General features: G+C 37.8%; 2 protein-coding genes across 6 annotated transcripts; both read left to right on the forward strand.

Annotated features, from left to right (window-relative positions):
* The first annotated feature begins 1,184 nt into the window (after positions 1-1,184).
* suco (SUN domain containing ossification factor) lies at positions 1,185-59,096 on the forward strand. 5 transcript variants are annotated; one of them, XM_056262783.1, is made up of 24 exons: positions 1,185-1,475; positions 32,620-32,728; positions 33,590-33,715; positions 34,632-35,017; positions 35,606-35,716; positions 36,065-36,218; positions 37,951-38,056; positions 39,136-39,263; positions 39,439-39,506; positions 40,930-41,037; positions 41,366-41,471; positions 42,817-42,837; positions 43,108-43,163; positions 44,541-44,632; positions 44,961-45,026; positions 47,166-47,249; positions 48,601-48,691; positions 51,254-52,477; positions 52,554-52,641; positions 53,482-53,586; positions 53,692-53,840; positions 54,678-54,769; positions 56,207-56,262; positions 58,395-59,096. In XM_056262783.1, exons 1-24 carry the CDS (start codon positions 1,423-1,425, stop codon positions 58,860-58,862), a joined length of 4,047 nt encoding a protein of 1,348 aa, XP_056118758.1. In that variant the 5' UTR covers positions 1,185-1,422; the 3' UTR covers positions 58,863-59,096. The 5 variants fall into 5 exon arrangements, with proteins under 5 accessions (XP_056118758.1, XP_056118759.1, XP_056118760.1 ...); XM_056262784.1 differs by having other exon boundaries at positions 56,210-56,262; XM_056262785.1 differs by lacking the exon at positions 42,817-42,837.
* Positions 59,097-62,114: 3,018 nt separating this feature from the next.
* scrn2 (secernin 2) lies at positions 62,115-69,942 on the forward strand. Its single transcript, XM_056262789.1, has 9 exons — positions 62,115-62,187; positions 63,617-63,779; positions 63,954-64,135; positions 64,254-64,453; positions 65,627-65,842; positions 66,998-67,163; positions 67,834-68,002; positions 69,286-69,448; positions 69,527-69,942. Exons 2-8 carry the CDS (start codon positions 63,618-63,620, stop codon positions 69,436-69,438), a joined length of 1,248 nt encoding a protein of 415 aa, XP_056118764.1. The 5' UTR covers positions 62,115-62,187; position 63,617; the 3' UTR covers positions 69,439-69,448; positions 69,527-69,942.
* Positions 69,943-71,208: the final 1,266 nt, after the last annotated feature.

A 71,208-nucleotide genomic window follows, 5' to 3' on the forward strand; every position in this document is an offset into this window, starting at 1 on the left:
AAATCCTTAGTGATTTTGCATGTAACATAACAGTTTTTTTTTTTTACATAATATATGTGTGTATATATGTTATTATATTTATATATAATGTGTATAAACACACACACACACACACACATTGTTTCTTATTAAGTTATATTCAACTTTCTATGGATGGCACACAAGCTATTAAAATGTTTAATAAATGTTATTATAAGTTATTAAAACAAAGTTAATGATTTTATATAAATCACACTTTATATAAAAGTGTTTATAAAGTTGAAGAATTGATCCGCCCACACTCACGAGAGATCATTCTCATAAACCCCAAAAGAATTGAACATTTAAGCAGTTAAATATAACAAAGTAGCTCAATTATTCTCCCACACGAGTAAACTAGCACTGTTTTATTATTATTTTTATTATTATCAACAAAGTTTGTACAAACAAACACTTGTGTATACATCATTGACATACAACATAGATACAACAAAGACTTTCACACTAGGGGGCTATTGCTAATTTATATGAAGATATTAAAGCAATTACAAATTTTCAATGTTTTAATTGCTTTTTGCTTCATTGAAAATTGGAGTGACTCAATATAAAGCAAAATCTCTTTCCTGAATGAAGTAAAATAAAAAAATTTACAGGATAATTTACATTTATGAACAGAAAATGTTGCCATTAAAAGAATAAAATTAATTATATAAATCTGACAATGCTTGATTCTACTGTTCTCGCAAATACCAAATAAAATATGTTTCCAAAACAACATAAATTGGTCATCGATGTTTCTTGTGATAAAATCACAGACATTTTGCCAAAATGGTCTTACAAATGGGCAATGCCAAAATAAATGAACCACAGTTTCAGGGCAACTGTCACAAAAGGTACAATTAACATCAATATCACTTTTAAATGTTTTACAGGGTTGGTATATTCTATGTATCAATTTGAATGATACCTCCTTAACTTTGTTTGTTATTAAATATTAATTAGGTATAATCCAAACCTTTTTCCACACAATATCTTCTGTAAAACGAGTGATCTGGCACTGTTTCACATCTCTTATCATTGAGGTGACGCGTCTGATGACAAAACCTCCAACTCAGCTAGACCTCGAGGAGTGGGCGGGGTCAACGCAATACTCGATGCCTATTGGCTGAGGACGGGGCAGCAGGAACACTGAGCGCTGGGCACCGGAGCAACAGCAGCTTATTACGCACATTACGCAGACGGAGCCAGCCGGGCAGACAGCGCGTCTCAACGGGGGGTTCAACACAGAAACTAACCAAAGTGTTTGTTCTGTTCCGCGAACACCCCCCTTTACCTGTATACAGTTGTAAAAAATTAGCATTATTAGCTACTCTTGGCCCCTGCCGTCAGTATTAGAGGAGAGTAGATGAAAAAAGCGAGGATGTTGGTCCCCGCGGGAAGATAATGAAGAAGCTGCGCGTGTTGTTGCTGTGCGCCGTTTTAGTTCTCCTGTGCTGGTGAGTCAAAATATGATCTTTATTGAAGTAGTATTATAATGTCTCTACCTGTAAAGCTGAGCAATAAGAACACCAATACTTTGACAACGACATAATTTACCACTCTGTCTCTCATGATAGCTTCATGCTAGATGCTAACGTTAGTTGAGTAACGTTAGCTTCAGATGTGGGCTGTATTTATAAGCTTTTTGTCATACAAATTTAAATATTACGAGTCAAATACTGTTTTCTCACTCATATATGTGTATGGAGTTGCTTGCACCTCTTACAGAAATGTGCTGTCAGGCTGTTGAAAGTAGCACTGGACCACCAGCTGTCCAGTATGTATGTAAATTGTGGATGTATGTATGGTACACAGTGTACAGAAAACACTCAACGCCCACCGTGCATTTCTAGGCTTCCCACTTATGTATGTGAGCACTTAATAATTTTTGTTATGTTTTATGTATTTTTTTCTTCGGTTTTAAGGCTTTGTTGAACAGCTTACCGGTGGCTTCAGCTGATATTAAGTGTTGAATTCTGCAGCCAGCACTTTTTTAAATAGCCATTGTCATGAATTTCGGTCAGCTTTTGTATGTCAATCTCAGTATGCAGAAACTCCATAGTAGATGTTTTCCACTTAGATTGCATTTCTTTTAAAGTAACAGGCACTGTCCAATTTGCTGGACTGCTAGAGCCTAAATTTGCTCTGACCACAGAAGCAAACTTTTACCTTAGCTTATGATATTTTGAGAATGTTTAATGCATTCAAATATGTGTATGTCTATGATAAACTTAGCTTTTCCTGCGCCCACTATCTCTGCCAGGCTGATGTGGCATCATCCACGCTGGACAGGTAGTGGATTAGGGTTGGTCATATGTTGACTAAGCACACAGGGTGCTGACGCAGGTCACAGTACATACCTGGTGTGAGACACAAAAAACAATTGCACCCTAGTGCCTGCCAGCCATCCTATCAGATTGATGATTTTAATAACGGGCTGATATGCGAACTCGCTATTTTCATAACAGCCGATTACATAGCTTGTCTTACTCTCCTTATGCACAACAGTTGGTGGTGTCTTAGAATTGTGAGCTGTAAAGATGTTCGCTTTTGTTTCCAACAATGTAACCTTTTAAATAGGTCGATTTTTAAAATTGCGAGGTTGGTTGGATGTTTGCCCGTTTCATACCTAATGCCAGTATGAAAAAAAACACACAGTGAGTTGCATAAGAATTGCACCACATGTGCACAAACTCACAGCTTGAATACCTTGTGTTATTGTTAATTGGCACACTTTGCTAGCTTTGCTTACTTCATTATGGTTTATTGATGTTTGCATGGTTTTGAGAAGCGAGCAACCTGGTCCGAGCGTAAAATCAATGTGAAACAAAACGTACACCCATTTTACTTTTGTAATTTGGCATTTTCCCCAAATAGTATATTCAGCAGGAAAAAAGGTTGGCTGGAGATTTATATAATTGATCTGTTTGGGTTGTGAAAAGTGGCCATTACATACAAGAAACATAAGGGCTTTGCAAGCGTCATCTGAAAAAGCTAGTTGATTCAGATTGTGAATACAAACCGTAGTTTCATTTGGAATAACATGCACCGATGGAGCGTGCACAATAGCGGCATTTGGGAAAGTAAGAGTCTTTGGGAAGTTCAAATAATTGCTTCAAATAAGTAATAGATCTGAAAGGCCATGCATGCACAGAAACATGGAAGGTGAATTCAGGGCAGGAGGACCAAAAAAAATCAACATTCATGATTTGAGAATATTTTATGGGAGAGATTATGTATCTTAGAGCCAGGTAATTTGCATGACCTGTCAAACTATCGTTGCGGCACAACAGACCGGCATTCACACAGAACGTGTTTTATAAAGACGCAGGTCAAAAGTTGAATTTCTTTTATCTTGAACGTTGCATAGAACGCTGTGTCATGCGCAAGATGCTGCAAAAGATGCACACCACGAGTGTAACGGTTAAAGACATCCTCCTGTAGCTCGCAACTTTGGCTGGAATCATAGCTAATGAGTCAATATCCAGATACAGTATTATGGCATGTCTAGAGGGGGCCAAATAGTAGAGAACCCATGTGTTGCACTAATGTTGTCATCTTTCAGCCTTTAGGGCGCAGAATAGACCTCTGTCAGAACATTCTGTTTCTATTTTCTTTAATCAAATAGTCGAATTCATGTAAGAAATGGTTCAGCTCTTTATTGCAAAAACTGCACCACAAAGAAACCTTGCAACTCTTTCCTGCAAGACAGTTGGTTTAAATGAATTTCCAGTTCAATCAGATTTGCTGTATTTAAACTGCATATCAGGAGATCTCTCATTTGAATGATCATATTTGCTGTTGTGGGTGAGCAGCACAAGGGTGTCAGTTTCCCACTTTTTGCTCAGGGAATATCTGATCGCAAATGCCTGGGTTTTCAGTGGTCGATGACTTTCAGTGTTTGAGTTTTGTTTTACAGTGAAAAAGTTCAAATCTTCCTAGTGTATACCGAATATTGAAAGGTTAAAACAATCTTTAATATAATTCAGCAGTAATAATTATTTCATAGCTGTTTGTGTTTTTCCCAGATATATTTTGTAAAATGAATGCTGGGTGAACCCCCATAGTTTAGCCAATTGAGCATTGTATAGAATGGTTTTTACTGTAGATCCACACTTTATAATGGGCATCCACTTTTTGTTTTTTTTTGTTTTCCATGTTTCTACAAAGCTAAAGCTAGGGATGCACGATGATATCGGGACAACATCGGTATCGGCCGATAAAAGCTTAAAATGACCATCATCGGCATCGGCCGATATGAATATTTCTGCCGATGAGCCTTGCCGATAGGGTGGCGTGTTTCCTATGCGCACGTCACCGTGAACGAAGCATGAGCGCCAGCAACTTAAACTTCCAACTAGGGGTGTGCGTCTCACGGTTTTTGATCGTGGACGATTAAAATGTCTCCACGATCTGCTTTTGAAGAAAAATCATATTATCGTGCATTCTATCAGTTCAATTCTGGCGCCTTCATCTCAACATACTGTACAACGCGACGTACATTCACATCACATCACATGTAAACGCAGAGGTAGAGTTACACTCACGGGACACCGCAATTCACTAAAGTTCATTATTTGCATGTGCGTCAAAGTCTTGCTAGGTAAACATGTCATTCACGTGCTGATGCGATGGTCTAACATGCGCTTTTCCGAGCGCGTACACGCGACGCTCACAGGAACTAAAAGCCTGTCACAGCGCCTGCATACTGGACTAATCTTTCGAGTCTTATTGCGCTGATACTGTCAAATACACACAAGGTTTACATAAACAAAGTTGGTTATGTCTAAAGTGAAAGCAAACAGAGAAAATCTGCTTGTCAAATGCGTGTGTATTAGACGCGTCGCGTGCAGCTCTTAAAGAGACAGTAATAATATGCTGCCGCTTGTCCTTAAAGAGATACTGCACCCAGAAATAAAAATTCTGTCATTATTTACTCACTCTAATGTTGTTCCAAACCTGTATTCATTTCTTTCTTGTGCTTAAATATACTATATAAGTCACTGGAGTACAGCAACTGTTTGGTTAGCCACATTCTTCCAAATAACTTTTATTTTTACCAGAAGAAAGAGTAAAAAGAGAGTAAATGATGACAATTTAAATTTTTGGGAGAACTATCCCGTTAATGTTAATAAAACAACAAAACACAGAGGAAATCACTCACTGCTCCTGACTGAAAACTTTAATAGAAGCTTTAATAAGCTTTTTTTGCACTTAAAAAAAATACAAATATATCGGTATCGGCATCGGGCAAAATTAGTTTGAAAATATCGGCATATCGAATATCGGCCAAAATCCTATATCGTGCATCCCTAGCTAAAGCACATACACACAATACTTAATTTTGAAAATGGAAAAAAGTTTGCACAGAACCAACTCTGCTAATAAACACACTGTTTTAATGGTTGATCCTGACCTACAGTTTGACTTCAGAAAGAAGACTAATGAGAGTGCTCATTCCTTACATGCGTGTCTCCTGTCCTGCTCTCTTTAGATGCTGTCATGGCACTAAAATAAAACAATCTGAATCTGCTCTCTTTAGTCTTTATGTTGGGTCATCATCAATAATGGTTTTCAATGTTCACTGGAATGACAGCTGATAAACAGTGAGGGTAAAACAAGTCTGAAAGAGAGGGAATAAAGTTAAAATAGTGTGAGAAGCAAGCCATCAACCTGCAGTTATGGTCAGGAGGACATGGAGCCAGAGGCTCTTCTCCACTGCTTACTTTTTCTCTCTTTCTTTTCCTCCTCCTGCCCATTTCCTTCTTTCGTTCTTATAATAGCTGAGAATGTAGCATACTCTTGTGACGTCTTCCTCCACGCCTCCTGCAACAAAACCAACAGGCTCATATGCAAGCCTTCAATTCTTTGTGAGACATAAACAACTGTCACCTTTCTCCGAAATCTTATACTAATAACTACACAGCATCTTGAAAATTCAATGCTCAAAGCTCTCATAAGTTGCATTGGGAAAAATGAAAGACGTCCATGTTAGCTGCGGTGCTTTAAAGGGGATGAATTGAAATAGTCAACTTCTCAGAGGGTTTTACTGTGTAGAATGATCAGCTGTACTAATTGGCTTGTTCATTACCAGTCGTGACCCATCCCTCGAGATATTTGACCTGCTAAGCATGTCCCACTCTAAACTGCCCATCACCCACCTTGAGTCTCCAGGGTGGGCTCCAGTTGCCTTGGAAACGCCACCCTTTGGTCACTGGGTTCATCTTCTCACTTGGCCTTGAGACCATACAAAGCATACTTGTGCTGTTTGTCATGCTGCAAATGAAAAAAAAAAAAGTTGCATTCATAATATCATTATGTAACTTCCTTTTTGAAGACAACTCGGGTGTGATATGAAGCCCGATTTCTTTAAATCGTGTGGTATCTAGTGTGAACTCCTCCCCCCCCCCCCTCCCATATGATTGAACAACTCATCAACCAAATCAGCCCTGAAGCTGATATGTTAGCCATTTTAAGATGTGTTTTTATTTTTCTGGATGTGAGCACTGCAGCTCTGTCAAGTAATTCGTCTGGATAAAAACAAACCCTTCTTGGCCCCCATTGTGGGCACTGACATAGCATGGCCATAGGGAAAGGGGCCCATGTTCCCTATATGACTGAGTACACAGTGTGCTGTAATGTCAAACCTGCAGAAAAACACAGCCCCTCTATGATGACCTTACACTGGCTTTCTGAGACTGTATTGATTTTTGTCATATATTGATTAATGATCAGTGAATTTACTATTTACTGCTGCTTAAAACATGGCAATGTCGTCAAATGGCATGTCAACCTTTCCTCTATAGGGAACAGTTGTGTTCATTCTTCGCAGCTTGTAAGTGTGGACTGACATTTCATCGAGTGCTGCTGCTGCAGTGATGTCGTATGTTGGTAGGCCAATCCGGAAGTAGCATCACCCTGGTTCAATCGACCAAAGTCTGATAGGTTTTTTTCACTGGCTTTTTGTGCCACTGCTCTTAAATGTTAGTCTGGAGCCCTGGCTTGTCAGTATCAGCCAAAATGTTTATATTAGTGCATCCCATGATGTTCCCATAATATTCTAATAAAAAAAATGATACATCTGCATGAGTACACTAAAGTAAACGTGCATAAGGTGATGTTTATGTTCGACAGCCCTGCTTTGCATGATGGAGGTATGGTAAAGGAAATGCAGTTTTACACTGAGAGATGTGTGTTGGTGTTAATCGTATTCTTCTTATCACAGATGGTGTGATGATGATACCACTCTCAAAGTGGCATGCATGCCTTCCCAAATAATGTTCATTTTGCAGCTTATGTGAGCCATTTGTACCTTCAGACAGTTTCTCATTGTTGCAGCTGGATCTGCACGGCACATATAGCAGCAGGAGGCTGGTAATTATTTAGAGGGATAATACTTTCAGCCTGAGCCCAGAGTAGTAAGCGATGACGTTATATAATAGAGTATTAGATAAGAAGGATTGAATTAGGAAGGCAGCCGGTCTGCCAGCCCCTGTGCTTTGTTTGCTGGTCTGTCATGTTATCGTGTCTGCTAGCAGTAGCTTCATTGATTAATGCTAACATTGTATAATCATAGAGTAGCCTAACTTGGATGTGAACTCACTGATACATGCATATCAAATATTTGCTATATTGTGTATGGATGGATGTTTTTAAAGTAAAATGATTTGTTTCTCATCCAACCGGTTCCTATTATGTACCCTGAAGACATAGTCCGTTCACACAAGAACAACAGCACTGCATGTTGTAACAGTTATGCTAACGTCTCTTAGTAATGGGTTTTCAGTTCATGTAATTCTACTGATTTAATTAAGTGAACACAAAAATCCCTTTTAAAGCTGTGATGAAACGGGAATGGCGATAGATCTTTTCTTCTATATTGACGTCCATCTGAGTGTAATGGATTATCAGAAATGGAAAATATTATAGGCATGGGTTTAACCTTGTTCTAATGTTAATGATTTTGAAGTATTCTGAATGGGCGTCTGCAAAAAACACGCCTAAATCATCTCCATATAAGTGCTTTTTTCCACACAACTTTTCCATTACGGTCTTTCGTCACTCTCAGCAAACGTACATGATGATCTCAGAGCAATGCCAAGTGTGCCATCCCTTAAACCATTGTAAACACTTTATATAGACCGAGATTACTAGGGCTGTCAATGTCAACTTTAGTCGTTTAGTCGACTAATCGGTCGATGCCGTCTTGGTCGACTGACATTCTTATTGGTCGACCAGTTGCATTTTTTTTTTTTTTTTTTTTTTTAACCAATAGAAAGAAATTTTCAATGATTTACTCCTTGATTTTTATTACTTTTATAAGCAGTTATATATTACTGTATTCTAAATATAATTAGCCTATGGTTTATCCCCAACTTTAAATGCTTTAATTTAGGCTATTTTGTAACAGCGCCACAGTTTAGCACACACACATAGCACACTCGGTTCGCACCTGTGGCTGGCTGCGCTGCTGCTTCGAGCTCAGTTCACACCGCCAGCGATTTTGTCGCTACATGTCGCTAGTCTCTGTACTGTGAAATCGCTTGTGGGCGTTTGTAGTGCTGTCGCTCTAATGGTAGACTGCACGTCTGGCCATATATCTATACAAAATACCATCAGAAGTGACATATACAACTATATCATTTTAATTTGACTAGGAAAATTAGGCTCAAAAGAAACCGTATGCTGTTGGGAGAGTGTTTTTATATTAACACAGCAGTGTTCAGTGGATTAAATCATTCACTAGATTAACGATCGATCAATCAACAAATTAAACTCACTCATTCTGTCATAAATTACTAAAACGTCATTTGAATTTGACAAATAATCAATTTTCTTGTCCCTAATAGTCAACATTGCAGGGGTAACTGTAAAATGATCTGCAGCAGTGCAAGTTTAGCAGTGCTAAACTTGCATCATAAAATTACAACACTCGAACTATAAATGTATAGGCTATGAATTAAACTAACTGAGACTGTCGACAGTTTCTTTTCCATTCGTCATTTTATTATATTCATGTATGTGGTTACAGTCAAATCATATAAAACAGTGAAATCTCCCTCGAACTCTTCTGTCTTGCCTGCACTCGAGACGGTGACGCGTGCTCCACTGAAAGTCTTCTTTCCTATTGGTTGTCGCTCGCGAAAATCGCTTCTCATTTGCATAAAGTTGAAAATTCTCAACTTTTGTCGCTTGTCTCTTGTCTCTTGTCGCTTGACACGCCCACATTCTGTCGCCAACGGTCACTGTCGCTCTTGTCGCCGGATGTCGCCAGCGCTCCATTGAAATGAATGGGATCATGTCGCTGCGTGTCGCTGGCGGTGTGAACGGGGCTTCAGGGATATAGGTAGTTTAGCTTTATTCATTCAGTTAGAACGCTTCTTGTTTCGGTTTTTATACACTATATGTTTTTATCTCGATGCGGCGTGGACGCACTTGGAAAAAAAAGAGCGCGTCGCACCGCGACCGCGTTGCTTCCATCATGAGCGCGCACACCGCGCGCCTACATTTGAAATCCAAGGGGGTAATCCATCGACCGGAAGTTGAAGCCGGCCGGGTGCCGCCATGTTGTAGCAGAACTTCACTTGCGTTAGCATTTCCATTGACTCCCATTCATTTTTGCGTCACTTTGACAGCGAATAACTTTACATCTGAGGCGTTTAAAGACTACATTTGTCCATTATTTATTTCTAAAGAAACACGACAATGTATAAAGGGCTCCATTACCTTCTATGTTACACTATGGCCCCGTAGAAACAGATTTAGTAAAAATAGGCTAACGATTGCGTCATAACCACTCGACTCTCTGTCGCGCTGTACAGAAGTTACCGTACAGACAGGAGGAGAAGCTCGCAGGCAATCGGGGGGACGTCCCGTCAAGGGAGAAGCCCATAGATAATGAGTCCATAAAAGCAACGGAATTCTTACTCCTGCTCACTCACGATAAAGGACTCTTTGCTCAAGTTCCCCGTCTCTGCAAGATTAACGTTGGCAGTTTTCACGCACAGCTACTAGAAGAGTAACGTCTGTCAGACAGGTTGCTCACGTCATCAAGCTTAGTTTGAGTCGGTCTGAGTCTGCGCGTCAGGAACGGAAGTTCTCAAAAATCGCTAAAAGTGGGCTTCAACTGTCTCAACTGAGTTCCAATGAGATCGCTCTGTCCATTTCTTTTACTGTCTATGTTTGAAATCGAACTTGAGCGCGCAAAAGACGTGAGCAGTCCCTTCAACGGCTTTATCATGCTGACTCAATAGATTGCGTTTTCTTGATATGTTTTTGTTTTTATTTGTACACTTGACGTATTTGAAAATAGCCTAAATAATGTAACAAAACGAAAATAAACCTATATGCGGTCCTACAATACAGCCTATTATTATTAGGATTGTTTTTTAGGCTCTCTGGGTTTTTTGTGTGTTTGTTTTAAAACGCCTAGATCGGCTGGACAAAAGTTAACCCATAGTTTTGAAAGTAAAGAAAAATATAGCTACAGCCTGTATAAACGAGAGCTTTTGTTAGGATGTTTCATTATGTGGCAGATAGCAGTTAACGTTATATTTTTTGTAGCGTGTGGTGTGGTCATAGACTGTAAAAAAAGTGTGGTCAGGTGCGCGATTGTGACTGTTAGACCTACCTAGGACAGTGCTCCTCACTTTTTGCAGTTAAAAAAAAATCACTTAATTTTCAAAGAATTGTATTATTATAGTTTTATGTATTTTTGATTTTTTTTTCGTTGTTGTATTATAAATGCTCAATGACAATTGTTAAAAAATGTTCAATCAAAACATCGTTTTTTTTTTATTTATTTTTTTTTTAGTCGACTAATCGTTGGGCAGGACAAGACTTTGGTTGACTAAGGATTTGTAAAGCCAGCTTTACAAAAATGTACACCTTTTCTAGTTCGGTTTTGTTATCGAATCTCTAAAGAAGGCATCACAAACATTACACCAGTGTGCATTGGAAACAAAAGATCAGAGCATAAAGATGTCAAGTAATTTTCTTATAAAACAACTTTGCACTATTATTGTTATTGTAAATAAATATGTAATTTATTATTATTCATATATAAAAACAACTTTTTGGTTCCAGTCTAATCATTATTTAGTCGTTGGGCAAAAAGCAGAAATAGGACAACTGAAACAGAAGTAATCTGTATTGGTAGTGACAAAAACAACATCAGTCAATTTCTACTAAACCTATTACCAAAAAGCAATCCTGACAGATGAGATGATGGGTTAGCTATAAATGTTTTCAGTGTATATGTATTACTCTTATACATTTATAATGAAATCTCTGTATACAATTTCATCTTAAGGTGAGACCACCCAGATTTTTTTGTATACAGTTTTTGTTGTTCTCACATTTTTCCGTATTATTTCCAATTTAGTATAATTTTTAGTACGAATGTTGTTTGTGAATGATTATTTATGAAAATGTTAGTATATGCAGACTTCACGCACAAATTTATGAGATTGAAAAACGCTATGCTGTTATGTGATTAGTCAAGTCATTTATATAGAGCTTTATACAGGTTTTCAAAGCAGCTTCACGTTAATAAACAGGAAGATAACAGTATTAATGTTCTTCTATTATAAAACAAATTAAATTTCAGCTGTAAAGCAGCTCTAAAAAGACAATAGTGCTCACTGGTCAAAAGAGTCTGTCAAATTCTGTCTCGAGTCCTTTCTTTAGTGTAAGTCTATACTCTAATACAGTACTGTAAGGTTGTTTGGGAGCTCGCAAGTAGAGCCTCATTTCCTCATGCACAGACAACCGAGCAGTCATGCTTTCAGTAGGGGGTGTGTTTATGTGCAAGTTCCAAAGCCATTAGTGCTGTCTCTTACATAAGTCCATCCCATGAGGACTGTAACTGTGGTCATCTCTTTTGGGCCCTAGTTGTCATACAAGCCTAACTGTTTTTAGCATGTGGATGGGTAAGAAATATCTGTGTTCTGACAGCCTGACTCAGGGGGAGGAAGAATGACTCTGAACATACCTCAGGCTGATATGGTGACTGGGGGTTGGTGGGTTTGGGAGGAATGCAAGGCCAAAGACCTTGTACTGTGTCAGAGGAGGCTATGTTTTTGCAGAAAAAAACTAAGATTGTGTTTTTAGGTTTGGATTTGTTATCTTCAGGCCCGTCGCTAAGGGAGGGCATTAGGGGGCAGTGCCCCCCCTAAGGTCATTCAGCAAACTTACTATTGAGAGCAAAAAAACGCATTCACTTATTCCTTTACGAAATGTCGTCATGCAGCATTTAGCACACAGGCACTAATCTCTGTAATTTTAAATAACACATTGTCTTCAGAAATATGAATTGGAAATTAGTCGGAGCGCGTGTTGTCGAATTTTCATATTCATTTACCTGCTAAAAACAGCCTACTGTTTCCACATATATAAAATAAAGGAAATTTTTCTCAGAATTGCGTGATATAAAATCAAAATGGCAAGTTATAAAGTCAGAGTTGCGTGATATACAGTCGCATTTGCGTGTCATAAAGTCAGAATTGTGAGATAAACTCGGAATTGTGAGAAATCCATGTGAGAATTGTGAGAGAAAAAGTCGCAATTATCTTTAAAAAAAAATATTCCGTGGCGAAAACAAGCTTCCATATACTTGATTGCTTTTAGAGGGAAAAGCTGTCCATAAATGCTGGTGTAGGATCAGTTTTCTCTGTAATAAAAGAATATTGGCGAAACTCCGGTGTTTTGAGCGGTGAGTGGATTATCTATGCGCTCGCAAATCCTCTTGTTATAATAAGCAGTTAGGCTATGTAAATAAGACATTATTGTGTATCAGCTTTACTGATAGCCTAATGGAACATTGTGAGATTGCGATTAAGTTGTATAACCGCTTTTTAATGATAATAAAATGAGCGCTCTTTGCGAGTTTTCTGCCATGCCAAATCCTGCATAGCTTGTTTTTAAAGGGGAAGCGCATATCTTCATGGTGTTGGTTCACCCTGTGTTTTTGGTGTTGTTTAAATATAGAATTTGGTCTATTTCAGTTATATTAGACTAAATAGGGGATGTTATTGTTTTTGTGACTGTCTGTTTTGTAGATCATAAAAAAGTGTCTTCATCCCTTTTTGTCACTTGTGTGGTATTTTCACTGGAAGAACGTTTTCTGATTCTTCAAGAATTTCAAGAGAAAAGTGCCGTGTCACAGCATGTACTGTGAATCCATATATAGCTTGCAGCATTAAGAGGAATCCCCCCTCCACAAACCAGCTTCCTGTTTGAGCCGTGCCATAGCTTGATGAAGGAAACATTCATAATTAATTGTGACAACAACATAAGCTGCATATTGGGGTCTTTTTGGCCTCGTTTACACTGTCAGTGAAATGTGACCCAATTCCGATTTTTTACTCGTATGCGACACAGATCGGATGTGTTCTATGACAGTGTAAACAGGAAAAAAACGCATGCATTCGGATATTTCGAGATCGGTTTCAGGCCTCGTTCATATGTGGAAATAAATCAGATGTAAATCGGATATGTGCCAATGCGGCTGTCATGTAAACAGGCAGATCGGATTTTCCGAGGCATTAGGCTGCGTCTCCACGGTTTAATGATGAGAGAAACCCCGACGCACATCTGCGGATGTACGGATGGCCCGACGAAACATTGTGTTGTCATAGGAGAGGAATGTGGACACACGTTGACACAACATATCAAAGGTTGGCTTGCTCATCCTAAAATTTCGGACCCACTGCTCCTCGTTAAAGCCCGCCACGATCTCTGTCTCAAATCGAGCAGTTCGACCGTGTGACGTCACACGCTCGGAAGCCCCTCCCACGATTGTTGATTGACAGCAGCGTTTCAACACAGACCCGCCCTCGCTCGTGAGAGCTGTCAATCATAGTCTGCGCAGACCGGCGCGGTCATTGTTGATACGCTGGAGCACTGTCTATGAGCAGAATGGCTGCTCATAGCCACAAATTCTCACAAATTCACAAAGCCTCATAGCTCATAGCCACCACAAACACTTGACTAAGGGATTGTGGTGTTCTGTTCTTGGGTGTAATAACGAACACAGCAGTCATTTTAATGTTCCTAAATCTGAACCGCTGAAGTGGCTGAGTTTGTTTTCGAAGGGAATATTCCCCACGAGCAATGTCGATGCTCTCATGTTTGCGCGAATCATTTCTCAGCAGACTGCTTTATAAACGAGGGTCAGTATAAAGCTGGTTTTGCTAAGAAGCTGCTCATGAAAAAAGGATCGGTACCAGCTATTCGTGTTCCTGCTGAACCTCTAGAACAACTGAAGTGAGTGTAATGTTTTATTAAACTTTATATTAATATTTATATTAATCTTTGCAAATCGCTAGCTGCACGCTTCACGATGAATGCGTCTAAGGTTTACACTCAGTCAGGGTACATTACGGCATGTTTTCTATGTATGATGTTCTCAATATAATTCATAATCCCACGTTTATACTGAACAACGCGTTATTGTTATTGTGTTACAAACGGTGTACACACAGAACAGAGAGGCGGGGTGAGCAAAGCTCATTATCATTTAAAGTCATATGCACTGAAACGGCGTGCTGAAAACAGAGCTGTTTTTGACCAGGTAAAATAAGTGTTTTCTTACAATACTAATGAGAATTTTTAATTAAAGTATATTACAAACTTTTAATTTAGACCCTAAAGAATCATACTAGCTTGTACAATAATGGCATGATATGACCCCTTTAAGAAATGACTCATCTCTATTATGCTTGTCTTTCTCCAGAAACAAAATATTAACAAATAAAAAAAAATGAGCTGGGGAAGTTTCTGAAAATTGGTTGATTTGACAAGACCCTGTATCATTTGGACTAGCTTGTTTTAATAATTTTTTAAAAAATATTTTAACAGCTGGCAGAGAAGACCCTTTTCCTTGTGCGAAATGCGTGTAATTGAATACAGATTTTATTTAATGACATATTCATTCACTGATGAAAAATGTCTGGACATTGGACAAACACTCCTAATTGTTGAAGAATCCTATATCGAATGAGGCACTGAATTATTGTGTTTTAAATCTTTGGCTCGAGAGGCTGAGAATGAAAATTGGGTTATGCTTAATTAAACGGTGGGTTTTCACGGACTTGGACAAACACATTTGGCTGGCACTCAGACTGGCTCTCTTTTATCTTGCCTGTACTCATTTGGTTTCTCATTTTGAGAGCCAGACAGGTCCATTATTGTTGCTTCTCTCTCTGTCTTTGTATTTCTCTTTCCTGTCTCTCTGCCTGTGTAAGCAGTTAGATTAGATCCTGTCAAGCGTATGGGAACGTCTGAACTTGTCGCTTTGGAAACAAGCGGATTGAGTGGACCAAGCCAGACAGAGGCTGTCCCCAAAATCATCACTGGAGCCATGCCAACTTATAACACCAATGTTTTCCTTCTCATCTCTGAGTAAAACCCCCACACCTGCTCTGTAATTAAAAGATAGAAAGAGAGAACCGAACAGGGTATTTTTGGTTAGCAGAAGCAATGAAACAAAAGTTTTGGTTTAGTCTTTCAGATTCAATAGAGCTCAACGAGAACCTCTGAGTTTGAATAGTGATATTTTGCAGACTGAAAGTTCTCTGTGTGGAAGACAAAATAAAAATAACTGTATAAAATAAATAACACGTGTGGTGTGAATATACTGTATGTGTAGTACACTTTAGTCTGGGCTGGACAATTAATTTTTTTACTTTTTGCCTAAAATGAAACATGTTGCACATTTTAATACGCATGCAACATAAATTTAGTGTCAAAAGCAAAATACTGTATATTTTAAGCTATAAAGCAGTACAACATTTTAAATGGACTGAGCTTCTGTCTGCCCTAGCCCTTGTTTTTGATCACATCAACTGTAGTTATCTAGTCTGGCAGCTTCTAAGTTTACGGTGGTTGAGGTAGTCTTCCTATAGCCCATCCCCCACTTCTTCAAGCACAGGACACATTGTCTGTTTCTTTCTATCCTACACATACAGACATTCTCCACCCCCTCCTCAGATTGTGTACTAGGACATGTTGTTCTAGCTTATTGTAAAGCAAGCAGAGAAACCACCCCCTGATGTCCAATCTGAGTGTTGAAAGTTTCATAGATTTGCTGGAAGGTCATAAAAAGTCAGTGAGTGGTTAACGTTGTGCTGCTGCATCCATTAAAGAATACATGTTCAGTCTCTAAGTGATCTAAATTTTTAATGACTGTATGTTGGTTTCCTGAGATGTTTGCAGTAGGAACTCACACACTTTTTCTTCCTGCAAATCTACTGCTTTCCCATTCCCAATATTCCTTAAGCCACTGATCCTGCTTTCAACCTTCTGTTTTCTTACCTAATAGTTGTTCCTAAATCCTGGCACTAATACTAATACTAATGCTTTTAGGAGTCCTTCCAAGTAAATTCGGTTGCCTTTAGGGTGTGTACACACTTGCAGGTTCGTTTCGATTAAAACCAACTTTGGTACGATCTGTTAGTGTGGTTCATTTGAATAAGTGTGAACGCTGCCATGAGAACCTTACCTTGGTACCAAACAAACTTCCAAATGAATAATTTTGATGATTATTGCTTACAGCTATGAAAACCTTTTCACAATATTCTAATTTTGAATTTGGGGTTGTCATAAGTTGTAAGCCATAATCATCAAAATTATAACAAATAAAGGCTTGAAATATCTCACTTTGCATGTAATGAGTCTATTTAAAGGTGCTCCAAGCGATGTCGGGCGACGTCACTTCTTGTTAAAGTTTAAGGTATTGTCAAATAAAACGGAGGCTAGCTAGACCCTCCCCCCTCCTCATCTGCGCACTAACCCCCAAACCCCACCCCCAAGTCCTTCTTGTCGGTTATTGGCTGCAACAGTTTGTTATGTTTCGTGGAGCGGGTTGCCGCAGTTTGTTTTTGTTGCCATTTGTGGAGCCTGGGCTGTCTGCAGAGACTGCCTGTCATAATAACAAATTTTGCTGGACGATAAATTGTCCAAGAAATTATTGCGATAAACGATAATATTGTCATTCTGAGACCATTTACATCTAAAATAATGATAATTGCATAATAATGCAGGTACACCTTTTCAAAGATCAATAAACTTTGATCAACAAAAGACTATTTAACACTGAAAATGGAAAACATTTTAAATATCCACAATAAATTAACAAAACAACCAAAAACATTAAAAGCAATGGACTCTGTCTCTGTTAACAAAAAAATAATAAATACCAAAACAATAAATAAAATGGATGTTAACGAAACCCGACCCTACCCTTTGAGACAATATTTCTTATTAAAGCACAAACCACTGTTAATTTAACATAAAAGCAAGCAGCTACTGCGTGCATGGTCTGGCATGACTGAATGCGCACAAAGTGCACTCCCTTAATAATTCCTAAAAAGCTGACAGTTCATCGCGATCTCACACATCCCTGTTATTATCAATGAAGCTGACTGCACAATGAATCTTTCATAATATCCACACTTTGTTTGTTATAATTAGAAGATTTGCATACAGAATTCAGCACTGAACAAAAAGTCAGTTTTGAGCGGTGAGGGGAGTCTATCTTAAATGATTCTGATTGGCCATTGCGTTCAAGAAATCAACACATATGTCTGTGATTGGCTACATCGCTCAATGCTGCAAACATGTTATGAATAGAAACTCTGGCCTGTAATTCGTTTCTATTTTGTTTTAGTTGTTCTTGTTGCTTTTCTGCAACAGATGAATAAAAATCTATTAGTTTTTATGTTTTATTCATAGATATTTCTAGGTTGCGGGAGTCCCGCGAATCATTTTATTCTCCCGCAACCCGCACACACGCTCGCACTCGGCCATCAAATCTAGTGCCGCGCCGCACTCTATTGCGTTGGGAGTGCACGTCTCTAGATCAAGGGCCCGGCCCGGCCCGAGGATAGTGTCAGGTCGGGTCACGTTCAGGCTCGGGCAGAGAATAAGCTCTAATTCACTCCTCTTACGCTAAGGAACCGAGAGTTGTCATCCAGTCTCTTTGGTAGAGAGAGAGAGACGAGGAAAACAAACAAGCATGCAAATGGAAATTATCGAGCTTATTTTTTTTTATCGTGCGATGCAGGCCTAGCAGAGACCACGTTTTTTTACAATGTGTTCAGGGGACAGGCAGCTAGCGGATAGGGAGGAGATGTTTGCTGTATGTGACACAAAATATATGTGACATCGCTTAGAGCACCTTTAATATATTAGTTTCACCTTTTAAGTTGAATTACTGAAATGAACTTTTGCACGATATTCTAATTTTTCAAGTTTCACCTGTATGTGTCTAGCATAATTCTGTATTTTCATCTTTAGAATCCTTAATATTTTTATTCTGGTGTCACCATTGTCCTGTACCAATCGGCAGTTGTCAATCGCCACTCTGTGTAGCCGCTTCTCAGATTGAGTGCAAATACTATTGAGCTCCACTTCATGTCTTCCTGCACTTGAACAGACAAATTTTAAAAAAATCCCTGTCTCGGCGAATATCCTAGTAAACATAGTCGGTTATGTCTTAGTGAGCGTAAACAGTAGGAAACCGCATGTGTATTATTAACTATATTGGATATTTAGGTCTTAAAGTGACAGCAGCCTAAAAATCCTGCTGCTGTCTGTGTTTTTATGAAACAACAAAAAATAAAACATCACTCACTGCTCTTGACTGAGTAACTTTTGTAACTTCAATAAGGATTAATCTGTTTAATTTATACACAGTGAATATTATGGAGTGTTATTTTGATTAAATTTCTGTATGTGAAAACTACAGTTAGATCTACCTGAAAAAACTTTTAAAAGCACTGATTGTTTCTTATCTTTGTTCTGCTGTATTTATTGGTGCTATTGCTTGTAGATGTTGTTCTTATTTTATTACTGACTGTTTACTTGTCTTTAATAATGCTTTGTATATTAGGCTGGTAGTTTTAGCTGTGGTATCGAAATTGGAATAGAGAATTGTGAATTTTTGCTGGTATCTAAAATTTTGGTGTGATAACTTTAATGGCCGGTTAAAAATATTTATGGCTGGTAAATTTTCTTAAGTAACCGACCATTGGCAGGTGTGGCAAACAGTTCGTTTTAGGCCCTGCCTGTATGCCTATGGTAAGTCTAATGTCAACATGTTAAGCTGTGGTGTTGAGTTTCCTCCTTCCATAAAATGCAGATCCTGTGTGCTGTTTAGGGATGTGGCAGGACAAAAAGGTTAAATGACGTTTGTGATAATTGACTTCTGTTATAAAAAAAAATCTTAATTCCAGATTAAGTGCTTTTTCTTCATTGTGAATATGTTTGATCGGAAATTAGCTTCTTTTTTCTAACTACAGATGATGTTTTTTTTTTTTTCTATAAGCAAACAAGGGTCAGAAAATAGGCCTACCTCTTCGTCAAAACAGGTCAAGGTAAAAGGCAATGATCGTCAGGTTTCTTTGGCATTGTCATGCCGTTGTTGATGGGCTTATCTTGAATCTTGTTTGGAGATGGGATTAAGATACTGTGCTCTCGCTGTTGTGACACCATACTTATGGCATGAACTTAAGGGTTCATCTCTTTGGAAACTATAGCATGCTATAGCATGGAAACCTATATCCCTATAGGCTGCACTGAAAGCCTGCCCGATCTCTTTTAGGAGACGGATAAACACTGTTGACTGATTCTGCTGTGCTGACTCAGCTGCCCTGAGCCATTGCCTGTTGTGGAAGTCAGGCATTGCATTTCAATCGATGGCTTCAGGGTTCTGGAGTGAGCTACTAAAGCATCTGTTATCACCTTTAATATCCTCCTCATAATTTTTTTGAGTTGGGCTAAGCAGGTGTTTTGATTTGTAAAACAGACCTCATCTGAAACGTTTTCCTTTGTAGTGAATTGTTCTTGTCACGTGAGTGGAAGACGTGATGCTGCAGTGTCTGTGAATGCGTGAAGAGATCCAGTGTTCGGACCTTTTATACCGGGCCTGAACAAGCCTGTGTGACGTGTCCGCTGCCACGTTCAGATCGCATTAGCTGCATGAACGCCTGAAACTTGTGATTCACTCCAGCCTCTAGAAGCTTCGGCCTCTTTTCAATGAGTGTGCTACTCAGTTTAATGAATGACATCGTAAGACTCCCACAATCCTTTGCAATCTCTCACGAGTCACCACAGCCCACAGGTTATGCAACAGGAACTGGTAACTGATAACTAGGGTTGAGTATGTCTGGTTATATTCAGTTCGCAATTCGACTTCTTTCTTTGCGTCTACTCTGTGGATGCACAATATATCAGTATCATATAGGTTATTGTCCTGAAACCTGTTACATTGATTCCCACACGTACATCAAACAGCGTGTCAGACGTTTGTTTCAATGAAGTTCATCATAACCTCCAACACGAGTCTCTGGGATGTTAATAGCAGCTGATGTATCATGTAGCACTAATGTTGGTGGATTGATAGCTTGACTCATGACTTCAGTACAGCTCCATTCAGCTTCATTCTGCCTGTGATGTTGTGTGAGAAGGGAGAGATTATGTTATAATGCAAGGGATTTAATTCTAGAGTTTTTCAGTGACTTTACTTCCAGCCCTGTCAACTCATGAGGGCTCAGGCTTATTCCGCTCTGACATTTGCTCTGTGGCAGAATGTTTTTGTCTGGCCACAGCGTTGGCCTACTTTTTGCGAGAGCTCTGGCTTTGTGCCCCGCAAGCCTGTTCTTCTGTTCCTCCCCCAGCCACGTCGCTCTGTGCACATCTGAATCTGTTGAGTCTCTGATTTCCCTCCCCTCAGTTCATTTATTATTTATCAGTTCATTATTTAGCATTGTTTAGACCATTCCCCTCATTTACAAGAGACTTTGTTTGTAGTCTGTTTAAAACAATCTCTGACTGTGGTTTAGCACCACGTGCTGTTATTATCATGCTGGTTCTTTTTGTCTCATTGCGTTCTGGACCTATAGTATATTTTATATGGCAGAGCACACTGCAAAAATTAGCATTTGCAGTGACATTTAGTGTATAGTCACCCCGTGTTCACTCTGTAAAGCAGATGCTGTTTAGACTTTTTATTTTTTCCATTTAATGTGCCAGATGCTTCGTTCCAGTGCCACATAGGCAAGTCAAAGTCCACTCAACGAATGCAAAACAGATCTAGATATCTCTTCTTCAAGCGTTTTGCTCATTAATGAAGCCAAGCATCTGCTTGTATACAGTTGGCAGTAGCATTACTTGAAAAACGACCTTTGACACTCTCCTGGTGTCCTGGTGATGTGATCAGGTGAAGTCATATGGGATTAATATCCTGCCATGATTCAAAACTGAAAATAAAGTTCTGAAAGCTTGAAACTAAGTGTTCGAAAACTCAAAATCTTACAAAAAAAAGTTTTGCAAGATCGAAAAATAAGATTTGCAAGCTTGCAAAATGTAAAAAAATTAAAAATATCTCTGCAAACATTATGTTGTTTTTGAGATTTCCTTCTTCAGAACTGCAACATTTTTTTTACGATGTTGCGCAAACAATTTTTCAGAGTTTCACATTTGTCAGTGTTCTCCCACTGTATTAGTTTGTTTTCCAGGTTTGAAACCTTGTAAATGGTGATCTGAAAACTGGTGTGCGAATGTGTGAAAAAAAGTTTTGAAACTCTGAAAACAGACTTTTGCAGGCTTGCAAAGGGGTAAAAAAAATTAAATCTCTGCAAACATAATTTTGTTTTTGAGTTTTCCTTCTTCAGAAGTGCAACACTCTTTTTTACGGTGTTGTGCAATCATTTGTTCAGAGTTTCGAATTTGTCACTGTTCTCCCAGTGTATAGTTTGTTTTCCAGATTTGAAACCTTGTAAATGGTAATCTGAAAACTGGTGTGCGAATAGGTGAAAAACAGTTTTGAAACTCTGAAAACTGAGGTTCGAAAGGGCGAAACTTATTACATTACATTACATGTGCACTCCTATTGCAGACTATTTTTTCAGAGCTGAGTTTACAACACCCAGTTTGCGGAGATACGCCCACACAGTTGCAAGCTTGCGACTCACGTGATTTGTGGCAGCTTTGTCACGCAGTTCTGCTCTGAAACTCTGAAACTCAGACTGAGCCAAAATGAAGCTTCGCAACCTCGCAACTTAAAAAAAAAAGCCTGGAGGGAGGGCCTTCTGCTCTTGGCCAATGCTTTGCTGTCTGCTGACGTACAGTCCAATCACAAGTCGTATTTACTGGAAAGGTGGGATTGACCGACTGCTCCGCCAATGACGAAAGCGTATGGGATGAATATAGTCAGTCATATTTATTTATAGAGCACATTTAAAAAAAACAGCTGTTGGCCAAAGTGCTGTATCAAAATATCGTATCAAAATGATTAACACGTGCAAGCACAATTATCAATGAACTTGATTAATGTTGCAGAAATGTTTTATTATCCACAACCAAAGGCCTTTCAACAGGCCTTTTCAGGGGCGGCGCCAGATCATTTTTAACGCAGGTGCTGAGGGGGTGTCAGATCATTGACAGGGGGAGCTGCTCAATTGTATATATATATATATATATATATATATATATAGGCTATATACATACACACACACACACACACACACACACACACACACACACACACACACTATTATTTAAATGAGCAAAATGTATAATGAGATGCTCCAGCAGTCCAGCTCATGTGCAATGCAATCGCGCCCGTGCCTCCATGATCATATTGTCAGCTATTTGCTTCTTATTTATTATATATCCAATTGGTTGATGAAAAATGTATTAAAATTAAGATACAATTTATACAAAACGAAATTCACTTCAAAGAAATGCTTTCTACAAAACAAAACTTAATTTAGTGGTCAAAATCATGTCTGACCCATCATATCTTCCGATATATTGCGCATCCATCTTACACATGCTGTTCAATTTTCATAATCAGCATAGATGTGAAAAAAATAACATTATAATATTTTAACAAAAATTAAACTAAATGCGCTTATTTAATGGCTACAACACATATAGTTCGCCTATACAGACTCTCTAAATATTTACATTAATATTAACAATGCTGCAAGTGCAGTTTGTTGATAGTAAATGTTAACTAATCTATAAGTGTTACCGATTTTTTATACACCGATTCAGAGGTCTCGTGAGTTCAGTGTTGGACATGTCAGTTGTTTCAACTATTCATTAAAGTGAATGGTTAAAATGAGTCATTCGTTTGCGTATCGGACGTGTCATTAGTGGACGTCTAGCCACGGCACGCTTGTGTGATTATCTCGGCAGTTTAGGAGTAAGACATCACACAAGATTTGCAATTTGTACAAATAGAGACATTTTTGTGAATACAAATGTTTTCTTTTGTATTAGTGTTTCATAATTTGCGCATCCAACAAAGAAGACGTGCATGTGTGGATCAGGTGACGCGTGTGCATTCATTGACGTCTTTTCTGAGTCAATCTCATTTGATTCATTTGGATTTTGAGACTTTCTTTTCGCGGGTTTTAAGCATTTCACAACCCACACACAAACAACTACAAATGAATAGGCCTGGTGCTAGTTATTAATTTGGGCACAACTACACATCTATTTGACAAATTCATAAATGTGCGTCACTACATTTAAACTAATACAATTCAATGTGTGCGCAAAATCCAGAATCACATGAATGTGCAGCATTTTGTACAACTAGAGCCATATAGTTGTTAATACAAAACCTCGATTTTGTATTAATGTAGCTCAGAACTTGTGCATGCAACAAGATGTGCAATTTTTGATCAGGTGACACGCGTGCATTCATTGCTCCGTTTCTAGAATGCATGAATATATTATATTCATCCCATACGCTTTCGTCATTGGCGGAGCAGTCGGTCAATCCCACCTTTCCAGTAAATACGACTTGTGATTGGACTGTACGTCAGCAGACAGCAAAGCATTGGCCAAGAGCAGAAGGCCCTCCCTCCAGGCTTTTTTTTTTAAGTTGCGAGGTTGCGAAGCTTCATTTTCGCTCAGTCTGAGTTTCAGAGTTTCAGAGCAGAACTGCGTGACAAAGCTGCCACAAATCACGTGAGTCGCAAGCTCGCAACTGTGTGGGCGTATCTCCGCAAACTGGGTGTTGTAAACTCAGCTCTGAAAAAATAGTCTGCAATAGGAGTGCACATGTAATGTAATAAGTTTCGCCCTTTCGAACCTCAGTTTTCAGAGTTTCAAAACTGTTTTTCACCTATTCGCACACCAGTTTTCAGATTACCATTTACAAGGTTTCAAATCTGGAAAACAAACTATGCACTGGGAGAACAGTGACAAATTCGAAACTCTGAACAAATGATTGCACAACACCGTAAAAAAGAGTGTTGCACTTCTGAAGAAGGAAAACTCAAAAACAAAATTATGTTTGCAGAGATTTAATTTTTTTTACCCCTTTGCAAGCCTGCAAAAGTCTGTTTTCAGAGTTTCAAAACTTTTTTTCACACATTCGCACACCAGTTTTCAGATCACCATTTACAAGGTTTCAAACCTGGAAAACAAACTAATACAGTGGGAGAACACTGACAAATGTGAAACTCTGAAAAATTGTTTGCGCAACATCGTAAAAAAAATGTTGCAGTTCTGAAGAAGGAAATCTCAAAAACAACATAATGTTTGCAGAGATATTTTTAATTTTTTTACATTTTGCAAGCTTGCAAATCTTATTTTTCGATCTTGCAAAACTTTTTTTTGTAAGATTTTGAGTTTTCGAACACTTAGTTTCAAGCTTTCAGAACTTTATTTTCAGTTTTGAATCATGGCAGGATATTAATCCCATAAAGTCACCGGTCATAAATCTGTCATCTGTCATGACTAATATGTGGAAACCAATATGCATTGGTATCATATTGATCAATTTGAGAGTTTATATAGAGTTTGTCTTTATTGGCTGATATTATATTTAATTATGTAAGCTAATTTCCTCTATTTTTACTTTTTTGATTGTTTGTTTGCCATCATCTAAGTATTAAGTTAATCTTTAAAAGGATTAGCTTTAAATCTCTAATAATTTAAAAACACCGTTAAAAATAAATCTAAAAATTAATGTCTATCCCTACTACTACTGTAATATCTATTTTTTATACTGTACATTATAATGTTGTAATTCTTAAATTCACTTGTAGTTTGAGTTTATTTTTGAGTGGCTTATTTTTCATTTATTTGGGTATCCGCCATTACATCAAAATAATTGTCTCATTGGTATCATCCAGAAACTTAAAATGTGTGAATCCATAATCTTCGATTTTTACATTTTGTCAATGCTAATGTGATCATGAAGGTATTCAGATGGGTGCTAAATTGGTTTGCTTGTATTTGTGAAACCAGAATTAAAATTTTTAATTTAAAAAAGAAAAATTGGATTCTCCAATCTCCATCGCACTTTTCAGCCAAGATTCACTTAATCAACCAGGCGTATTAGACCAACATCACAAGATTTGTCTTGAGACTGTCTCTTGTTGCCTAAATTTAGACCCATTCAAAAGAGTTAGACCTGAAGGCATAATGTTATAATGAAAGCCCTGTTCAGATGTTAGCCACAGCGTCCATTCACTGAGAACTGTGACGATTGCCCAACCGCATGCAGGATTTGATTAAAAAGTCACTTGATGCCTTTATTCATGTAGGTTCATCCCTTTAAACATTTCTACACCTCATGTGCCATTGTGATTTCAGGGCTGTGTACAGAGGTGACGCATCTCTGAATAGCCAAAAGATATTTTCCACTGCACTTATTTGACTTGCTTATTTTACCACAGGTGCTCTATGCCAGATGTTTACTCAGTTGTGCAAGAATTGTTCTGGTGAAAATGATTTCTAATTGCCTAAGCCAGGATAATACACTTTACTACATTGGTGTTAGGGCTGCATGATTTAGGGGAAAAAAATCTAAAAAACAAAACAAAAAATTGCTTCTTTATTTTTGTCAGGAAATATGCATAGAGTGAGAAAAAACTCCAGTACACCTTTCTACAATAAACTTTTGGTTTTGCATATGTTTACTTTAAATTTCTTTAGAGAGAAGTATTATTTTTCCTATTTTTACCGAAATTAGGGTGTTGTTTTAGGGTGTAGCTTTAGTGAGTACATGTAATGTAACATGTTTCATTCATACTGGAAGCCAGAGGGCGCCCTCTTGCAGAACGTCCACAACTGAGACTCATAGAAGTAATAAAGCTTATGACTTTCCGGGATATCCCGTATATAGGCAAAGGCATCCAGATATCGCTGCAGAATAAAATGCAGATAGAGACGTTTTGACTGATGAAACATGAAGACAATAAATATAAAATTGTGACAATATATGGTTTACCTGTGTTCTTCTAAATATCTCTGGTATTTTCATAAGAATAAAGTATATTTATAATGCAATGCTAACCGACAGCCTTTTTCACTGTATAGAATACTGTAAAATTATATATTTTCTGATTCATTCTGTGAAATGAAGTGATGTCACATCAGAAAAGAAAGTTATTGCGGTTTGGAGTAAAAACTTGTAACGAGAAGCGTTTACAAACCTGTTGTCCAAGTTTTTTTAAATGTACATTATAAGTGACTCAAACTCACAGCGCTTGCAGAGATGCAGCAGCATTTACTTTTATTTAATAAAAAAATCGCAAATCACAATGTTGGTTTAAATTCAGTTATAGATGATATCCTGACATCATGGACATGCCTATACATCATCAGCCTGGGTTGCATTTACATAATGTAACAAGTATCAATTTAAGCAAAATGTCAATCAGAGAGGAAAGAGGCAAATGCTTTTTCCTCTTACTTAATTTACATATTTGTAAATTTTATGTCTATGTTAGATGGATGGATGCACACTTTTATCGTTGGTAAATATTGTTAAACATTGCCATTTCCATCAGCCACAAATGCCAACCACAGCATTTGCATTAACCTCCATCTGTAATTATTTATGTGCACTTCACACAAGTCCAGGTGTTTTCAGTTTCAGTTCAGTGTCAGTTTTAGACTTAGTATTTTAGACTGTAGCATTCATTTAAAAAAAATATATTAATAAAACAATGCAAGCATGATTTTCAAGCTCATTTTCTGACATTCTATGGGAGATGATGTTAAGTTTAATGGCATCATTGTTTATGATTGTAGTACAGTTGTGGATCCTGGTCTTCTCTGGCATGAAGAATAGGGCTAAAGCTAACAGGAAATATTTGGGGGATTTTGCTGGGTGCCTGGCTTCCCTAAATCTACTCATCCAGACAGACTGAGAGAATAAACACTGGGACAAAATGAAGTGATCTGTCACATCAAGTGGAGCGCCGGGAAGTTGATTGCCATCATTTATTGTGTAGTGAGTGTCCCGTCACCAGTATTCTGTTCTGGCGCTTAGTTTCTGTCCCGTCCCTGTGATTTCACAGGGTCCTTCACTTGTTTGGACAAACCTTCATGTAGTGCTGACTACTGAGGGGGTCCGCAATGTCTGCTGGGTAGTGAAATATTGACTGTTTGCACTTTGCAGTGCATCTCAGACTGAGCATTTCTCCAACGATTCGGCATCTTATTTGGGATGGTCGAACACTGTAAGTGGGGTGACTATGACTTAACCCAATTTCCTGCATGTCTACAGCCATGAACTGGTTCAGACAAACAGATATCTTTTGGTCCAACAAAAGAAAAATGTGTTTGTACTTTGTACATGGACAAGTTTAGCGTCTTTTCCCATATCTTGGCCTAAGGGTAATAATGTGATGTAACCAAGTTAACAGTTTCCTAGTTCTGCCTTTGTCATCGTCAGCCTCAGCTCTTATGTGTCTGCTCGATCCCTGCTGTGCTTCACTGTAAGTGCTCTCATAAATAAGAGCTAAATGCGATATGATGTTCTCCCACTGAGTTCCCATAAGCTCCCTGTCCAATGGAAAAGCAGCAGTATCGCTGAAATGCCTGTGGGGCGCACAGCCTCCTTTGTCGGGTCGCTTCCCAACAACAGAAGTATCTATATGAACAATTATAGATACCCCCCCATAGCCACTCTGCTCTTTGTTTGTGGTTATTTACACACTCATCTAGCCTGGGAAAACCCAGACAACTTCCGGCAAATTTAGATTTGCTCTGAAAGTTAGTCTGGCAAAGAGCTCATTCAAGCTCATTTCCAATCCGCCGAAATCGAGGCACCAATCAGAAAGGTTGGGGCGGGCTTTACACGATGACGACAGCGCTGGGATTTTGAAGCAGATTTTGTAGCCTACATTACAAAGATGGATGCCGCCGTCGAACATCACTCGTTCGAATCAGCTATCGCGTCTGTTTTAAGCGATTTGAACGTTTCCTTTTTGTTAAAAACCGAGCAAAGAACAACACTCGGAGATGTTTCTGCCGCTCTGCATACGTCATCTCCTTCATCGCTCTGATTGGGTTTAGGTCTATCCGCGACGTCCGTTGGTGACGCCCCTCTGGAAATGATTTGTCTATGACGCTTTGCCAGACCATAACTCAGTTACAACTGAGAATGGTCTGGTTTTAACCAGGCTAACACTCATCATGACTTGAGACTTGAATCACTGTTATGTAACATCAAAAAGTTATTTTATTTTAATCCAGAGAGGGCAAAAAGCTTGACCTGCTATTTTTTTGAGTGCAACTCCTCTTTTTGGGAACGGAATATATGTATTTTTTTACTGTAAGGGTTTGACCTATTTTCTTGTCATGACATGTCATGATTTTTGCTGCCATTTTTGTCTGGGTTGTAATAATATATTCGGCTACTAGAATAGCATTCAAAAAGTATGCATAAATATCTTCTCCACACAGGCCTACACTGAGTCTTGTGTGATATGGAGGAATAAAAATGGTTGTTATTGAATATATAAATCTCCACATATTATGAAAAAAGTGTAAAAGATCATGATGAGACCAAATAAGCTCTGCACATTGTACTTTGCTGTTTGGGCTTGTAGTGAAACATTGGCTACTGCAAATAACAGCAGCTGATGACATCTGATGGTTCTGCTCATCTTGCTATTTGTCAGTGTGTCAATTTTATTGTGAGACTTTTCAAAAAATATTTAGGCTAGTACATGGCTGTCTGGCTGGAATACTTCATTCTAATTGGTCAGTTTATGTATAATGACTGCTTATCTGTAACTGACCATTGTCTCGGGAGAGTTTGTGGAATAAATGTTTATTTCCATAAGTTGCACCTGACAGCATGGTGTCAAAATGACATTAAGAGAAAACAAACCCCAAAAGTCGCATTGATGTGTATAAGTCAAATTTTTTTTTATTTCATTCAGGAATGTAAAATACCGGTAAATAAAGCAAAACGTTTACAAACATTATAAACACTATAAACATGTATTTTAGTTCCCTCACTCCACAACACATCCTTAAAATTTAACAGTATTCAGACTCAGAACAGGAATGAAAAATTTATTTTAAAAAAAGTATAAAACAAACATATATTATAGTGGCATTTATTATAAATGCCAAGCCTAAACACATTTATTCTGCTGTCAAAATAAAAGTCCCACTTCTGACACTTATTGGTCAAACAGAATATATATATTTTTTTTTAAATGCCAAATATTGGCCGATATATCGATCAACCACTTGAATTTATGAACAATTTACATGTAAATTTGTTTTGCTTATGTCATGTTAATAAAGCCCAAGTATTGCCTTGGCAATAATGTATGTAATACAATCATGCCAATAAAATAACTTTGAAAAATATAATTCCACTGTAGATGTGTTTTTATTTCTCTCTGTCTAGATTGCTTTTGCTGTCCTTAAGCTGTGGCCCTATCCAACTGCCCAGTTTGCCTATATGTATGTGGCGTCCCCGCTACTATTGTTTTGGTCATAAGACGCACAGAACATAGTACATTTGTTACGCAATAACTCCCCGCAGACACCTATATGAACACTATATCTGTGTGTGTATATATGTTCAAGGTTTGACCCATTAATCATCAGCTCAGATCCATGTGCGTCTGTGACAACATAAAGAATCTGAGGAGTGTAAAAACCTTAATTTTCCTCGCTTGTCTTACAAACATCATTTTACAATAGGTAATTTATTGCTCTTTGAAAGTTCTTCCTTATTGTAAACTTTTCAAGAAGTGTTTCATTATGTCTTAAAGTGGGTGTGTCTTCAAGGCTGTGACTTGCCCATACATGCTTTCCTCAAGGAAACACCTTATTACAAAGGCTGGATAATAATGAGTAGTCCCATCAGAGGAATCACTTGAAGTTGGTTAATGTCCAAACCTAATTGAGGGTTTGAACACATACTGGCTAAGGTGCTAACAGTGTGCTAACATGAGCCTGCATGTGTACAGGTTCCCCTTACTCCTAAATCTAGTCAAGGTGACGCTCTCAAGTTACTCTGTGTGAACATTTGAAACGAGAGCGAGACAGAGTGCTGATAATGACAAGGCCCAGCTGTTGTTCATTTTCCAAAAAGTCATCGGACAGCTTTCTTTGGCGAGCAGATGCATAGTACAAGATTTTTGTCATGATTTTACCTCCCATGGGGGTGTGCGCTGGTTAAATTAGACGGGCAGGATTAGGAGGGATGAATATAGTGTATAATTGATCAGTTTGGCAAAGAAGAGCGTCAGTTGATATTCATGATATTCAGATACTGCTGTTGTCTGTGCGGTTTAGATTCATTTCCAAACATGGTGTGATTTTGATGCAGATTAGACTGCGTGAGTGTTGCAAGGAAGCATTAAAACTTCATAGAATAGAAATGTTGTGTGCTAGGACCCTATTAAAGCAGTCCCCCCCCCCCCCCAATTCCTTTTCCCATTTACATTTTTCTGTTTTTCTGTTTTTTTAAGGTAACTAAATCCAAAAAGCATGTCTTATCAATTTTAATAATTTGTAAAAATTGAAATGAAATGCATTTTTTAAATGACCTCATGAAATCTTTTATTTTTCTTCAAATCCCATTTAATTTCCCCCCAAATTCTAATTAGATTCAGTCTTTTGATTTGATACAAATGTATTATCAAAACTGTGGTAATCAAATTAATAAAAAAAAAAACATTAACACATTTTTTTAATTGTATTATACTGAATATGCAATAATTCCTTTACATCAAAACATTGCATTTTTAGTTTTTGTCAAATTAAGTGCTGCACAACAGAGGCCTACTGTATAAATTAAAACATGGATGAAAAAAATGGATTGTGTGATGATCCGTATGATTATTTTTATTCTTATTCTTATTACTCAGAGAAGTATATTTGACTATACAATCGTAATATATTTCTGTCATAATTTCTTTTATTCGTTTTGTTTTGGCGCTTTGGTAATTTGCCAATTTTTTTTTCATACAGTGAATTCTGTCATATCATGGAAATCATATGGCCCTAGTTATACATGTGCCTTTAAAATCAGTCTTGGGTTGTGTTGTGTGTTGCCACATATAATCTGTCTAATTATTAACTGCTTCAAGTTCATTCATACAGTTCATTTCTCATAGTGAAGCGTGAGGTAATAGTTAGCCAAGCAGAAATTAGTTCAGTGGAGTAGAACAAAACTTGAATTTAATCGAGTTCTTGAGTTTTCTCAGGCTCGCCTTGGTCTCTTACATCCACATTATCCACCTTACTTTTCAATGCGGATTGCGGAAGTAAGGTGTTTTCTGTGAATGTGTAAGTAGTAGCCGCTATAGGGTACGAGAAGATTAGGCCTATATCAGTGCAGTAAACGGTAAAACCAGCGTGTTTACAATGAAGACAATATATTATGTTAAGAAATAGGCTATATTTGTTAATCAAGCAGCATAACAAACTGTTGTACAGCTTGTCTTTTTTTTTCTTCATTTTCCATCCTTCTCATTCTATGTGGCCAAAAATAAAATTAATAAATGTAAATTATAATTGCTATTACAGTGAAGGATGCTGTATGTATTTATAAGTGTCATGCACAGGCCTGTGTTGTTAGACAGTCAGCACACTAAAAACCAAATCAACATTCCACGATTATATCATAGTTCAGTGTCTGCGATCCTGACACCTTTTTAAAACACACCCAAAAGTGTTACTGTTGGACTTGAAATACCCTTCTGTGAGCAGTTTCTGTTTTATTACACTGGCCAATTTTGTGAGCACTGTGATAGGGTTTATAGCTCTTTAGCCTATTTATTTGTTGTGTGGACCCAAAGCAGTCTAACCGAATAATCTGAAAATCTATGGTTGTGCACATCATCTAATCTGAACAAAAATTCCTCAAATTCCTATTCCCTTGACTGAAATCATAACATAATGGTAATCCATGCCATTCAGACTCTATTTCTCAACTAAGCTTGGACAGCGTTAGGCAACGTCAGACTGTAATACCGTGAAAATGATTGGACAAATTTCAGTTTATTTTCAGTGGTAAATGCCAGTATGTTTGGGTGAAACCGGTTTTATGAGAGCTCTGATGTAATTGGCTTTAGTCAGAATAACTTTCACTGTGCTGGAGGATTTACTCTAATCAGAATAAACAATGGAAAGAGGTGTAATCTTGCATCTCAACCATGCAAATTTCTTCATTGCTATGAAAGGTAGAGATGTCATCATGAGCTCCTATGACCTTAGTAGATTAAGAGTTTTTATATCACATGTAGGTCATGTACAACTCATCAACTCCTTTCCACTTTTGTGAATCTTACGTTTTTACTCTGTGTGTTGCAGGCACTCTTGTCGTCATGTTTATTGTTCAGAAGAGATCTCCTCTGGCCCAGGACTCCCTGCACAGGATGACAGCCGTTACACAACGGAGGAACCAGGGACTGATGAAAAGGTGACAAAAAACAATGACTCTACACAGTTACCAACTAAATACCTCAACAACTTGCAAGCACTTGAACTCTTCTCCTATTAAGTCGTGAGTGTGCGTCTTTAACACCATTGAGATTTAACTCTGTATTGTGAAATGGGATCACATACATTTCACCTCTAGAGAGGGGAGTTTGATTGGCTGTTGTGTAAATAGTCCCTGAAGTTGTGCAATAGCTCCTCATTCAGAGTGTTGTTGACATTTGTCTTTCAACAGGCTAATCTATAAAGCCACTTACCGACAGGGGCCCCAACAAAGACCCCCCTCCTCTCTAACCTATTGATTTAAGGCTGTATAGAGGTGTGGAGTCATCTGGTTGTCCAATATTTCTTAGTGAGACTGGCTGATTAGGTCCACTTTAGCTGTTGTTAGTATGCAGTCATTAAAGTTAAAGCAATTCAATCTTCAACTAAAGTGTGAATCTGTAAACTTGCCCTGTTTGCACTTAAACACTCCCTGGCAGTCACAAAAGTGTTTTCTCTTTTCTCCCACTAAACTTGAATGGTAGAAAAACATAGCCATAGAAAAAAAAACATCTCTTCCACCCTCATCGAAATAAAACCAGTTCTGCCAACTCACCCGTTGTTGAAGGAATAGTAAAAAGTCACTCATCAATTCATCACTCATGTCATTTACTCAACCTCATGTCTTTCCAAATACCGCTGATGAGCACAGACAGATTTTTGGCAGAATTATCACGTTGCTCACAATGAAACAACAAAAAAACACGTGACCATGGTCTGTCACACTCCAAAACGGACAAAAGATGGAATAGTTTGTGAGAAACTGACCTTTTCACTTAAGTCATATGTTTTCCTCTTTTAGGTTGAGGAGGAAAGGGCGACACACACTCAGTCATCGCACAGCGTGGGCCTGGAGACCGAGACTGCTGCACTAAAGGAAACTCCATTGCACTCACAAGACACCCCACACGAAGAGAAGCACAAACAGGTGCCCGTGCAATCCAACCGCCATATCGGTTTTCTTCTATTACATATCTCATCCTAACCCCCAACCTTTGTGACCCACACATGCGACTCAAGGGATAGGACACACAAAATCCTATATTTGTTTCGCTTTATTTTTTCGGTCACACTTTAGATTAGGGTCAAATTCACACTATAAACTAACCATTAACTATGACTTTTGCCTAAAAAAACTCCCAATTACTGCTTTTTAATAGTTAGTAAGGTAGTTCTTAAGTTTAGGTATTGAGAGATGTAGAATATGGTCATGCAGAATAAGGCATTAATATGTGATTTATAAGTACAAATAAACAGCCAATATTCTAGTAATATGCATGCTAATAAGCAACTAGTTAATAGTGAGAATTGGACCCTAAACTAAAGTGTTAACTTTTTTTCTTTGACTTTAAAGGTTTATGGCTTTTATGCCAAAAATATTTGAGTTATGAGTTACCATTAAATACAGTGCTTGTCCACTTTTGGTTTCCATTCATTTTGTGTGTCATTCAAGTGTTATAAGCCATGAACCAAACCAACCAGCCACAAGGTAAATCGCAACATTAGAAACTTTGATTTGAAAAGAATGTGAAAATTCAACAAGAAAACAAAGTTACAAGACTGTGTATTAACAGCTTCAATGAGGGAAATAACTACAATCTTGTGAAGGGTTGCAAATGACAATTAAACTATGGAGAAATCTAACAGTTTATGTTATAAGTTAAAAATCAATTCCCTCATGGGACAAATGAATGGGATTTTTACTTCCAGAACTGTTGCACTCTATTGCTGTGATCCTCCAGCTCATGTCTGCAACCAAATCATAGTCATGATGTTTTTCACCAAGACAGCCTTTTTCTGTTGCTGAATTGTTACTCTGTTAATCTGTGATTCTGTCCTTGTAGACTGTGAATTTAGAAGAAGTGTTGGAGGATGAGCAGATTCCGCTTGATTCTGCTCTCCCTGAGCTAGAACAACAACAACAACAACAACAACAACAGCAGCAGCAACCAGAACCCCAGAACACCCAACAACAAGACCAACAACAGTCAGCTCAACCACCAACACTTACACAGTCCCAAACAGCACCGCCTCTATCCCAGACCCAGCCAGACCCTGAAACTCCACAGGCCACTGAAACAGAGGACCAGGCTGCCCACGCCTCCGCTGCTTTGACCCCTCCACAGACTGACCCACTCGGAGAAGACCCCTCTGCACCTGCTGCTGAACTCCAGAAGAGCCCAGAGCCAGCCTCACCTACCTCAGTCTCCTCCTCCGAGAGCCCCTCCAGGTGAGTACAGACAGCAGTTTGGGAGAGGAGAGGGTGGGAACGTTGAATGATTGTCTTATCATTCATTTCACCATTTATTTTCTATATTCACCTTTCTTTTGATTTTGTTTTCTTATTGTTTCATTGTGACACCATTTCTGCACCCAGACTTTTAAATTGAATCAGCCGAGCACACAGTCATCACTTTATGGACTTCATGTCGCACCTTCTTTGGAACTGCACCGGTTTTTTAAAATTGCATCATAGTGTATCTCTCCTTCTTTACTAGAGCTCTATGGCTTTGGGTTTTTTTTTTTTTTTTTTTTTTTTTTTTGGACTTGGAGCATTTATGAATCTTCCATTTCAACAAGGACCCAAAAAAGACAATATCGGTGTGCACTTAGCTAGATGGGCCTTTAAAATGTAATAAACCAGTAAGACAAAAACCGTCCACAGAACAAAATGAACCATGCTTCAATCCGTACCTGGATCCAGCCAGATTTCTTTCTCTCTCTTATTCTTTCTAGCCCCTCTCTCTCCATTAGTTTCCTTCCCATTCCTCCCTATTTCCCTTCTTTTGGTAAACGGCATATGATTTCTTTCCTTCAGTGGACTAGACGTTCCGCATCCTGATGCCCCTGTAGAGAACTCTAGTGCCAGTCAGTGTGAGGTGGGCTCTGTGCCCCCCTTCAGTCAACCCCTTGACGCAACACTCACCAGGTGAGTACAGAGCGACAGGTAAACGACAGGTAACAAAGCAGGTTACATGGTGACATTACGGTAACTACAGAACTCGCGTTACATTAGGTGACTTGGTAACTGATGGTTAACCAAGTAACGGAGCTTCTTCAGGCACATCAAGGCTCGTCATCCTGCCTTGCTCTTTTTTTTTTACTTCTCATTTCATTTTTTTTCTCCCCCGAATGCCATGATACACCATTTTAATTCCTGTTTAACTTGTCATTTGAGTGAACAAACATTTATTTATTTTTTTATATTTTTTATATATACCGACCTATTAATGTATCTTCATATCCCCACCCTTTCCTCTCTTTACTTGCTCAATAGTGTTGTGGAGGAACATGCAGATAACCAGTCCACCACTTTGGGACAGAGTACAGAGACCAGTGCTGACCCGACTGCCTCTCTGGTCCCGAGTGAGCTGGACCTCACAGAGCCGGGGCAGACAGACAGTATTCTTCCACCTACAGAAAGCCAGCAGGTACACACACAAACACACTACAAGCACATTTGTCAGACTAATCTCACAGTGCTAAGTAATTGCAAAAATGGGAGTGAATAAATCAAATACCTACAAGACTAAAACTCCCTTACACACGATAAAATCACTTTAACGCATATGAATAATGGTGTAATGCTTTTATAAAACATAAGCAATAGAGCTAATAGAATAGACACAAATGTTCAATAAACAATTAAATGTATTATTTATTATACCGTAATCAAAATACCAATTTGTCTTCAATATAGTACTGTTTGCAGTTGCTAATCAACTTTTGCATTTTAAAATGTAACTTTAAAATGCACTACCGCTCAAAAGTTTTTGAGACAGTATTTTTGCAGAAACTGGTTCTTTTTTTTTTTTTAGGATTCTTTGAATAGAAAGTTCAAAAGAACAGCTTATTTAAAATGGAAATCTTTTGTAACCGTATAAATGTCTTTAAATGTTTTACCATGTTTCTTAGATATGTATTATAGTCACTTCATAGTGGCTTTGCAGATTATCTATTCAGAGTTGTTTTTTCTATAATGACGTAGTCTGGTAGATTTCAGGTATGGAGCTAGAAGGTATAGTGTGTTTTTTAAAAGCATTTTAAGCCCTTATACATTTTCCTAGTTTTGTTTTCCTTGCGCTTACGCCGCCTTAAAGAACATGATGACAATACTCGCTACATTTTGCACCCCGCAGTGTTCCTCTCCCTACCTTTTACCCCATTATGTAGATAGTGAATGGGTTTGCATTTGGTTACCATTGAGCCGGTCCACACCCTGCTGTTAACGATCTGTAGAGCTAAAACATTCCCTCCTCTCTCGTGAAGCTGCTCTGACACTTGCACCCTAAATGGAGAGAATGAAAGGGGAAGAGAAAGGTAGAAGAGCGGGAGTAGGCTGAGAGAGGTGGGATTGGGTACATCAGCATGTTTGTTTTCTACAGGACCGACAACCTTGTAAATGTTTAATCAACCAAACGCACACTCAGCGCTGCTGTTTAGGCACTGACAGAGAGAGACATAGAGATAAGGGGAAATAAGGGGACAAGAAAAAGGGAAAGTGATGGGGAGACAGAAGGAAAGACCACCTTAAAAAAGGAAGGATTTTGCAGACGTTTTGAATTTGTCACACAGAACTGTTGTTTCATGCAGCACTTGCATAATATAGTCATTCATGCCAAGTGCTCATTGAACCCCAGTGTAAATTAGAAATTGGTTGAGAGAGGATGATCATATTTTTGACACTTCACTGTATTGGGCAACAGTTATCGTTTTTTTTCTTTTTTTCTCAGTGGTCAGAGATAAAAGTGCATAAAGCCATTTAGACCTTATATGTAGTGTGTGTGTGTGTGTGTGTGTGTGTGTGTGTGTGTGTGTGTAAGAAAGAAGTCTGACCAAAGCTGCATTTATTTGATCAAAAATACATTAAAAGCAGTAATATTGGAAAATATTACAATTTAGACCATTTTCTATTTTAATATATCTTAAAATCAAATGTCTTCCTGTGAAAAGCAGTATTAGAATATATTATAATATTAGAAATGTTTCATATACAGTTATATGGATTCTGGACCACTACCAATTTCACATTGGCTGTATCTACCCAGCATAATGCATCTGAAATACAAAACAAGTAATTAACAAATTGCAAATTAGCATTTTACAGGATTAGGACTAAGGAAGGCTGAGTTGTCACTCTAATAGAGGTTTGTTTTTTGGCAGGTGGTGGACCATGAAGGAGGTACAGACCCTCCGGTGCCCAGTAAAGAAGACATCCCCACCTTCGATGAGTGGAAGAAGAAAGTGATGGAAGTAGAGGAGAAGAAAAGTAAGAGATGGCATTGAGTTCATCAGAGAATCGTTGCATGCGAGGCTGTCTCCGTGTTTCTTCTGCATCAGTGCACACTCACACGCACTTCCAATAGGACCCACTTCTGCTTGGTTTCACAGAGAAGTCCCTCTCTTTTCATCATGAATTTAATTCTTTTGTCCTTTTTTTTTTTTTTTGCTCCTATAATAATATTGTTCTGCAAATGCTCATATTTGTCAGTTCAGTGGAAACCGCGTGCACAGTGAATGTTGCGTAACCCAGTATGCACATGTATAAGCTGCTGTAATGGATTGCTTCAGTACACCGCAAAACAACAGTAACAAAACTTGATGTTCATGCTCACAGCCATCTGAGCAGTTTAACCCTTGCTTTAGAGAATCTGGGTTTTCCCAGCTGATTCAGAAAGCAAAGTTAACAAAATAACAGCCACTAGCTTAACAGTATTTTAATTGACCCTTATCATCATTGCTTAGCGGATGCAGTGCAGCCAATGCAACTAGAGAGCTCTCAAAGAGAACTCTCTCCAGGTCCATAGAAGTCGAGTTCAAGCGAGGCTTATGCGGCCGGCATAAATCACACAACTGAAATTCAGTCAGTTTCCTTAATACTGTGGGTCTGGATTGGGGCTGCTTGACCTACTACAATCTCAAAACAAATTTGTTAAATCATATTTGGAAAATGTAATTATTGTCTCTGCTTTCAGTCAGTGGGGTCCACAGCTACAAAGACACATTTAGGTTGCATTTTCAGGTTGTTTTTGCAAGTTGTAATCAGCACAATGTTAATGAATAGCTTCTTTTCCTAAAGGTCGTCACCTTTAGGCTGTGACAGAGGTTATTGGTAGTTAAAATCCAACAAATTTGCCGTTCAGATTGGTTATCTGTTAAAGATAGTTAATGCGTACATGCATGCTATGCATACATCAAGATAAGTCGTTCTTTTGTTTTCTGACAGTAATTGACAGGTAAACATACCCACCTGAACTTAGCATGAAAACACTCATACAGAGCCAACCTGATCCATGGGATAAAGCATTTGACAGATGACCTGTATGTAACCTGTTTTGTTGGTTTCAGGTCAGTCTCTGCACACTTCATCAAATGGAAGCCCTCATCCAGTCAAAAAGGTTCAAAAGAATTTCAAGAATAACTACGCTTCTGTCGAATGTGGGGCCAAAATCCTCTCGGCGAACAATGAGGCCAAGGTACAGCACAAGAGGCAGCAAAACAGCATAAGGGGCAGATAGACAGATGGATTGATTTAAATAGGGCAATCATTTAATATCTTGTCGTTGTTGTTCCTGCATCTGGAATGTTATTGATCTGCTCTAGATCAGCAATTGTCTTACATATGTGTGTCTTTGTGTATTGTGTTTTCAGAGCACATCTGCTATCCTGATGGAGAATATGGATCTGTACATGCTGAACCCCTGCAGTACCAAGATCTGGTGAGTCACTGCAGATAAAGAGAGAAACCGACTGCAGCAGCTGCTCAGAGGCAATGAAGAATTCTGTTTTAAAGTGGCTTTTTTCCTATTTGTGTAAAACATAAAATGCTATTAGGATGTTGACATGTCCCGTGGTGAGAGATGTACTCTAATCTCCATCTGTTTTAAACAGCATTTTGCTAATGATTCTATTTTTAGGATTACATTAATTGAATTAATTAGATGCGTGCTGTATAATTAATCATATTTTAATTTGTTTATGATTAAGTCTCTTGATTAAGCATAATCTATTTGCCCATATATATTTTTTCCATTTGACATATACGTTAACTTTGTAACAAGCCTCCAGGGTTCATGATTGGGGTTGCCAGATGTCATGAGCTTAAAATCCCTCTTTTCTCTGAAATGGATATATTTTCTCCCAAGTGTTTTACTTAATCTTACAAACCTGGCATCTCTCTGCACTGCAAATAAAGCGCTAATTATCTGAAAACGGCGATTTTGAGTTGAGCATCTGTAGTGATCTCCATTTAGATAAACTAATGCAGCTAGTCAGTGTTCCTTCATGTGGCCACTTGTGCTGTTTATTGTGACTAAATCTGCAAGCAAACCTTCTTAGTGGTAAACTGTAATCCAAACATGAATCTCGACTATATTCTTGCTATTGTGGTTGCTGAATAAATGCACTTATGCAACATATTTGCTTCAATAGAAAGTCTTTTTTGTTGTTTAAATAGAAAAACGTTCAAATAATTTGGAATTACTGTAATTAATATTTGGAATTTCACTGATTTAGCTTTTGAGAGAAGCTTCTTGTTTCACCAGTTTTCATAATGTGTAATAAAATAAACCCCTATGTATTTTCTTGATTTTTGCTTACATGAAAGTGCAAATAGATAAATAAATTCTGATTAAATGTAAAAAAGAAATGTCTCAAATCAGAACAAATGTGATTTAATAATTGCAATTTATAATTTGAGTCAAATAATTGTGATTATCAGTTTAACTATTACCGGCGTGCACCCTTAATTGGATGTAATATTAGTACCAGAAAGTTAATTTGTTGCAATGTAAGAACATCTAAAAGGAACTAGTTTCAGCAAAAGAGGTGATTTAAAAACCTTGAAAAATAAATGATCAGACATGGAACTTAAAATATACATTAAATATAAAATATACAAATTTACATATATCAAATATATAACAAATTTATATATTGTAGCTGTCAAACCGATTAATCTCGTCTCGTTCTTGTGAACCCAGTCTCGTCTCGTGAGATAAGCGTCTCGTCACACACACATATATAAAACATTTATGTTAGATGCGATTAAACGATTTGACAGCATTAATATATACAAGTTGATATATTTATTTGTGCACTCAGATTTTCCCCCTTGTTTCCTCTTTCAATCTCCCAATGCAGGTTTGTAATTGAGCTCTGTGAGCCAATCCAAGTGAAGCAGCTGGACATAGCAAACTTTGAGCTGTTCTCATCTACGCCGAAAGATTTCCTTGTGTCCATAAGTGACAGGTAACATCACTGACACAGACATGCGTAGTATTCAGATTCCTAACAGGCACAATCTGATGCGTGGACTGATCTCTCCATTGTGGATGTGAGTTTTTATTCTGGTAAACCGCAGCACATTTCTTTAATTACAGTGATATGTAATTTGTTTCAAATCCTGCCTCACATTAAACATTGAGTAATTTGTGGTTGGTTGTGATTTTTGTCACATCACATTTTCCCATTCCGTGTGGATGGACAAATTGCTTTGTTGCTGAAATCTTTTCACAATTTGCCTGGTTGGGAGACTGTATTACATAAACACCAACTTTTCAACTTTTCTTGACTTCAGGTATCCGACCAATAAGTGGATCAAGCTGGGCACCTTTCACGCCCGTGATGAACGCACAGTACAGAGCTTCCCTCTGGATGAGCAACTCTATGCCAAATATGTCAAGGTAAAAGGATGTGCTCAAATGAACCAATCTTCACAAAGCTACTTGATTGTAAAATTTCCTTGAAAGTGGAAATTCTAGGAGGGCGTGTTTCCTTATTTCTTCTGCTCGTTTTGTTGCAAGGCTCTGCACACAGTACACAGTACAGAGTCTGAGGTATCGTCACATTCCTGATAAATGTATCTAACTAGGTAGCACGTCTGCTTTTAGTTAGTTATTTCTAAACACTTAATGGGAAGGATTAGAAAAGTGAATCCTATTTTTCCACAAGTAACACATTTAAGATAAAAATTATGAAACTTTTTTAATAAATAGAATAAAGCATGAAGTCACAGATCTGTGCTCTGATGTGTCTATATACTGTAAAATTTGAATCATGAAGATCTTTAAATGGATCACACACATGATTGTTATTTCACCTATGATCTAAAGAACATGGAATTACATGAACAAAGTGTGTTTTTAAGGTGACTGAATAAGAGGCAGGGCAAGGGGGGACAGTTTAGTCATTTGAGAGAAGCCGTGCCCTTCCCTCAGGCTTTAGTCTCTGTACTGTACTGTACTGTACTGATCAAATATGGGTTGTTATACAATGCTGAATACACATTCATGACTTGATTTGCATTTAAGGTCGGTGTGTCTATGTCAGTGTATTAATACTTAAGAGCATGCTTAGATTTTCTTTGCTAAAAGGAAAAAGAAATGTGCAGATTCAGTTGGGGTAAACTGTGTGTGTGTGTGTGTGTGTGTGTGTGTGTGTGTGTGTGTGTGTGTGTGTGTGTGTGTGGCGCATACAAAGTATTTAATTAAACAAAACTGGGGCACAGATTCATCATTTTTTTTTGCGTTTTTATCTTTTGAATGAACTCCAGGGTTCCTAACTGTGCCTCTTGCTTGGTGCTGTGCTTTGCTTTTTATTTTTATTTTCACTCAATCTGATTTGTGTGTTCTTGGATGATCATATAATTATCTGCTGTAACATGTCAAGAAGTACCACTGATCTAAGACTGAAATCCCATGATGCTTTGCCATTATTGAGCTGCCCTAAACCTGTTCTGTCATGCTCTGCTCGACTCCTGTGTAGTTTATTATTTGAATGTTTTCCTTTTTGTTTTCGTTTACTTGTTGTCCTCTGCTCTTTTTCCCACTTTGTGGTTCTAATTGCAGTCTTTCTCTCAGCCAGCCCTCTCTCCTGCCATTGGTACCGCTGCTCAAGTTATGAAAGCAGAACAAACAAGAACAGTTCAAAATGCTCGACTTGCTACAGCATGAATCAAGTCTTTTAAACTGATCTTCCTCTCTGTTTTTCTTTGTTTCCGCTCTCTCCTGTCTTCTCCTCCTGCATCAGATGTTCATCAAATACATCAAGGTTAGCATTCTTTTCTCTTAGATCCTGTCTGTGCTGCTTTGGGTGGCAGGACTCACATACAGTAATGCATGACAGTGACAATTCCTTACACACAAATACACATCTTTTCTCACACTTACAAGGGAAAAATCATGCTTTGCAAATTCTCTAGCACTTCATTTGTACTATATTTTGTTGGACGTTATTGGGGCATTGGACAATGTTAGATTCAGTTTGGTTTTGTTTCATGACCATGTTTGAGCGCGCTTGTCTTTTGTATATTTTTTGTAGGTTGAGCTGCTGTCCCATTTCGGCTCTGAACACTTCTGTCCGCTCAGCCTGATCAGGTGTGTTGAATTAATGTGAATTCATTCCAGTACTGTATATTGTGTATCATCTCGTGAGCTAAGTGTATCGTCACACCCCTAATAGAAAGTTTAAAGAACAGCATTTAAAGTGGACATCTTTTGTAATATTATAAATGTATTCAGTGTCACTTTTGATAAATTTAAAAAGTGTCTTTGCTAAATAAAAGTATTAATTTCATTCATACTACTTTTGAACAGTAGTATATGTACAACAGGCTTACAGCGTTTGCATACTTGCATATGTAAGTTTGTTTCTGATGTAATAAATCATGTGTGGGGAATTTTTTGTTATGTGTCATGATGTGACATTTTATTCTTTGTTTTGATAGAAAAATATTAAAACCTGCATATCAAATAGTTATACAAAAAAGATGTTTTCCTGGAGTTTTAAGATAGCGACTTGATGATAACAGTCAAACTATTTCTTTAACCAAAGCATCCTGCGCATCAGCGGTATTTTGTTTTGAGAAACAGGTCGATTCTGGTTTTACGAACCTGTACTTGCATTGGCCTTTAAATTTCATTGACTCTGAGAAAGGACGCATTGCTTTAAAAGGGTTTTAAAAGGCAAAGTTCTTGAGTTGAGTTAGATCTCTGTTCTGCTTCGGGCTCCTCTCAGGTCCGTTTGCATTGGCAGGAGATTTAATCTTGGTTGGAGGCCCATAAAGGGGCTGGTCTGGCTGCACTCTATGAGAGACATACTCTCCTAGAAAATGACTGTATATACTGTGAGAGGCAAGCAAAACTCTACGGCCAGATAGAAAGGAAAAATTAAAAGTCCTTTCTAAATGACCTCGTTCTGCACTTCTGAGTTCTGAGCTTAACTGAAGCTACTTTCTGATAATGGTGTTATTTTACAAGCCACATGAGACAGATCGTCATGTGGCAACCCTTGTGGGTGCGTACAAATCTACGGCATATAACTTTTATTCCAAACTCCTACTTCCCTATTTTCTGAGACTGGTCAATTCACTGAATATCTGTCTTTATTTTTCTTCCACTGGAATTACCTCCTCTGCATGTAGAATAGAACAGGCTATAAAACATGTCTTTAAAGACCCCCACTAACCTGGGCAAAGGGCAGAGTGATTACAGTCGTTTTTTTTAGAAGGCAGAGATAAGTTGTGCTGATGATCACAGTGGGCTTTACGTTAATATTTCTCGTTTTCAGGCCTGACTTTCTCTTATCTGTACTGAGGCTGTGTTCTATAAGATAATACAGAAACACTTTGTCATTTTTATAAAGTGTTTACGACTCCCGTTTTTATCCTATTTTTACTGGGGTTTTTTTTCATTTTTTTTTTCATTGTTAGACTTCCAAGTATCTGATCTTTGTGTTTCTTGTGTGTATATCAGGGTGTTTGGCACCAGTATGGTGGAAGAGTATGACGAGATAGCCGACTCTCAGTACACCTCAGAGAGAACCGAGTATCTGGATGAAGACTATGGTGAGATCATCTCTCTGAATTCTTGCTCACAGAAAACATAAGTGCAAATTTTGATAAATGACATGGGTGACAATGTGTACAGTACTAAAAAAGCAGTGCGACGTGATTCTAAACTTCAATACATTGACATTTATTGAATATGGCATAACGTTTGTCCTGTAATTTAATCGTAAATACTACTTTCATTCTGTTAGATGCACTACTGTACGGCAGAATTGATTCATTTAAATTAGGCAGAAGACTATATTTTTCTGTTTTCTCTTTCCCAGTTGTTCTGTGTGTTCATTGACTAATGCTGTTGTCCTAATTCCAGACTTCTTTTTTGCAGATTACCCACCCGGCTACATGCCGTCAGAGGACAAGGCATCAAAGAATCTGCTGGGCTCTGCCACAAGTATGTCCTGTTCCTCCATATTCTCCTAGTACTTTTGATTTCATGAATATATATATATATATCAATAGGTGTCCACATATAATGATTCAGTGAATCAGTGGTTCTCAGCTGGTTTGGCCATGGGACCCATATTTTCCCATGGTCATTAAACTAAGCTAATTTATTTCTCAAAAATGGTTGACAGACACAAATACTGTCCCACTTTACTTAACATACACCCAAATTGTATGACGATAGTGTTACTTTTGTATCATTGTATCGCTAACACTGATGAATAATGGTAAGGCTATTAAATAGCAGTCCCAAACTAGTTTTTCTTAATACTATATAGTTAGTAAGTTGGTATGAGCCACCAGAGTCATCAAAAATAGTTACATAATACTAACATGAACTGTTAATAAAACATATGGACACTAATCCTGATGAACAGATTGAACATCATACCTGCATAAGAAACCTTCCCAGCTAACACAATGTACCAGTTGTGTAATTTATTGGTACTCTTTGATAATTTAATGACTTACTAATTGACAATGCAACTACGACATTGCATGCTCTTAAATTCATTATCTCTTTATAGTGAAGTGATATACAGCGCGCGCCGCCGTACGTGCGCACAGTTGAAGATCACAGTATAATGTCTGACAGGATAGCAAAGTTCGATCTGATGTGAGGGATGTTTACGAAAGTTACGAAAAAAACCATCAGAATAATGACACTGACATATAGCCTGACAGCATGTCACCTGACCGTAGACGCTGGATCGGGGCAACATGATTTTGTCAGGGACTGCGTCTGAAAGAAGAGTCAACAGCTTTCACCCATGTCTTTCAAACTTGACTACACACTCCAAGCAGTTGAGAAACACTGATTTAAATTAACCAAAGCTGTACTATGACCAGAAGTGGTTAAAAATGTTGACATAATAATTGTTGAAACATGTGAGGATCCCACTTTCCTTACATCAATCTTAGTTGATAATTCCAGTTTACTCAAAGCTTCTAAAGCTGTTCTAACTTTAGCATTCAAGGAAATTGTATGCCCCCTGCCTCAGTTCCAAGTTCTTGTAAAACTTGTGTTTTCGATATCCATCCAAGACAGTTTGTCTTGTCAAAAATTGCTCCTCCTTTCTTACACACACACACACACACACACACACACACACACACACACACACACACACACACACACACACACACACACACACACACACACACACACACACACACACACACACACACACACACACACACACACACACACACACACTTGATGAACCAGTTTCATATAAGTTTCATGCTAAGCATGCAGCAGTATGCAAATTAAATGTTTAGATGTGAATTTTTAGAGCAAAGTTGTTAACTTAAAATATTAAAAATAAGTTTTCTTTAAATGAAAATAAGCTGAAATAAAATATGAATATTAGACAATTAGACACTTAGAAACTTAGAATTAAAACTTAGAAAATATGAAATGTTTTCTTGGCCACTAGCTAAAATAAAAAGTTTCAGTTGAAGGTCTTTTATTTGAACTGAAAATAGAAATAGAGGATAGCTAAATAGAATACTAGCTAAATAGAAAATACTAAAATCACAAAATCAAAATAATTCAAAATATGAATAAATACTGCAATAGTTTATAATAACACTAGCACATGCGATTAATTAAATGTTTTATGCGGTTAATGTTCTTATGACAGCACTCACAGCAGTAATTCGTGTGATAATTCAATGAAACATTATAATGTGTGATTTACTAAAAACTGATCTTAGATGATTCGTGCACATGCACACAGTGCTTTGCTAGTCCCTAAGCGGAGCACTCATTTATCAGTAAATATTATACACAACACAATTTATTGATAATAATAAATAAGACCAAATGACATTATAACCAAAAGAATAAATTGACATGTTCTACCTCACAATAAACATACTGACATGTAGACTTCCTACTTCCCCAATAATTAAAAAGTTCATCACCTTTGACCAATTATCATTCGATTTTAAGAGCTTTATTTTGCTTTTCTGAATGCAGAAATTCAGTTTGTGTGCTGCCACTGTCTGAAATTTACCCCAGTTGCATACATATAAATGTTATATTTTTAGTTATTTTTCTCTGGATTGGTTTTCTTTTCAGATGCCATCCTGAACATGGTAAACAACATTGCAGCAAATGTGCTAGGAGGGAAACCAGAGCTGGAGGACGGAGCTGAAATGGAAGGTACGGCCCTGATCTCTGCATTTACGCTTGGCTATTAAAAATGCCCTGTCCTGAGTGTGTCGGGAGAAATTACTGCACTTATTTGCTCCTCTTTGCTCGGCAGCTGTTTGTGACTGGTGAGGGCTGTCACCATGCCAACAGTGCTGAAACTGTGAGGCCTGGCAGTGAAAGCACGTCTTTGATAGCTTCTGTAGCTGCGCTTGCCAGCATCAAACTCTCCCAGGGTGTGTGTGTGCGTGCCCAGAGAGAGCTGCTACAAAATGCTGTTCAAACACGCTTGTGGCTTTCCTAAATGCAGTGAAGTTTAAAAACACTATGCTGCGCCGCTGTATCATGACCATAAACCGTCTAAAAGAGAAAAGACTGTTTAACAAGATATTTTTACAATGTCCCTTGAGAGATTGCAGTCGAGTGGATGGCTGAAAGTTTATACTAAGTTTGTAAAAGGAAAGCCTGCTATGGGCTGTTTTCTTTTACTGTTACATTGTGCTTGAGTTTTTTAAAAAGCCAATACCAATATCTAGACCATAGAGTGGTCGATAGCCAATATAATACATAATACAATTTATTGATAGCAGCAAATAATGACCAAATTTATACCAATAAAATGAATGGACCTTTACTTACAAATACCGGCAGGTTTAATCTTTTCAGAAAAACTTCCCTGAATATTTTGGCATCCATGTGCATCGCAACCATTATAATTTAGAACTTTCTGGTCAGTGATCCTCATGTTATAAGAGCTTTGTTTTGCTTGCCTGCATTGCAGCACACACACAAAAATGTTTTCAGCTACATAAAACAACTTAATCTAAATAGGATTGGCATCCACTTAACTGGCTTTCAGCAAATTCGTTATAACTACTGGGCGAATATTACGTCACCTAATTAATATTCACGAGCCAGGCTAGATGGTTTCGGCACCCTTTGTGGCATATGTCAGAGTTGTTGTTTTTTTGTATTTATAAACTTGCATGTTAGAAAGTAACTTAATGTGTTTTACACAAATTTTCAAGATAAGGTAATCTTCCTAATTCTTTATAAGGATTATGACATGTGACAAGAATTCATAAAATGCCTGTTATTCCAAAGCTGTCTCTGCCATGTTATCTTTTAGATGTCCTTGTTGTTCTGGATACGTTTAATCCATGCCAAGCATTATATAATTTCAAGCTCTCCTAGATCATCACCTGTTTTTAGTTTAGGGGACATTTGTATTTGTGTGTTCAATCTTGGGTACTTTTCTCTGAACAATGGCCCTCTTTGTGTTGAGGTTGGGCAGTGTGGATGTGCACATTCTCCTTTTCCTTTTCTCTCTGTCAAAATCTGTTCTCTCTCTCATCTCGCTCAGGAAACGTTTCCTCTGGGACAGAAAACGTCACCCAGGAGTCAACAGAAACCACACTCACGCCAGATCCCACCCCCACTGAACAGCCCGCTACGTGAGTCTCATTCACACACGCACACTTTCTCTCTCTCTCTCTCTCTCTCTCTCTCTCTCTCTCTCTCTCTCTCTCTCTCTCTCTCTCTCTTACACACCCCCTGATCATCCAGCACATTAAAACCCCAAATGCTTGCTCAATACTGAGCCCTGAGCTAGTCAGCGTATTCCAGCACAGACTGGTTTGAACTGTTTGCACACATACCAAGTCAACCACTGAGTCCTTTTTCTAAAACAGCTCAAGCTTATAAAACCCTAATGAACTGTAGCTGCCTCATAATCAGGCCCAGACTCATTTTGCTAAATTTAATGTGGTGAATTGAGTTTGGGATACTGCAATCTTGTTGGTAGCTGAAAGCATAATCAAATTGAATTCACAGAAAAATTTAAGTTCTGTACCATTTTACTCACCCTTCCAAACCCAACTAACTCTTTTTTTTTTTTGTGAAAATCTTACTGTACTTCGCACTTTCAGGAGAGCAATAGCAATGTTTGATTAGGGTTAAAAGAATCATTTCTCAAAAGATTTTGAGTCAAATCTAGTCAGTGTTCAGTTGATCTGGTTGCAACAGCTAGCAACTCACTTGAGTAAACCTTATTAGTACCGGTACATCAGTTTTTTTATTAATATTTATAGTAATTATATTTTCAGTGAATGTGGACGAATTTCGGTCTGTTTCTCACAAGTTTATCATAGTACTTCATAATACTTGGAATAGAGTGCACAAGGTGAATAGATATCCTATATTATATTTATTGTTCTATTGCCAGTGTTACTGTAGTATTTTTATATACCTTTATATTTTAAGTTTCAATTTTAGTTTAAGTTTTAGTCTTTTTTTTTTTTTTGCTTTTGTCATTTTATTACTATTTATTTATTTTTAAATGTTTCTATATAGATTTGATTCTATATAATTTTTGTAATTGTACTAAAAATATTTTTAATTTACATTTAAAGGTGCCCTAGAATGTTTTTTATTATTATTTTATAATGTTTCCTGGGTTACCCTTATAATGTTAGTATGTTTTTTAGATAAAAAATAATCATAATTTAGAAATAAATGGCATTTTTCCTAGCCTGCTTTTAGCCTCTGATTTGAACACTCTGTTTGAAGGGGCGTGTCTGCTGTGGGATTCAGTGTAACCGCGGCCACTGCTGTGATTGGCTGACATGCTTGCATATGAAAAAGCAACTCATTACATGTGAAACTCTCTCTCGAATACTTTTACTACTGCTATTATACGTTTTTACTATAACAGCTATCGAGATTAACGAATCGTGAGATGTTTTTAAAGTATTTAGATCTATTCCCATCACATAAAATGTTGCCGTGATGAGCATTGAGCAGATGACAGTGTGTTGATCGCGAGAATGAAGATCTTATCATTGCAAAGCAGTTTCTGCTCTCTCTCTGCTTTCACCAATGCAAACACGATGATGTAAATACAGTAAGAGCTTCGTTGTGCAGTGTAACGTGCGTCATTGATTTCATATTCATAACGAGTTTGGCAAGTGTCCAGATAAACTCGCGCTGTGTGGAAAGATTGTTCTTTGATCGCTTTCTGTATATAATTTGTTCACAATTTAAATACGATTATTTTCATCCTACTAAAAGAAACGATGTGAAGCTGATATTTTAGTCACTGGCTTGACTTACTGATGCATAAACAGTATTGAACGATTTTGAGAGAAAGATTACCTGTCTGAACTTGAACAATTAGCCTACACATCAGAAAGTGTTGCTTGGTAGCTCGATCCGAGGCCAGCTCTGTATTGGCCCAAGTTGAGGAAACACTCGGTGAAATGTTTGAAAATTTCCAGAGAAAATAAAATTAACCCATTGTTTCTTCAGAGGCTCAGATGAGCATCCACACTGAGCAACTGCCATGCTTCGGCTGCGCAGTTCCGCCTGGCATTGAGGGCTGGCATTATGCAAATATTTGGAGGCGTACATATTAATGATCCCGACTATTGCGTCACAGTCGGTATTGTGTGGAGAACCGACCGTTTTTCAGGGGTGTTTTTCATAAACGTGAATTAAATGAGAACGCGAAAACAGTCCAGTTTGAGATTCACTCTATGTCATGTCCATGCACTGAACTCTTGTTATTTGACTATACCAAGGTAAATTCAATTTTGAATTATAGGTCACCTTTAAGTTTGTTTTTTCATCAAGTATTTGTTTTTCATTTCAGCTTTACTACCGAAATTGATTTTAAATAGTTTTAGTTAAAAATAACCCTGGCTTTTGCGTATTTTTACACGCTTTACAGCTTTTGTCCCCTTTCATTGCGATTCCTGGTCAATGTCATAAAATTTCTTCTTTTATGTTTCAAAGTTAGTTATGTAGTTATAATCCGGTATGACTTTCTTTCTTCTGATCAAATGATGGAATTTTTAATCTTTGGGCGAATTATTATTCCTTGAAAAAAAAAAAAAGTGTTCACTGTGCTCAGATTCTGTGTGGTTGTGCTCATAACTAAGAAACAAAATGTTGTGCAACATTGGATGAAATTTAACAAGCGATTTGAGCAAAAACATTCTGACTCTTTGTACCTCCAGGCTGGATATTCTTGAGTTGGATCCCACTCTAGTGAAGGAGGACTCAGAGGATCCTGTTCCTGATGCTCCTTCAGAACCTCCCCCCGAGGAGAGCCGTATCGTCACCCTCATCGAGGAGGATGAAGAGGTCACCCAGCCAACGGTGACCCTACTGGAGGAGGAGCAAGAGGAGGAGAAAAGACAAGAGGAGATATGGGAGACGGAGAGCACCACATATTGCGGCCACCTCTCGACTTTGTCCTGCTTGGCGTCTCTGCACGAACACTTCTACTGCTACTGTTCGGCAGCTTTAGCACTACAGCGTCAGCGTAGAGACCGCCGCCACAAAACACAGCACACACACACTGACACAGACACTCAAACTGCCCCTCAGCAGTCTCTCTCTGCCACCACCCCAACCCAAGAGCCCCCTGCGCCCTCTGAAATACTTCCAGAAGTAGAGCGGCCCTCTCAGACACAAACCGAAAGGATTTCCCCCACTGAAACAGTGTCTGATCCGCCTCAGTCCTCCAGTGGGGAATCTGCAGTGAGCGAGCAGGAGCTCCCACCTGAGACCATCATCTTGGAGCCCAGCCACACCTCCACTCTTCCCCCACATAGCTTCTCTGACACCCCCACCCAAAACATTCCCGAGTCCCTTCCTGTGGGACAGCCCGTGGACCAGCGTCCGCAGTACCTGGAAGACATCCCAGAGACCCGCGCCAGCGGGAGCATCTGCAGTAGCGTCCATTCTCCCACCTCCTCCATGCTCTCCTCCACCACCACTGAAACCAGCAGCCCAGAGACGGACCCTCCCATACTGGAGCTCCCCGTCCCCACCAAAGAGCAGACAGTTCAGCCTTTGCTTACCCACACCCGCCCCGCTGACATCCCGCCTCCTACCGAACTTCCCATCCCGCTTCCAGAGGCCTCAGATAACGGCAGGGCCACAGGGGTTGAAGACCCTCACCACAGTGCTGTGGCCTCCCAACCCGAGCTTTCCGAAGCCCTTCTGTCTCAACAAGAGGAGACGGTAGATGACATTCTGCTCCCGCACCGCACCGCCGGAGACTTTTATGCAGAGCAGCAGCATTCAGTGGAAATGGGACATGGGAATGGAAATGGGAATCAGGTGCATGGATCTAACCAGAAGGAATCGGTGTTCATGAGATTGAATAACAGAATTAAAGCACTGGAGATGAACATGTCCCTCAGCAGCAGATACCTGGAGGAGCTTAGCCAGAGGTACACACACGCGGCCAAACTTAAAATGATTATAGTGGGAAACATGTTCTTATTATTCTATTCTGCTGTCACTCAGGTATCGCAAACAGATGGAGGAGATGCAGCGGGCTTTCAACAAGACCATCATCAAACTGCAGAACACCTCCAGAATTGCAGAAGAGCAGGTCAGTCACGATCGAACATTAGCAATTTAAACTGACATTGGCAACTGGAATATACAGGGACTCCAAAAATAATTTTTATACTGTTAAATAAAATATCCTATTTTCATAGAAAAGTACCATCCAAACATTTGGGGTCTGTACGATTTTAAAATAAGTCTCTTATGTTGACCAAGGCTGCATTTATTTGATCAGAAATGCAGTAAAACCAGTAATATTGTTAAATATTAAAATGTAAAAATAACTGTTTTCTATTTGAATCTATTTTAAAATGTAATTTATTCCTGTTATGCAAAGCTGAATTTTTTAGCATCACTACTCCAGTATTCAGTGTCACTTGATCCTTCAGAAATCATTCAAATATGCTGATTTGATGCTCAAGAAACATGTATTAATATTGTCAATGTTATAAAAAGTACTCATTTCTTTAAAATAAAAATCTATTTTCTGACCCCAGACTTTTAAACTTTAGTTGGTATGTCAACATGGGAAAGAAAACCCCAAAAATTAAATAAATAAATGTGATCACAAAATATGATTATGCTTTTATTTATTATTTTCTTGTACCATCTGTTATTTATCCAACTAATTGAAACCTAATTGAAAAAAAATTTTTTGAAAAACAGACTGATTAAAGACTGTTTCAAATTAAAACAAAACATTTATGACACTTTCTGGCTCAGAAAAGAGACGCCATTTGTTTCACAATGCTACTTAGTTTAATATTTTGCACCTAGTTAAATGCCGCTGATACATTTTTAAGTTCAGATATCTTGTGGGCCCATTGTATCATTTTTTACATGTAAAACACGTGGATAACCGTTTACATCTGTATGTGTTTAGGACCAGAAACAGACCGAGTCTATACAGATGTTGCAGAGCCAGCTGGAGAATGCCACCAAGATCATGCTGAACCTGTCTGCCACCGTTGCTCAGCTACAGCGAGAGGTCTACAAACCTTATATAATCCCTTCCCCATCCAATGAGTCATATCACGGCCCACCCAGTAATGCATATCAATATTTAAAGCCTGCTGTACACTGTGTGTTGCAGGTTTCTGACAGACAGAGTTACTTGGTGTTATCTCTGATCCTGTGTCTTACGCTGGGATTGCTGCTCTGTATGCAGTGCTGCAGGAGCTCACCCAATCACAACACCAGCTCAGCCATTCCCATGAGCAACCACTACCCCAGCCCTAAGAGGTAAAACACGCACCAAATGTGTCCGAATGCAATACATAACGCAATGCAAGAGCACAATGCATTCTCAGTGTTACTGAAAGGAGTTCTCTAGAGGCCATTACTGTCGTCTCCTGTGGTCAGTTTTCTTTCACGTCAACTGCTGTTATGAGTTGATTCGAACTGATATTGCTTGGTTTTAAGATGATTTATTCGGGGACAAGAGTGGAGAATTTCTGTTGAGCAAGCTAGTTAAAGTAAAGTAAACCGTTGACAGATTTATAGCTGGCGCCATGAATAGTAGCGTATCTAGTTTAATAGCGCAGAAGTTTGAAGGTAACCCTATGTTACAATAACGCGTCAACATAAACTACCACTTAAAAGTTTTGGGTCAGTATACTTTTTTTTTTTTTTTAGAATTAAATACTTTTATGCAACAAGGGTTCATTAAATGACCATTTCTAAAGTTACAAAAGATTTCTTTTTCAAATAAATGCTGTTATTTTGAACTTTGTTCATTAAAGAATCCTGGGAAAAAAAACCTGTAGCACAGCTGTTTTCAACACTGAAACATAATAATAAATGTTTCTTGAGCAGCAAATCAGCATATTAGAATGATTTCTGAAGGATCATGTGACACTGAAAACTGGAGTATTGATGCTCTTCATTTAAAAATATTATTCCAAAATAACAGTTTTCTATTTTTTTAACTAATCAATATTAGTGTTTTTGACCGGTAATGCACATTATGGACAGAGGAACCCTGCAAGCTTGCAATGCATTGGCCAATCGTTCACGTCTATATTTGGGCACTTGCATAGTGGACCTTTGTGAATCTTTTTTTCTATTCCTCATTCTCAGGTGTTTTTCCTCATATGATGATATGAGTCTGAAAAGGAGAGTTTCTTGCCCTCTCGTTCGCTCTAAGTCATTTCAGCTGCCTACATCAGAAGGTAAGAGTCACCTTTGACGCTGAGGAGAGTTCTGATGCCAGAGCACTCTATATATTCTCTCTACTCCTCCCCTTCTCTCATGTAACGCACATTGTTTCACTCAGCTGTGGTTCTGTCTTTTTCAGCCAGACTCAATTCCACCATGTTCATTTCTCACAGCTTGAGAAGCCAAGATGATGCCCATTAACATCACGCCTTCCCACTTAACATGTGGCTTACTTTGTGTGCTCTCATTTTGTGGCTGCCGCTCTCAGAAGAATCACGTCTTTTATATTAAATACCATACCGAACACTTTACAGCTTGAACTAGTTTTGAGTCCAGCTGTCACTAGTTCCACAGTGTCTGGTGATTGTTCAATATCAGTGTGACCTATACTGGAGCGCAGTGTGATTTGTAATTTGAATGTCAGCCCAGTCATGCCTCATGTTTGGTCCTGCCAGAGGCGGCCGATCAGATACGTGCCTTAAGCAGTAAACATTTCCTTTTACAAGCCAAAAACTATGACTGTTGATTAAAAGTTTTAATTTAGTGCGATTTATTATTTATTTAAAATTGAGAAAAAAAGAACAAATTGGAGGTCAATGTATTATTTCTCAAAAAATATAAAATTATCTTCTCATATTGTTAAATACCAACATAGAGATATTTAAAACTATTGAAATGTATTGTGGAATAATAGATATAAATATCTAATTATATTTATTGAATATTTCATATATTATACGTGTGTATATACAGTACATATAGCCTTTATATTAATTTACCATGTGCAAAATTTCATTTTGTAATTAATTGATTAAAATCTGTAATCAAATGACAGCTTTATTAAGAACATTTAAGAGAAACTAATGTGATGTTTACGTTTAAAAACTGTGCAAACACTGCCAGATAAACCGAACCATACTTTAAATGGCAGAACCTTCCTATCCCTCTTGTTTCTTTTTGTTCCTGCTATTTTTCCTCTCACTTTGCTGTAGCGTGTGTGTGTGTGTGTGTGTTGGAGCATGTGAGCTCATCATTGGTTTGTGTTCATAAGGCAGAGGTTGGATATTTTTAGCACATGATGCTTTTGGCTGGCACACGTTGGACATTTGCAAGTAGTAACAACAGGAAAATGTGGTACATTTAGTGGATCATTAATTATCGCATATACAGAAATGCAAATCAAAACTTGACTTTTAAATGTGTCCAAATGACAGCATTATGCAAACGATTAATGCTGCAGCCATGGTTACCACTTGCAGACTTTGTTGGTGGTGAAACAAGTGAAATAGGATTTGACACGGCGGATTACAATTGAATAATAACAATATAAAGAACAGCGAGGAAGTACTTTGAAGTGTATGACCTGAGCTACTACTTGCAAGTGCTGTCATGCTTTGTGTTATTGTTTGCCATACCATTCCGTTAACCTGCCCCCTCTCTCCCCTGTTTAGTAGGTCCTGATGACTTGTACATTGTAGAACCTCTAAGGTTTTCTCCAGAGAAAAAGGTATGGAGTTCGTTTCGGACGCTGTGTGTTCATGACAGTAGTGGGACTGAAGCTGGGTTTCAAAACCACTCACAGCTCTTGTTTGCTCCAGTTTTACTGTTGTATTTTGAGTCTGTAAGAACCATGTTTCTTAAGAGATCCTACAGTAAATGTGAAGAGCAGTGAGTGTTTTGGAACGCAGCTTTTTCCAGTTAGTCTCTCTGACAGTCCGTGAAGTTAACCGTCTCTCTGCCGACTGAGAATTAGGGATGGGAATCATTTTCTGATTCAGATTACATTTGACTAATCTCATTCCATTGACACCAAACATGTTCCAAACTCTATACTAAACAAAAATGATGATTGATGTCACACTTTTCATGTTGTCCAATAAACATCAGTAATTGCTCTGATTACGTTTTCATGAACTTGAAGTGCCTTGGTTCATTTTGAGTTGGACATTGGACATCAGTTCATTTAGTCAATAACCACACTGAACCATTTAATAAATGAATGAGTAATTCACAACACTATTAAGGATTAGTCAAGGTTTATCTAGTTCCCTAAAGCTAAACACGAGCTCTAGTGTGGCCGGTCTGCCAGATCTGATAGTAAAGGCTTGTTTACACCAACAATAATGTTCTACATGAAAATTCAAAGTTCGGAAACATTACTATTTTAATGTTTTTGAAAGAAGTCTCTTATGCTCACCAAGGCTGGATTTATTTAAAAAAATACAGGAAACAAATGTAATATTTTGAAATATTACTACGGTTTAAAATAATGGTTTTCTATTTTAATATACTTGAAAATATCATTTATTTCTGTGATTCTAAAATCATTTATTTTTTTATAACCTGTGACACTTTTTTTCAGGATTCATTGATGAATAAAAAGTTAAAAAAGAACAGCTTTTATTTAAAATATTAACCTTTTGTGACAATATACACTACTGTTCAAAAGTTTGGGGTCAGTCATTTTTTTTTCTCTTTTTTTGAAAGAAATTAATACTTTTATTCAACAAGAATGTGTTAAATTGATAAAACGTGATATGTAAAGATTTATATTGTTAGAAAAGATTAAACATTTTAACAAATTCTGTTCTTTTTAAAGTATCACAGGTTATAAAAGAAATAAAATCCAACACTGATAATAAATCATATTAGAATGATTTCTGGAGGATCATGTGACACTGAAGACTGGAGAAATGATGTTGAACATTTTTCAACTTTACCAAATAAATTATATTTTAAAGTATATTCAAATAGAAAACCGTTATTTTAAGTTATTATATTTCACAATATTACTGTTTTTTTTCTTCTGTACTGTATGTCTGTTCAGACTGATGCAAAAAAAAAAAAAAAAAGAATGACTGCTTGTATTTAATGGAAATGAGAAATATTACCTTGGTAATATTTTTTTAAATATTTTTTTAAAAATATTTTATTTTCAGTTAACATTTATTTCAAGTAACGAAATATATATATATATATATATATATATATATATATATATATATATATATATATATATATATATATAAACATATATATATATATATATATATATATATATATATATATATATATATATATAAACATATATATATATATATATATATATATATAAATATAATTTTTTTTTTATTTTTTATTTTTTATGATAATAATCCTCTACATTGTTGCTCAGGAAATTATTTCATGAGTTCCACCAAGTTGTAGTTTTATGAAATCGTAGCGGCTCTGGTCAGGAAACCAAAAGTCTGGATCTCATTGGTTGTCCAGTTTTTTATTGCAGTGTGACATTAAAACACCTTGCTGTAAAAAATAAAACCTGCTTTGCATTGAAGACATGCAAAATTCTGTCGGTCTGAACAGATATTAACAGCCATTCATAAAAAATAAGATGTTTATTGTCTTGGTGTTAACTTCTCCACTAATGATCCCTCGTGTTCTTTGCCCTCACGAGTGTCATCACATGGTCATAGTATTGTATTACTGTGCCTTGATTTCTATTCTTAGTGTCTGTTGAAGTGTTCATCCGTGTTCAAACTCGCTCAGCACAAAGACGGTTACAGCGGCTTTAGGTGTTTAGATAGCTCTCTGGATGCATCCTTTACACTTTAAATCATCTCTCTATTTTGTGTCTTTCAGAAGAAACGCTGCAAGACAAAAGCAGGGGACCGAGTGGAGACGCTCGGGGCCTCCGTCCCCTCAGTGCCAGCTGTTAACGGTGAGCCCAGGTGCAACAGCGAATCATCTCCTTCTCCTCTTCACTTCCTGCCGTCGACGTGCAACGGCTTCACGTCCACCGCCTCATCCAGAGACTGTGCGTCAGAGGAGAGCTCCGCTTCTACGCTGTCTGAGGAGTCTTTCGGCTGCGCCCCTATGATGAACGGACTCGAGGCCGTCCTCTGCAACGGGGCGCCTCCGCCGCCCCTCCCTCCGGCCAAGAGCAAGATGGAGAAGAGGTCTCTGAAACGGCGGCGGTCCAGGAACGCGGAGCAGCAGCCGGAGGAGATGATGAACTCGCCGTTTCCTGTGACCGTCATGCCGGCGCTGGAGGAACTCATGAAGGGAAAGGACACGTTTGGAAGGACAGCTGTAACGGGACGAGTTTGAGTTTTTCACGTTGACATCTTTCCTTTTCTTATTCCATCTCACCGTCGTTTTGAGATTTTATTGTCAGTGGCGATCCTGACGCCATCTTCACTACATCCTGGTTCACAGAACTTTGGTTATGTGCCTTTTTTATCCATTCAGGATTATTTTCGTTATTCCCTTTAAGGTTTTTTTTTTTTTTTTAATTCTTCTAGGGAATATTATGACTGATAAACATTCGCAAGTATGAATGAGTCTTGACTTGATGTTCTCATCTCTCATGTAGATGTGGCGCTGCATCACCGTGACCATGTGACCTGTCAATGCCGGCGGCCCCGCATCGTTCAACCTCTTTCTTTACACTAACATGACCTCTTTCACTGTCCCTTTAACGCTCACGCTCTGCTCACTTTTCCTCCCTCGTTCGAAATGAAATTCTTGTACATGTGAGTGTGCGTGACTCTGCAGCAGTCGTTGTCTGTGGTTGGTTTGTGGGACCAGTGATGTCACATAGCACAGGGCTTCAATCCAGTGAACAGAGCTGAATGAAGAACAGATCCAGTCATTGTTAATTCTGTTTTCATTTCTTTTAGAGCCAAATTATGGCCTGTTTCTCTCAACATCTAGTGTGACCAACGAGTTCAGGCTGGGCCTGAACACACACACACACACACACACACACACACACACACACACACACAGCGTCTCATGCTCAGTATCCAGCTTTTTCAAGTACGTTTACAGCTCATTTTCTTCATGTCCAGTAGAGCCGTCATAAAAGACACGTGCAGAAATTATTATAATTTTTTTGTTTACACACTTCATATGTACACGGGAGTTTGTAGGGGACATTCTGTTATTTTTTGCGGTAATTATTTATGTATTTATTTATTTAAATGTGACCCAGGCTCTATGAGATTACGGTCATGTGACATATATCGACATACACATTGCAGTGGCCCCTCCAACCTCCATGTTAGAGCTCTCAAGATTTATTACAGATACACACAAGTGGTACGGACAACATCTTCCTGTTCTCCAGAGTTTGCGCACTCTGCCTTTTTTTTCCTTTTCTTTTGAGAAAGCTGGACTCTGATCGATTTTGACTTAAATTATTTTGTAAAATGTATTTAAATTGATTAATTTATTTTCCATCCAAAATTCTGAAATCAAATTAAATATCAGATATATCTATTCTAATGCTCATAATGTGATCATGGAGATGTCGTACATGACCCGTCTGCCTGTGATTCGCTCTTCCTCGCTGGATCTGTTCGGATGAGCTTTGAGTTTCTGGATTCCAGGTGAATCATAAGAATGCCCAAGCTCTCGTATTCGCGCAAATATTATGCATGTCCAGCAAAGCAACCCTCTGGTCTGTCCTGCCTGTCATGTACATGTAAAGATGATCTGTATGTGTGTCCAGCGTCCTCTCTACTCACACACTCCCTCTTATCACACTTTCTATGTATGTGTGTTTGCTGCTTTCATAGTTGTTTTAATGCACCCAAGAGACCATTTGACATCCCAGTGGAGTTTCTCTGTGTCACACTTGTTTGCTTTACGTGGTGTCTAAGATTGTGATTGTTTTTGTTTCATGCAGACGATCCCATCATTGACCTTTTATCAAACTGGGGTTTAGGAGAATGTGAATTCACGCCACGATTTCAATAAAAGGGAAAGATTGGGATGGCGTACGATGGACCATCTCTGTGTGATTTCCATGACACATTTTCCACTTTGAAACGTTTTACTACCTTTCTCCTTATTTTTGAGTGCTAATTGATATATGCTTGTGGATTTTGTGTTTATGTATGGATGTTTTTCCTCAACCAGTGTGTATGTTGACGAGTATTTTGAGCTGAATTGTTCCAGTATCCCAATGAGTAGAGACCCAAGCGTGTGTCTCTCCTGTGCACTTTGGAGAACTCCACATGCCTTGTTCTTTTTTCTTTTTTTTTTCTTTCTTTTTTTTACTCCACACCTTGTACAAGTGCTTTTTCGAACCAGGCTTTTCTTAGTATGGCGCCCTCTAGTGGCTAATGCCTGATTTATTTAAACGTCCGCTAAGTGGCGCCCAAATGAAATCTCATAGTCTGTGAGAACGAACTTGCACAGTATTTGATTTTTTTTTTTTTTTTTTTTTAATTGTAACTACAGCGGTGTAGTGCCATTAGAAACTGTGAATTTATAAATAAAACACTTTGCTGTCTTTATTCATTGCGTTTGGTTTTATTACTGTGTTTATTAATCCGTCACAGTATAGTTCAAATATTAAAACCCTATGATTAAAACCCATGAAAGCACCATAAAACAGTAGTCCAGTGACACAACTTGCCCACATGTTAGGAGTCTTTAAGTTCAATTACATACAAGTACAAGGCAAATATAAGGCGTTGTGGTATTAGGCTATATTAAAACGGATGATAACTAAAATATAAAATGAACATAAATGTAAAAAATAAATACTGGGATAAGAAGTAGCCTATATATTATTATGGCAGTTACATGAATTTGAAAAGCTTAAAAATATTGTTTTTATAAACTTTTTGTTTTGTGAGATCGGCAGTATATTGCAAAAGGTAATGTATGGGAAATTCATTTGAGTTGTTTTTTGTCTTATGAATATAGAACTGTGACAATAATTAAAAGATTGTTACTATCACAAACAGTATGAGGCCTATCTACTAATGACTGCATTTACAGGATAACATCTATGAATAATTTTGTATAGTATTTATTTTACTTTATTAGAAATAACGTATTTATCTGGTAATGTCCAAATGCTGTGCCAAGATATACAATGATGTTTGTGATTTTTATTCACATTTCCTAGAGATATCCATATAGCTGTCAGGAAAAGAATCAGTATTTCGTATATTTTAATTAAGTGGATATTATTTAACAGTTACATATATATTTTTTCTTTTCTTTTTTAGAAATAAAGAACATTTTTAAATCTTGATTTGTAGTAGTTGTAAATATATATATTTTTATGCAATATATTTGTATGTATAAGCCATGGCAATACAAAATAGTTCTGGTCAGCTGTTATTTATTATGTGAATTACGTGTCCTTATAGTGTTTTCTTCAAAATACTGCGTCAAAACACTTCGCTGTTGCAAAATTTCTGGTTAATATAATTTTTTCCCCGTTTTTTTCTGTTTAATATGTACATCTTTAACGGGTCAGTGGCGTCAGATGACTTTTATTTTGAAGTGTCTGGAGTAGCAGGTCGAAGCGAAGGCTTTTATTTTGAAGTGTGTTTCCGCAGCAGCAGAGGCAGGTTGATCCTTCTCAGCCCTGCCTCTCACAGGCTCGCTGACCGAACTGGAGCTTATTAAGGTAATAATAACTTCATCAAATACTCTCGAACGTGTGCTAGACGACTAGAGTAGCACTACTAAAACTCAATTAATGCATGCACGTGAATGTCACGCGTTAATTTTGATGCATGACTTAGATATTCATATAGGTGATCCATTATCAGACACACAGACAGGCCATTAGTCTATCAGATATTAAAATCATCTCCTATAAAACACTGCATGCTGCTCTTATGAGTGCTTAAAACGCTGCCTTTGACTGTTGTGCAACTGAAGATCGGAGCTGAGGAGTCTGTGAAATGGAGGTCAGGCGATAAGCCTTATATCTCCTCTCCAGCAGCACTACAGTAATCCTTCCTCAGCACTCCTCTATCAGTGCAGGACTCTTCTTCAATCACTACTTCTGCACAAGCTTTACATTCATACACGAAACACCATTTGATCCCTGCTATCTCATGTAGATATTTCAGTTTTGATTTTTCAGATTTTTACTTCTTTGAATATTTGTTTTTATTTACTGCGTATTGTTATTATTATTATTACTAGTAGTAGTGGTAGTAGTATTAGTATTATCAAGCCAACAACGAACCACACACTTTGAGTTTCTCACTGCGCAGTGGTCACTAGAAGAAGAACCCAATGAAAATGACCCTTGACCACAAGCCTGCGTAATCAAACTCAACATGGATTTTTACCAATCAAATTCATTCATCGTAAATTAAATGTTTAAAAGAAAATCTGTTTCTGTTAGTGAAACGGTTTATCCTTGTGTCTGACTCTGAATGGAATATATTACAATTACAATTTAATATTTGGAATATTTAAATATATTTTTGCAATGTTTAAGTAATAAATATTGCAAAATATTTCACTATTCCAAATAATGTAAATATTTTTCAATAATGTAAATATTTTTTGTAAATATTTTTATAAATGCATTAAAATAAATTGTGTAATAACACTTTACAATAAGGTTCGCTAGTTAACATTAGTTTACTACATTAGTTAACATGAATAATGAGCTGCACGTACAGCATTTATTAATCTTTGTTAATGTTAATTTCAACATTTACTAATACTTTATTAAAATCTTGTTATCATTAGTTAATGCGCTGTGAACTAACATGAACTAACAATAAACAGCTGTATTTTTATTAACTAACGTTAACAAAGATAACTAATACTGTAACAAATGTATTGCTCATGGTTAGTTCATGTTAGTTAATACATCAACTAATGTTACCTAATTAACCTTATTGTAAAGTGTTACAGGATATTTAAATAATCAGTTTCGAATTATTATAATTCTTGTACAATTTTCTTTTTAGCTTTTTTTTGACTGGCGATCTATAAGCCTAAGTCTGTGTATGCCAAAATGTAACCATTTTCCATCATGTTAATTTGAATCTGATCCACTGCATTGATCCTGATGTATTGATTTGATATAGGATGGCTGAACCGCCTCGGTCATGTGACTGTTTTGTATCTCTGCCTCCGGGTTCAAAAGAAGATTACGTGATATTTGGTAAGAACTCCGACCGGCCGAGAGATGAGGTGCAGGAGGTGGTGTATTACCCTGCGTCCTCACACGCTCCTGGCTCTACACTGGAGGTGAATTGACTTTTCAAGTTAATTACGTTTCATCAAAATGCATCATATTTGGTTTCAAACCCTTTGTGAATATTTCACCATTTGCAGTGTCATATTTGCCCCCCAAATATGTGATGATTTATTGAACAAAATCAAGCAATAGATGATTAACATGTGATTATCTTTTCCATATAGTGCACATACGTTTCTATCCCTCAAGTAGAGCGCACTCATGCAGTTGTGCTGAGCAGACCGGCCTGGCTCTGGGGGGCTGAGATGGGGGCTAATGAACACGGGGTGTGTATTGGGAACGAGGCGGTCTGGACCAAGGAGCCTGTGAATCCAGAAGAAGCTCTGCTGGGAATGGACCTGGTTCGGTGAGCCCAAAACAACCAAACATCTTTTATCTTCTAGTTTTCTAGCCTTAAAATTGATTGACCAGATTTGTTTATATATATATATATATATATATGTATGTATGTTGTGTGTGTTCAGGCTGGGTCTGGAGCGTGGGGAGAGTGCACAGGACGCTCTGAATGTCATCACAGGTCTGCTGGAGCAGTACGGTCAGGGCGGAGGCTGTAGGGAAACTGCAGAACCCTTTAGTTACCACAACACCTTCTTACTAGTGGACCGACTCGAAGCCTGGGTGCTAGAGACTGCTGGGAAACTGTGGGCGGCACAGAAAGTCACAGGTGAGGGAGAGAGATGATTAATGGTCAGTGGTGAGCAGTGATGGGAATAACGCCGTTACTAACGGCATTACTTTTTCCAGTAACGAGTAATCTACCGTAATTGATCACTCTTCTCATCTTAATAACGCCGTTACCGTTACTGCCAAAAGATGCGGCGCGTTACTATAACTGATGAAGCTGGGTTTTTTTCATCAGACCAACTAGATCTCTGAGCGAGAGGCAAATACTTTTTTTACTGTTCTTCCTTGGTTAGTGGGCAGAGCACGAGACAAGCGCATAAATGCTGACGATTGGCTGAGGTAGAGTAAAATGTCATTGTAAGCCAATCAGAGGTAGAGTTGGGCGGGTGTTCGAAAGCACGCATAGTAGTGACGGGCATTCGGCTCTTTTGACTCAGCTCACTGAAAAGAGCCGGCTCTTTTGGCTCACAAACGGCTCTTTAAATTACTTTGTAATATTTCAATTTTTATAGGCTAAATTTGTAAAAATAGAGTCGGCTCTTCAGATATGCGAGCCAGCTCCCGACGTTCGCCTAAAAGAGCCGGCTCTTAGAGTCGGCTCATTCGCGAATCGCGAACGACCCATCAAAAGCTCATTCGCGAACGAGTCGATCCATCATCACTAACGCTCATTCGCGAACGACCCATCATCACTAACGGCTAACGCTCATGAATTGCGAACGACCCATCATAACGCATAGTCGGACAGGGTAGAGGTGGGGTCACATTTGAGCATTTAAAATTTAATTTTACTTGAAAGTAACGCAATAGTTACTTTCTTAAGTAACTAGTTACTTTTAAAATTTGTAACTGAGTAACTAATTTAGTTACTTTTTGGAAGAAGTAACTAGTAACTGTAACTAATTACTTTTTAAAAGGAACTTGCCCAACACTGGTGGTGAGTGATTCTAAATATTATTAATATAAATGAAAAATAATTCAAATAAATTCAGTAATATATTTGATTAGTAATGTTCCTTTGTTTTAACATTTTCAAAATCTTAAATCTTTAATTACAGGCTGTATTAGATTTTGAATCACACTGCCTTAGACGTTTGAACCCCACTGTTTTTTTTTTGGGGAATTTTATATCAGGATGATAGATCTCTATGAAAAGTCTCCTATCTAAATAATCCGTCTCTAAAAATAAACGGGATGTTATTGGTTTTGCCAGAGGGAGTGAAGAACATCTCTAACCAGCTGACGATAGGCACAGAGATCTCAGCGGAGCATCCGGATCTGCGCGGGGCGGCCCAGGCTCAGGGCTGGTGGAGCGGTGAGGGGGAGTTCAGCTTCACCTCCGTCTTCAGTCCTGACAACCCCCCCGCCAGGATGGAAATGGCCAAGCAGCGCTACATGGGCGGCACAGCCCTGCTCCAGCAGCACGACGGTACGTTTGCTTTCCCCTGGCATCGGGACTGAGGGGGAGTGGGGTCGCGTTTACAACAGGAAACCTGAATGCTGTTCAAGTGTTCTTTTGGTGTTTTGAAGAGTTTGTGCATGTGTTGAACACCGCCATCTACTGTTGTACACTGAACTTACAGTCACTGTATTTCTTCTTCTTTTTTTTGCGATTATTAGTGGAAGCATGGCCTAAACTAAATGTTTATTATGCCCGATTTAATTATAATATTTTGACTTTTCCATTTCTATTAATTTCTAATGTTTTATTATACAGTGTATTTGTGGTGTATGTATGAATTATGTAGCGTTTATATTGAACGATGCGACAAGTACTACCGTATTTGAGATAACGTTTGTTTTAGAGCATAAAAGATCCTTTATTTGACTTTTTTCAGTGTTTTAATTTGGATCTTGTACCCACATCTTTATTTAATATAATACCTTCTATATTATTACACACATTATTATAGAATACACAAATTTGATTGCATTCTAATTTTATTTTATTATTAAAAATATTAATAGAATATATTATGTTTTAAATTAAATCATTTTTAAGGACGAATGCCTTTTTTGCATTATTCTTATTAAATGCATAAATTACGCACTCTGACTTCCTGAAGTTGATTTGACATCTTCTAACTCTACCGGTTTGGGGGCAGCAAGATTTATTTTATTTCATGCATAATGTTACTTTCTTGAGAACTTTCTATTCATCAAAGTATCCTGAAATAATGAGAATTATTCCAATATCAAAAAATGTTTCGTCAAATCAGCATATTAGAATGATTTCTGAAGGATCACTGAAGATTGGAGTAATGATGCTGAGTAAATTACATTTTAAAATGTATTGCGTAAGAAAACTGCTATTTTAAATTGTAACACTATTTCACAGTATTACTATTTTTACTGTATTTTTGATCAAATAAGTACAGCTAGGGTAACAGAGATATAAAAGATATATATATATATATATATATATATATAAAAAAAAATCTTGCTGACCCTAATCTTTTTGGCCATTTGGAGTATAACACTCCTAACTGTTCAGTTTATACATGAAATATGGAAGTTGATCAAATGTCTTTGAAATTGCACACACACACTTTCCTCCTGTCCTGACCCCTGTCACTCTGCACAGGCTCGGTGACGGCAGAGGTGATGATGAGCATCCTGAGGGACAAGGCCAGCGGGATCTGTATGGACTCTGAGGGCTTCCGTACCACGGGCAGCATGGTGTCCATCCTCCCGCGCAACCCAGAAGTGCCCTGCGTTCACTTCCTCACTGCTACACCCGACCCCTCCAGGTGTGGCCCCGGAAGATCAAGGAGGACGGCTCCTAAAATCTGTACCCGACCCGATTCGACCCGAGTCACTTCTTTGTTCTTACCCGAACTAGACATGCATATATAAATTTAAAAAACCCGAGACAAACCCGATAAAATGAAACCCAATTCATTCTCCGATCCTTCTTCGTAACTTCTACGTTAGCTACGTTTTTAACCTATGTTGCCAGATGAACCCATGTAGCCAATACTTAAAAAATATGTTTTCCGTGGATTTTCGCAAATGGTTTTGTTTGAGGAAAAACAAGAAAATACAGTTTAATTTTGGTTAATTGGATTTAGTTGATTATTTTTGGCATCAACTGCATTTAGATGGTTTTCTGTAATCAATCAGGCAACAGTACATCGTTTCGAAGAATTATTTTATATGTATTTGTTTTTAATAATAAAATATTGTAAAATGGCCAAAACGAATAGTGGAAATTCGGCATATTTAAAATCATTTCTATTTGGTAAAATAAAAGCACATTTATTTGAAATTACCCGAGGCTGCTAATATCAGATTTGACCCGTGTCCAAGACACCCCTCGAAGTTTTGGACCCGAACCCACTCGGGTCTCTCAGGTTTTCGGATCCAAGTGGAACTCTGAAGACCTCTAGTGGACGCGTCACACTTCTCCTTCTCTTGCAGATCTGTATTCAAGCCTTTTATCTTCACGGAGAGCATGAGGACCGTCAGCATGGTGATGTCACCGCAGTACGGCCCAGACGATCCCGTCAGGACACAACCTCGATTCCAGCACCAGGTGGACCGCAAACACGAGCTGTACAAAGCCCACCAGACGGCACTGACCAGTCCTGTAAGTCTGAGAAAGAAAGAAACAATTCTTGCTAAAGTGCTTTTTTGGTTTGTTTATTGCGCTTTTTGAACATTTAAAGGGTTAGTTCACCCAGAAAGTCATCATTTACACACTCTCAAGTTGTTCCAACACCTGTATGAATTTCTTTCTTCTGCTGAACACAAAAGTATATGAAGTATATACAAAATATATGAAACTATACTGTTATAATCAGGGTTTGAAATTAACTTTTTCTCTCACCAGCCAATTTGGGCTAAATCCACATTTTGGCCAAGTTGCCGGCCATTCAAACTTCTACTAGCCAAAAAAACCAGATTTACTATGACACAGTTTATATATATATATATATATATATATATATATATATATATTAGGGCTGTCAAATGATTAATCACGATTAATCACATCCAAAATAAAAGTTTTTTTTACATAATATATGTGGGTGCACTGTGTATAATTATTTTGTATATATATAAATACACACACATGCATGTATATTTAAGAATAATATACATATAATAATAATATTATATATAATATAAATTATATATAAATCTATATACAGTATATACATGAAAATATTTCTTAAATATATACAAGCATGTGTGTATTTTTATATATAAAATAATTATACACAGTGCACCCACATATATTATGTAAAAAAAAACGTTTATTTTGGATGTGATTAATCATTTGACAGCCCTAATATATATATATATATATTAAAAAATATATACATTTCATACATGCATTTCTTATTTAAACAAAACCCTGTCATCCAGCCATCTCCTCCCTTCCTCTTTCATCCTCATCACCAAAAATGTATTTTAGGTGGACAGATCAATACAGTTCAAAGAACATCAAAAAATGTAGGATGTTGGAAAATAACAATGTCCTTTCTGTTAACCAAATGCTTTTTAATCTTCGCTATTGCTTCAATACAAATGAACAAGCGCGCCGTTATTTGTTGCGTAGTGACGGGCATGTTCAAGTAAGCCAGAAATGTGCAGATTTGGCTTACATGAACTTCCCCAGCAAACTGAGTAAGCATAAGAGATGCCAAGTTGGCTAGTGATTTGACAGCCACATTGATTTTTACCTGACAGGTGTTCATTTTAAACCCTGGTTATAAATATCTAATTGATTTATTTTTGACCATATAAATATCAGCAAATGTACCGTATTTTTGCTCAGTTTGAGCCTATGAATAAAACTTTTTAAAAATCATGTCTATGGAAAGTCTGCATAATGATATAAAAAAAAGTGTGTGTGTGTGTCTCCAGGATGCTGGGGTCTCTCTACAGGAGACTATGAGATTCCTGGAGTCTCAGTGTCTTGAGGAAATCGAGGCCATGCTGAAGGGGGAGATACAGGGCCAGGAGCTCGGGGATCTGTTCTTCGACTGCGTGGACGCTGAGATCAAATTCTACCAGTGAGACAGAGCAGGTAAACAGACAATTGTCACACATCTGACCAGAGTCTTCTTGTGTCTGATATTGCCTCTAACTTGTGGCTGTTTTGCAGTTATCGTTGTGAATGTCTCTAGTGCTTGCTGATCTGCCTGGAGAGAGAGAGAGAGAGACACAGACAGTCCAGAGCGCACAGGTTCCTGCCTGCTCAAATCCTGCTCTCCTAGTTCCCCTGATGCCATGCCAAACTAATTGTGACGTCCATGCCACACTAACTGTAACTTAAAAAACACACACTAGATGTTCATGTGAGTGGATCACCATAATCATGTGTAATTGTCACACAGGGCGGTCATATACGCATCACATTAACCAGTTTGTGATAGTTTACTAAGGTGTGTATGTGCTGTGGGTAGATGTGTGAGAGAAGACGAGATGTTAGTGAAACACTTCTCATTCCTATAAGAGACGGGCTCAGCTACCAGACTGACCCTCTGAGGAGAAACACAATAAAATATCAATGATTCAAAACGTCTGGCATCTTTATTTTTATTGAAGAGGTTTCTGGAGGAGAGGAGAAGTTGCCCGTTGAGTGCTTATTGCAGTCTGTCCACCTTTGTACTCATCTTAAAACCCTCTCCGTAACATTTCTTCTATATCTACTTTCAAGACCCAGCTAAAAACATATCTGTTTGATATTTATTTACGATAATGTGGCTGCATGTGGACTTTGTGATATATGTGTGTTCAGTTGTATTTGTAATGTACTATGTAATGCAACCTTGAGCTATGGAAAAGAGCTAAATAAATAAAACTTCTTAATATTCCATACATTATCAAAGCTTGGTAGACAGATAATTATATTTTAAGACATTATTAGAAATATTATTAATTAATAGATTATAAATAATGTTATATATGCGACACAAAATGAGGAGAAAGTCACGCATAGGCCTACAAGCTAAAAATAATCGCTCAAATACATGAATTTACCTGGTGTATTCTGCAGCTCAGCTGAAAGGTTTGCTTGAACTGCGCCTTCTACTGTACAGATGTGAATTTTCATTTCCTTTAGCCTGAGGTTTATTCATTTCACTTTTGGTCTGAAATTGCCTTTACATGTGCAATAAATATAACTTTCTTTTTTTTATTAAAAAGAAAAACAAGCCCAGCCCAGGTGAGAAAAAAGTAAAGCAAAAGTAACGACGCCTAATGCATTATGCTCCATAAAAAGTATTAGCCTACTAAGATATCACACGCATCCTAATCCTCTAATAAAGCAGAATTAAACTTCCAATAGGAACTGTGTGATCTTGAATGAGAAGAGGAAATGTTAAACGACAGAAGTATAAATTTATGCTCACACAACAGAGTTGCAAAATCTCAACATAAAGAGTCAGCAATAACTCAGAAGTTTATCTTTGATTTCAGCGGCCCAGAGTTACTAGACCAGTAAACCACAAAGCTTGATGATTTTTTTTGGGGTTTTTTGCCTCAAAATGTCAATTAGAGCAAATCTATTTTCTGAAGTTTTGCCCATCATACTATGGCTGTGTCCGAAATCGCCTTATAGGGCACTATTTGCAAAATTGTTATTTTGGGATTTTTTAAAGGGGATTCAAATGCCTGCTTTAAAATGTTCAAATTGTAAACCCTATTTTCTTGGTATTCTTACACACGATAAAACACTGATGCCTACTGTAATTTCTGTTCGACAAAAAGTGGCGCTGCGCAAACCTCTGGTCCAATGTGGGTACATCGTAAAATCATACAGCTATAAATTCCTTTTTTTTTTTT

The sequence above is a fragment of the Rhinichthys klamathensis genome, unplaced genomic scaffold (genome assembly GCF_029890125.1).
Source record: "Rhinichthys klamathensis goyatoka isolate OS25496 unplaced genomic scaffold, OSU_Roscu_1.1 h1tg000196l_1, whole genome shotgun sequence".
NCBI lineage: Eukaryota > Metazoa > Chordata > Actinopteri > Cypriniformes > Leuciscidae > Rhinichthys > Rhinichthys klamathensis.

Coding starts and splice junctions, on each gene's coding strand:
- scrn2 (XM_056262789.1), top strand. CDS start 63,618: ATGGCTGAACCGCCTCGGTCATGTGACTGTTTTGTATCTCTGCCTCCG. Junction 65,843..66,997: donor CCTGCTCCAGCAGCACGACG/GTACGTTTGCTT, acceptor CACTCTGCACAG/GCTCGGTGACGGCAGAGGTG. Junction 68,003..69,285: donor AGACGGCACTGACCAGTCCT/GTAAGTCTGAGA, acceptor GTGTGTCTCCAG/GATGCTGGGGTCTCTCTACA.
- suco (XM_056262783.1), top strand. CDS start 1,423: ATGAAGAAGCTGCGCGTGTTGTTGCTGTGCGCCGTTTTAGTTCTCCTG. Junction 38,057..39,135: donor GGAAGTAGAGGAGAAGAAAA/GTAAGAGATGGC, acceptor TGTTGGTTTCAG/GTCAGTCTCTGCACACTTCA. Junction 45,027..47,165: donor TCTGCTGGGCTCTGCCACAA/GTATGTCCTGTT, acceptor TTTTCTTTTCAG/ATGCCATCCTGAACATGGTA.